The sequence below is a fragment of the Gossypium hirsutum genome, chromosome A08 (genome assembly GCF_007990345.1).
Source record: "Gossypium hirsutum isolate 1008001.06 chromosome A08, Gossypium_hirsutum_v2.1, whole genome shotgun sequence".
NCBI classification, from domain to species: domain Eukaryota; kingdom Viridiplantae; phylum Streptophyta; class Magnoliopsida; order Malvales; family Malvaceae; genus Gossypium; species Gossypium hirsutum.
The window spans coordinates 116,361,867-116,433,955 of record NC_053431.1 but is presented as its reverse complement, the minus strand read 5'-3'; the positions used below and the strand labels follow the sequence as shown (position 1 = coordinate 116,433,955).

The 72,089-nt window shown below is 33.6% G+C and overlaps 3 protein-coding genes across 6 annotated transcripts; 1 reads left to right on the top strand and 2 right to left on the bottom strand.

Moving 5' to 3' along the window:
- The first annotated feature begins 31,831 nt into the window (after positions 1–31,831).
- Positions 31,832–35,393, top strand: LOC107895122 (probable protein S-acyltransferase 14). Of its 4 annotated transcripts, none has more exons than XM_041074870.1 (7): positions 31,832–32,206; positions 32,610–32,856; positions 32,940–33,031; positions 34,193–34,316; positions 34,417–34,481; positions 34,565–34,636; positions 34,768–35,393. In XM_041074870.1, exons 1-7 carry the CDS (start codon positions 32,018–32,020, stop codon positions 34,783–34,785), a joined length of 807 nt encoding a protein of 268 aa, XP_040930804.1. In that variant the 5' UTR covers positions 31,832–32,017; the 3' UTR covers positions 34,786–35,393. The 4 variants fall into 4 exon arrangements, with proteins under 4 accessions (XP_040930804.1, XP_016675844.1, XP_016675843.1 ...); XM_016820355.2 differs by having other exon boundaries at positions 31,835–32,206; positions 34,396–34,481; positions 34,768–35,285; XM_016820354.2 differs by having other exon boundaries at positions 31,836–32,206; positions 34,755–35,282.
- A 205-nt stretch (positions 35,394–35,598) lies between these two features.
- On the bottom strand, positions 35,599–36,570 carry LOC107895124 (uncharacterized). Its single transcript, XM_041074871.1, has 2 exons — positions 36,390–36,570; positions 35,599–36,280 (listed from the first exon to the last, which is right to left on the bottom strand). Exons 1-2 carry the CDS (start codon positions 36,447–36,449, stop codon positions 35,696–35,698), a joined length of 645 nt encoding a protein of 214 aa, XP_040930805.1. The 5' UTR covers positions 36,450–36,570; the 3' UTR covers positions 35,599–35,695.
- A 15,490-nt stretch (positions 36,571–52,060) lies between these two features.
- Positions 52,061–55,051, bottom strand: LOC107895121 (LRR receptor-like serine/threonine-protein kinase RGI5). The gene is made up of 3 exons (XM_016820352.2): positions 54,026–55,051; positions 53,686–53,946; positions 52,061–53,592 (listed from the first exon to the last, which is right to left on the bottom strand). The coding sequence occupies exons 1-3, from the start codon at positions 54,453–54,455 to the stop codon at positions 52,241–52,243; spliced, it is 2,043 nt and encodes a 680-aa protein (XP_016675841.1). The 5' UTR covers positions 54,456–55,051; the 3' UTR covers positions 52,061–52,240.
- Positions 55,052–72,089: the final 17,038 nt, after the last annotated feature.

The window sequence follows — 72,089 nt, the reverse complement described above, 5'->3', positions numbered from 1 at the left end:
TTTTTCTTTCTCTCTATTTTGTCTTATGATATTCTATTTGTGCTTTAATTCAATCTTGAGATTATGTTAATTAGATTCATGAGTAACAAAAATCCATGGGAGAGTTAATAACTATTTAGTGTTTCTTATCAGATCAGTTGGTTCGGGTTGAGAGAAATTAAAACCTAGGCCTGAAAATCCTAAAAGTCAATTAGGTAGATGAGGTTGAGAGAATAACCTATCAAGTACCACTTAGCCTATCCCAGTCTGACCTATGAGATCGAGCGATAAGTATTTCTTGTTGATTAGTTAGGTTAGTTAGAGGCCAATAGGTAATAATTAGGTTAACTACTAGCTGATTGAATAGAACCCTAAGTTAGAGGTTAGCTATGAACACTGAACCTTCTTTGGGTATGATCCTCGAAATACTTTCGTGTTTTATTATAACTTCTATATTACAACTTGACTCGTATACTTGCGGACATCGCCTAAATTTAACATTTATGAGTTAGGTTAAAGAATCACCTGAAACTCACCTTTATTGTAGCTCGAAGTTCCAAATCTGATCATCCTTCCTGAACTAGTAGCAATAACTGCCTTAAAGAACATAGGATTACCATTAAAACCCTATTTATAGATAGTTTACCAATATATCAATTACATACAACCCCCTTGCAGGGCCTCCTATTCAGTCCCTATTGTATTTATGTCTTTTAACAGCCTTATTATTTGAAAATTATAACTTGTAGAGCTACTAGACTTACTAGGAGGTTGAAACATCCACCGATTACCTCAAAAATCTTATCTTCCAGTTTAACAAATAAGAAAATAATATTTAGGTTTAAGAAGAAGAACCAGAGTGTGGAACAGATGGAAGAAAAATAATCTGAATGTTTCCTTCTTATCATATATATACTCATTTCCTTTTAGTGGAACTTTACAAGTGTTGAATGTATACAAAAATTATCCCTTAAATGCCCTACAAGAACTGGGAGAAATATAAAAGAGAATCCAGTATAGATGTTGTTTGACCAGTCAATCCATTTAGTTGACTCTCAACCAATCACATTACAGAACCCAAATTGCACATCATTCAAGTAAACCAAGCGTACCACACCTTTGGTAGTAACTCTCATAAGGCGTGCTCTTAAAGACGATCTAATCTCCTAATTTTTCCTATATGCTTGATATACACATCATGCTTAGTAAAAATTTAAGGCATACTTTTCGATTGACGTACTCTTTCTTCAATTGTGAAACATCCTGAGGTGAAAACTGTTAGAAAAAATTCGATTTGAAAATGATTTTCTTACACAACAAAAACTTAAAAATTTGAAAACTGACCCGGTTTGTGATATTTATATCAATAAACTTAGAATGAAATCATACATGTGTTTTCGGATAAGAGGATCTTTAATATATTTTGACTTTCAAGCAAATAATCTTCTCCGCTATTCTCGTACCCTATACTACTTTGAGTGCAAGCTCGAATCAATTGAATCAAAACACAAAATTAGAAAAAGTTTTCCTTTTGGGGTGAAAATGAAAATTCTCTCTTCTTTAATAGAAACTTATTAAATTGTTATTCCAAAAAAATATATTTAAAAGTTGAGAATAAAGTCTCTCAATTTTTTGGCAGAACTCTCAAAAGTTGTGTTAATAGTTCTACTGGTGGCATCTATTTATAGGAAGAGAAGGTAGAATATTTCTAGAGTTGTAGAGGTTTATTTTAAATAAAAAAACATCCTACTTAGAGTAGGAGAAGGTTGAATGAACCACCCTTGTATTTCTATTAGGGTTGCCGCCCCCTTCATGTTATGTCAAGGGTTTTGGGCCTCCCTCAAATCGGGTCTAATTACAAGTACTTCCTGGGCCTTTTTGACCAATTACGCTGTAATATGATCCAACCGATTTATTTTTTCTATTTCCTAAAATAAACTTTAACATATACATATTAAATATTTTTCTCATCCCAATTTTACCTTCGTAAAATTTTGATGATTTCAGCCCCAGTAAAATTCTGATGATTTTACCCCGATAAAAGTTTGAGAAAATTCATTCAATATGTCACAACTCAACATGTTCACTATGACCGAATTGTTTATTTTCATTTTTGAGCTTCAAAACAGTCTAAAAACATAAACTCATTCTTTCATCATTTTTAAAGAAATCCTATATAGGATTGCCAATTTCCATTTCCATTTCCATTTTTTTTCCAAATGATTCCATTTCTCCATTTTGAAGAAAACCATAATTATTCCTAAATGTTTCCCATTTCTTTTTTCCTTTTCATTCCGTTCATTTCTATTCAAACACGTAATTCATTTTTGGTTTCAAAGAGCTAGTGTAGGGACCAGTTGGACATATGTAGTTGGGGCGCAAATGATTTATAATTAAGTTCTAACTTTTTGCCTATTAATTATAAACTCATTTAGTCACGAAGCCATTCCACTATAGTAACATGACTAAGCTTTCCCCAACGACATACCATTACAAAGCAACTATTTAGTACTCGTCCAATGACCTTGTGATAAGTGTGTTACCGTCATTGGATATCCTTGATCTCTTTGGGATGATACCCGTTCTCCCAATATGATCCTATTTATTCTCATGGTAACCATTAAATCTTCCTTCATGAAAATTCAATCACTATCAAATAGTGATCAAGTCATCCAACACAAAGACGGATGACCCGTGGCCACATTTACTTTTCATCAATCATGTAAGCTTTCGACTATGAATCCTATTGTTGTGAATGAAGCTACACTATAGAAGTCGTACACCCAACGCGCCAGCTTTTGGGTCTTTATCTATTTCAACTCAGAATTTTACTTACATACATCAAAGTGTACGAGTCACGCAAACATAGTCCACCATCCACTAAGGATTTAGATATGCCACACTATGAATGTCACAAGTGAAAAAAATATAAAAAAGGATTCAAGATCTATTCTACTTGGGTCCTATCCGATGTACTGTCAATCCAGTTATTCACATTTATGTCTCTATCTTCCAGGAGCCATCCACTTCAATGCCCAATGTAAGACATCTCCCTAATTGGACTGAATAGATGACATATTAGTCTTTCAATCGGTTTTCTAATTTCTGATTAGGCTAAAGACATGTTTAGGTTCATTTAATAATACAAGCTATGTTTTCATATTACGATCCAACCACGTAATACCACTTAGTATTAGTTAAACCTTAGACAACCAATGAGCAACATTTGCTTCTATTTTGCTTTACGTGAAAAAACCATGTGAGGAAAATTATTCAAAATATATTTATGTAATCAATGAATTTATTTTATTAACCAATCTGTACAAAAAAGTACAAGTGTATATTGATGAAAATACTACACTTAGGCACCAGATCCAACAAAAACCTTATATTCTACACGGGCATATACATATGCGCCTAAATTTAACTTGCCAAAATTCTGAAAAGTGGTGGACTATATTACAATAGTGCGCCAAAATAGGTAACTTCACATCTATTCACCTTATTTTCTCTGATCCGCCGATGTTGGGGTGTGACACTTTTGTTACTCACTCCTACATCCGTTCATTAATCTCCCTAAAGGATTTAGCTACTTTTCGATTTAAATTAATCATGCAAAAGACAAATTAAATGAAGACTAGAGAAGGATAAAAACCGATCCATTTGATAAATTGGATGTACTTGGATCTACTAAATCCTTTAACAGTTGTCGAGATATCATCGTTTGCAATAGAAACGTAAAAGAAAATTATAAAAATACTTAATAACAAAGACTTAGAATCAAATCAAATAACAAGAAATAAAATTGCTTTTAAAATAAAATAAAACTAAGTTAAAATCCTAAACTACTAAACTAAAACCGTAAAATGACTTGGCAAAATCTCCCTCTAGTTGAGCATAAGCCTCCTATTTATAGGCAAAGTTAGCAGGCCATTTTTGTGACAGCCCAAAGTTGACCCTAGTCGGGAAGTGGTTTCGGGACTGCTAAACCGAGTCATCGAAATGTTTGAATGTGATACTTATTGTCTAGAATATGTAATTATGAATGTGTGAAAATTTCAAGCTTCAATTTGGTTGATTTCATGTGAATTTAGTCAATAGGACTTATGTGAGAAAATTCTAAAATGTGATAGGTCAATGTGTGAGGACCTATTAGTGCATGTGGACAAAGGGGGGACTTGCATGCCAAATTCCCCCCTACTAGTAGTGGCCGGCCATGACAAGCATGGTAGACCAAGTTTGATGGCCAAGACATGTCATAGACATGTTTTGTTGGTGCATCATGGGTGGAAAAAAATAAAATAATAGGCATGGAAATTAAATAATGAAAAGGAGTATGATGAATACACAAAAAAAAAGTGTGTAGTTGATTCTTTTCCCCCCCATTGCCGTGAGCTAAAGAAAAGAGAGGAGAAGATCTTTGTTCATCCATTTCTCACCTTCATTTAGCCTAAATTAGAAAGAAAAACAAAGAAAAAAATTTCTCATCCTTTGGTTCATCCTTGGCCAAAAATTTTAAGGAGGAAAGAAGAAGAAAGGTGAAGAGATTCGGCCATGCATGTAGCTAGGCTAAGGTATGTTTGATGATGTTCCATGAGATGCATGCATGTTTTAGTTGTTAGCTTGAGTTCTACCTAGCCCATGGTCTAAATCTTGCTATGTGATGGAAATGGCACTTGACCATGGATGCATCATTCTTGGTTGGTGTTTGATGTTGTGGTGATGAGGCATGAGGATGAGTTAAGATTCGGCCTAGGTGGAGGTTGTGTTAATGCCATTGCATGCAAAATATGAAGCTTGTTAATGATGCATGTGATGATGGCTTGATGATTCTTGAACCTCCTTTTTAGCATTTTTGTGTGAGCACATATGTGCATTGGTTGCTAAATGGAGAAGAATCGGCTAGCAAGATGTGTGCTAAGGCCGAATGTAACTTTGCATGTTAATGAGCAATGCATGTGTTAAATTGATGAAAAGGGGGAGGATGCTTTACTAGTGTGTATATGTGTGTATTAAGTGTTGAAATCGACCCCAAAAATAGACATGCATATTCGGCCAAGGGGAAAGAAATTAGCTAATATGTTGTGTTGATGCATGATTTTTGCATGTATGAGACTTTAATGTCTAATGTATAAATATGGGCTAAGTGCCTTGTGTTCATCTTTTTGATGCCTAAATGATGAAATCAATTTATTTGTTTAATTAAGCTCAAGAGCAAAGGGGAAATAAATCCGATAAAGGGAAGGAAAAAGTGGTTGAATAGCTAGCGGAATCGTTCGACAACACCCGAGGTAAGTTCTTGAGTAAGAGAGCTTAAATTACGATGTGATTAAATCATGCTCTATGTGAGGCTATTGAGCCGAATGTGCAAGGACGATATGTGCCTTGTGTTTGAGTTTCGCAAATGAAAATGAAATATGAATGTGCCATGAATTATTGTTAGATGTGCATGATTAATTGAATGCTGTCCGGGCTAAGTCCCGAAGGCTTTGTGCTAAGTGAATATATCCGGACTAAGATCCGAAGGCATTTGTGCGAGATACAAATTCCGGGTTAAGCCCCGAAGGCCTTTGTGCGAGATACTAAATCCGGGTTAAGTCCCGAAGGCATTCGTGCGAGTTATTAAATCCGGGTTATGTCCCGAAGGCATTGTGTGAGTTACTAAAACCGGGCTATGTCCCGAAGGCATTTGAACGAGGAGCTATATCCGGTTAAATCCCGAAGGTACGTGATTTGGTAATGAATGAGCTTGCTGTAAAATTCCAGCGAATACTCGAAAAACATCCCAATATGGGGATATGTTACGTATGTGTTGAATTTAATCGAGCCCTTACAACTAAATGTTCGCTCAGTTGATAAACGAGCTACTGGCCTTCGGCTAAGTTAGTCTATTGTGTATGTACATAAGGGTTGTTAATGTTGTGAAGCAAGTTTGATATCGGTAAATTGCGTATTGTGAAATATTCCGTTTAGCTAATTGTGTGTTATTCTTTGTTTATGCTGGAATTCCTTGCTCAAAACTTACTAAGCATAAATTGCTTACTCGTTACACTACTCCTCTGTTTTATAGATTTTTGGTTCTCCAGCTATCGGACTCGGGATCTTGAAGTCGAAGTCGCCCACACTATCAAAGGCTCTTTTGGGTACTATTTTGGTTGAATTTTGATATGGCATGTATAGGACTACCCATTGTTGTTTTCGAGTACTTTATGAAATGTATAAGTGTACAACCATGCGAAAATGGCTTGTAGAAGTGGAGTATGGCATTAGACCATTCGTGTTTATGAATGTATAGATGGTTTCATGATGTAACTATAGTTGGAATGGAAGTGTTGAGCAAATGATCAGCCATTGGAATGGCTAAGTATGATCATATGTGGGCATATGTATGACAAGGCCCTAGTTGGTCCATGAAACCCCGAAAATAGGTAAGGTTTACTTTGAAAACAGAGGCTGACAGCAGCAGTGGTGTGGATTGGAAAAATCACAAGAATTCATAGGAGTGGAATTAAATAGTGAATAAATTATGTAATCGAACCTTGATGAATCTACTTTCATATGAAAGTAACGAAACAATCATATGAACAGTACAGTAAGAGATATTCAGGTTCTTGTGGAACAGGGCCAGAACAGTTTCTGGATTCCCTGTTCCGACTTGGAAATTACTATAAATTGACCAGAGATAATTAGGGGTCATACCATATATGTATGGATTCCTCTCTGAGTCTAGTTTCCATAGAAACAAACGGCATCAGTATTGAAGCTCTGTGCAGAGAGATATCCAAGTCGTAATGGGAAAAGGTCAGTATAGTCGACCCCTGTAACATGGGAGACTTTGACTAATAAACTGTACTAATTGGCCTGACCAAAAATTCTAGAAAAAAATAAATAGGTGGGGACATGAGTCTAGTTTCAGGGAAAAATCACAAAACTGATTTTCGAGTTGTGAAACTCAAGATATGATTTTTGAAGCGACTAGTACTCAGACTGGGCAGTGTCTGGAAAAATTTTTCAAAGTTTGTTAACATCTCGTGTCCGACTCCGGTGTCGGTCTCGGGTTCGGGGTGTTACAATAAATTGGTATCAGAGCTACGGTTTAGTCGATTCTAGGACTACCGTAATGTGTTGGGTCTAGCTATACATGCCATTTTATGTGATTACTTGATAGTGTGGTGATTTCTGACAATTGTAAATGTGTTTATAGTAATGGATCCCGATCGTGACCGAGAGGTAGCTGATGATCTTGAGAGTGTAGCGCCTGCTCCCGCACAAGGGACAGTGCCGGCAGACTCTCAACCTAATGCTAGTAATCCGAATGATGAAGCTAGACAAGCATTCTATAGCGTGATGAATGATTGGTTCAACCAATACATTCGAACTAATATGGCTGTTCCACAACCTCCATTCCCGACAAATACTACCCCCGCACCTACAATACCACCGGTAACGGACCAAATAAGGTCAAATAAGCCCCCAGTTGACAGAATCCGAAAACATGGGGCTACTGAATTTAAGGCTATGGATAGCGATGATGCCGAGCAAGCTGAATTTTGGCTGGACAACACTATCCGGGTACTCGATGAGCTATCTTGTACACCCGATGAATGCCTAAAGTGTGCTATCTCCTTGCTACGTGATTCTGCCTACTATTGGTGGAGTACTCTGACTTCTGTTGTGCCCCGAGAGCAAGTAACTTGGGAGTTTTTCCAAACTGAGTTTCGGAAAAAGTATATCATCAGAGATTTGTTGATCAAAAACGAAGGAATTTCTTGAGCTTAAGCAAGGCTCCATGTCGGTTACTGATTACGAGCGAAAATTTGTTAGACTTAGCAAATACGCTCGGGAATGTGTTTTGTCCGAAGCTATTATGTGTAAACGCTTCGAGGATGGGCTGAATGAAGATATAAAAATGTTCGTTGGCGTTCTTGAAATACGAGAGTTCGTGGTACTTGTTGAACGAGCTTGTAAAGCCGAAGAGCTTAGAAAAGAAAAGCAAAGAGTTGATGAGGGAACTGGAGAGTTTCGTAAAAGATCCTCGGGAAGGTCTCTTCAAAGACATCGAAGAGATTTGAGATGATGCGGGCCAGTTTAGAGGCACTTCGGGCCTTTTTAGACGAGATCGTGATCGACCCCCTGTGGGTACACGAGGCACTTCGGTCGCCAGTGTTGGGAATGAACGTCGAGATAGAACGAAATGTCGATATTGCGGTAAATGGCATTCGGGGAGTTGTAGATTCCCTGACCGCTCCTGTTACAAGTGCGGATCAGTTGACCACTTCATTAAAGATTGCCCGAGGTTGTTTGAACAGAATGAAAATCAGAGTGGGAAACGGGTGCTACCACTGCTCGAGGTAGACCATCTGGAAATACGGGCAATGCTAGTGGTGGTCAGAGAGGATCTAGAGATGATATAACTAGATCCGAAGCTCATGCGCCTGCTAGAGCTTATGCTATACGTGCCCGCGAGGATGCTTCTTCGCCTGATGTTATTACCGGTACATTCACTCTCTTTGATACTAATGTAATTGCTTTGATTGACCCCGGTTCTACTCATTCTTACATATGTGAAACCTTAGCATCCAGTAAGACTTTACCTATTGAGTCTACTGAGTTGTAATTCGGGAGTCAAATCCCTTGGGTCATTACGTGCTTGTCGACAAAGTGTGTGAGAAATGTCCCCTGAAATTCGAGGTTCCTGTTTTCGGCGGACTTGATGCTTTTGCCGTTTGATGAATTTGATGTTATCCTTGGTTTGGATTGGTTGACCGCGCATGATGCGATTGTGAATTGCAAGAGCAAGACTATTGATTTGAGGTGCGCAAATAACGAAGTAGTCCGAATTGAGTCTGCGGACTTGGAGGGGATGCCAGCTGTAATATCAGCAATGTTGGCACAGAAATATGTAAGAAAAGGGTGCGAAGCATACCTTGCGTATGTACTTGATGACAAAGAATTAGAAAAGAAACCCGAATCTGTGCTGGTGGTTTGTGAATACTCGGATGTTTTTCCGGAAGAATTACCGGGTTTACCACCTGTTCGGGAGGTAGAGTTTGGTATTGAGCTTGTACCTGGGACTACGCCGATTTCGATAGCTCCGTATCGTATGGCACCAACCGAGTTAAAGGAGTTGAAAGTTCAGTTGCAAGAACTGACGGATAGAGGTTTCGCTCGACCAAGTTTCTCACCTTGGGGTGCACCAGTATTGTTCGTGAAAAAGAAGGACGGAACCATGAGGTTGTGCATTGACTATCGTCAGCTGAATAAAGTGACGATAAAGAACAAATATCCGTTGCCGCGCATCGATGATTTGTTCGACCAACTGAAGGGAGCCTCAGTGTTCTCAAAAATAGATTTGAGATCGGGCTATTATCAGTTGCGAATTCGAGATTCAGATATTCCTAAAACTGCCTTCAGAACTAGATATGGTCACTACGAATTCTTAGTGATGCCGTTTGGGCTCACTAATGCCCCTGCAGTATTTATGGATTTGATGAATCGGATCTTCAGACCGTATTTGGATCGGTTCGTAGTTGTGTTCATTGATGACATTTTGGTCTATTCAAGAGATGAGACCGAACATGCTGAGCATCTGAGGCTAGTGCTGCAAATTTTGCGGATAAGCAGTTATATGCTAAGTTCAGTAAGTGTGAGTGCTGGTTAAGAGAGGTTAGCTTCTTGGGTCATGTGGTATCCGCGTCGGGTATTCGAGTTGACCCGAACAAAATTTCAGCCATACTTGACTGGAAACCTCCGAGAAATATTACTGAAGTTCGGAGCTTTTTGGGGCTCGCCGGTTATTACCGACGATTTGTGAAAGGTTTCTCGATGATAGCCACACCAATGACGAAGCTACTTCAAAAGGATGTTAAGTTCGAGTGGACGGAGAAATGTAGAAAAGTTTCGACCAACTGAAAACTCATTTGACTGAAGCTCCAATTTTGGTGCAACCCGAATCAGGTAAAGAGTTTGTCATTTATAGTGATGCATCCCTACTTGGGTTGGGTTGCGTATTGATGCAAGAAGGTCGAGTCGTGGCCTATGCGTCGAGACAATTGAAGCCACACGAGAGGAATTATCCGACCCATGATCTCGAACTAGCTGCCATCGTGTTTGCTTCAAAAATATGGCGACATTATCTGTTTGGTGAGAAGTGCCATGTATTTTCGGATCACAAAAGTCTCAAATATTTGATGACTCAACGAGACTTGAATCTGCGACAAAGACGTTGGCTTGAGTTGTTGAAAGATTACGAGCCTGTCATTGATTACCACCCGGGAAAGGCTAACGTGGTTGCGGACGCCTTAAGCCGGAAGTCATTGTTTGCTTTACGAGCGATGAACGTGCATTTGTCTGTTCTACCAGACAATGTGTTAGTAGCTGAATTAAAAGCTAAACCATTATTGACTCACCAAATTCGTGAAGCTCAGAAAGTCGATGATGAATTGGTTGCAAAACGGGCTAAGTGTTTTCCGAACGAGGAATCGGAGTTTCAAATTGATGATGATGATTGTTTGAGGTTCAGAAATCGTTTGTGTGTTCCAAGGAATTCGGAACTCATTTCGATGATTCTGAACGAAGCCCATTGTAGCCGAATGTCAATTCACCCGGGGAGTACGAAAATGTACAACGATTTGAAACGTCAATTTTGGTGGCATGGTATGAAACGGGACATCTCCGACTTTGTTTCGAGATGTTTAATATGTCAACAAGTGAAAGCGGAACATCAAGTGCCTTCGGGATTACTCCAGCCGATCATGATACCCGAGTGGAAATGGGATCGGGTCACAATGGACTTTGTGTCCGGACTGCCCTTGTCAGCAAGTAAGAAGGATGCGATATGGGTTGTTGTTGATAGACTGACTAAGTCGGCTCATTTCATCCCCGTACGTACGGATTTTTCATTGGATAAACTAGCTGAATTGTACGTTTATCAAATTGTGAGATTACACGGGGTACCTGTTTCTATCGTGTCGGATAGAGATCCGAGATTCACCTCACGATTTTGGAAGAAATTGCAAGAAGCTCTGGGTACCAAGCTGCATTTTAGCACTACTTTTCACCCCCAAACCGATGGTCAATCCGAGCGGATAATTCAGATACTTGAGGATATGTTGAGATGTTGCATCCTCGAGTTCAGTAGTTCATGGGAACGGTATTTACCTTTGATTGAATTCGCTTACAACAATAGTTTTCAATCAAGTATTAAGATGGCACCTTACGAGGCTTTGTACTGTCGTAAATGCCGTACACCATTGTTTTGGACCGAGCTCGGTGAAAGTAAAATTTTCGGAGTTGATTTGATTAAAGATGCTGAACAGAAAGTAAAGGTAATCCGTGAAAGTCTGAAGGTAGCCACGGATCGTCAGAAGTCGTACGCAGATTTGAAACGAAAAGACATCGAGTATCAGGTGGGAGACAAAGTGTTCCTTAAGGTTTCACCTTGGAAAAAGATACTCAGGTTCGGCCGTAAGGGCAAGTTGAGCCCAAGATTCATTGGGCCGTACCAAATCTCCGAACGAGTTGGTCCGGTTGCGTATAGATTGATTTTGCCCCCGGAGCTTGAAAAGATTCATGACGTCTTTCATGTTTCGATGCTTCGACGCTATCGATCTGATCCATCGCATATAATTAGCCCATCAGAGGTTGAAATTCAAGTCGACATGAGCTATGAAGAAGAACCGATGCGTATCCTAGCTCGTGAAGTGAAGGAGTTGCGAAACAAAAGAGTTCCGCTAGTAAAGGTGTTATGGCTCAAACACGGGATCGAGGAAGCTACTTGGGAGACCGAGAGCTCGATGAAAGAACGATACCCAACCTATTTACCGGTAAGATTTTCGGGGACGAAAATTTCTTAAGTGGGGGAGAGTTGTGACAGCCCAAAGTTGACCCTAGTCGGGAAGTGGTTTCGGGACCGCTAAACCGAGTCACCGAAATGTTTGAATGTGATACTTATTGTCTAGAATATGTAATTATGAATGTGTGAAAATTTCAAGCTTCAATTTGGTTGATTTCATGTGAATTTAGTCAATAGGACTTATGTGAGAAAATTTTAAAATGTGATAGGTCAATGTGTGAGGACCTATTAGTGCATGTGGACAAAGGGGGGACTTGCATGTCAAATTCCCCCTACTAGTAGTGGCCGGCCATGACAAGCATGGTAGACCAAGTTTGATGGCCAAGACATGTCATAGACATGTTTTGTTGGTGCATCATGGGTGGAAAAAAATAAAATAATAGGCATGGAAATTAAATAATGAAAAGGAGTATGATGAATACAAAAAAAAAGTGTGTAGTTGATTCTTTTCCCCCCCCATTGCCGTGAGCTAAAGAAAAGAGAGGAGAAGATCTTTGTTCATCCTTTTCTCACCTTCATTTAGCCTAAATTAGAAAGAAAAACAAAGAAAAAATTTTCTCATCCTTTGGTTCATCCTTGGCCAAAAATTTTAAGGAGGAAAGAAGAAGAAAGGTGAAGAGATTTGGCCATGCATGTAGCTAGGCTAAGGTATGTTTGATGATGTTCCATGAGATGCATGCATGTTTTAGTTGTTAGCTTGAGTTCTACCTAGCCCATGGTCTAAATCTTGCTATGTGATGGAATTGGCACTTGACCATGGATGCATCATTCTTGGTTGGTGTTTGATGTTGTGGTGATGAGGCATGAGGATGAGTTAAGATTCGGCCTAGGTGGAGGTTGTGTTAATGCCATTGCATGCAAAAAATGAAGCTTGTTAATGATGCATGTGATGATGGCTTGATGATTTTTGAACCTCCTTTTTAGCATTTTTGTGTGAGCACATATGTGCATTGGTTGCTAAATGGAGAAGAATCGGCTAGCAAGATGTGTGCTAAGGCCGAATGTAACTTTGCATGTTAATGAGCAATGCATGTGTTAAATTGATGAAAAGGGGGAGGATGCTTTACTAGTGTGTATATGTGTGTATTAAGTGTTGAAATCGACCCCAAAAATAGACATGCATATTCGGCCAAGGGGAAAGAAATTAGCTAATATGTTGTGTTGATGCATGATTTTTGCATGTATGAGACTTTAATGTCTAATGTATAAATATGGGCTAAGTGCCTTGTGTTCATCTTTTTGATGCCTAAATGATGAAATGAATTTATTTGTTTAATTAAGCTCAAGAGCAAAGGGGAAATAAATCCGATAAAGGGAAGGAAAAAGTGGTTGAATAGCTAGCGGAATCGTTCGACAACACCCGAGGTAAGTTCTTGAGTAAGAGAGCTTAAATTACGATGTGATTAAATCATGCTCTATGTGTGGCTATTGAGCCGAATGTGCAAGGACGATATGTGCCTTGTGTTTGAGTTTCGCAAATGAAAATGAAATATGAATGTGCCATGAATTATTGTTAGATGTGCATGATTAATTGAATGCTGTCCGGGCTAAGTCCCGAAGGCTTTGTGCTAAGTGAATATATCCGGACTAAGATCCGAAGGCATTTGTGCGAGATACAAATTCCGGGTTAAGCCCCGAAGGCCTTTGTGCGAGATACTAAATCCGGGTTAAGTCCCGAAGGCATTCGTGCGAGTTATTAAATCCGGGTTATGTCCCGAAGGCATTGTGTGAGTTACTAAAACCGGGCTATGTCCCGAAGGCATTTGAACGAGGAGCTATATCCGGTTAAATCCCGAAGGTATGTGATTTGGTAATGAATGAGCTTGCTGTAAAATTCCAGCGAATACTCGAAAAACATCCCAATATGGGGATATGTTACGTATGTGTTGAATTTAATCGAGCCCTTACAAATAAATGTTCGCTCAGTTGATAAACGAGCTACCGGCCTTCGGCTAAGTTAGTCTATTGTGTATGTACATAAGGGTTGTTAATGTTGTGAAGCAAGTTTGATATCGGTAAATTGCGTATTATGAAATATTCCGTTTAGCTAAATGTGTGTTATTCTTTTTTTATGCTGGAATTCCTTGCTCAAAACTTACTAAGCATAAATTGCTTACTCGTTACACTGCTCCTCTGTTTTATAGATTTTTGGTTCTCCAGCTATCGGACTCGGGATCTTGAAGTCGAAGTCGCCCACACTATCAAAGGCTCTTTTGGGTACTATTTTGGTTGAATTTTGATATGGCATGTATAGGACTACCCATTGTTGTTTTTCGAGTACTTTATGAAATGTATAAGTGTACAGCCATGCGAAAATGGCTTGTAGAAGTGGAGTATGGCATTAGACCATTCGTGTTTATGAATGTATAGATGGTTTCATGATGTAACTATAGTTGGAATGGAAGTGTTGAGCAAATGATCAGCCATTGGAATGGCTAAGTATGATCATATGTGGGCATATGTATGACAAGGCCCTAGTTGATCCATGAAACCCCGAAAATAGGTAAGGTTTACTTTGAAAACAGAGGCTGACAGCAGCAGTGGTGTGAATTGGAAAAATCACAAGAATTCGTAGGAGTGGAATTAAATAGTGAATAAATTATGCAATAGAACCTTGATGAATCTACTTTCATATGAAAGTAACGAAACAATCATATGAACAGTACAGTAAGAGATATTCGGGTTCTTGTGGAACAGGGCCAGAACAGTTTCTGGATTCCCTGTTCCGACTTTGGAAATTCACTATAAATTGACCAGAGATAATTAGGGGTCATACCATATATGTATGGATTCCTCTCTGAGTCTAGTTTCCATAGAAACAAACGGCATCAGTATTGAAGCTCTGTGCAGAGAGATATCCAAGTCGTAATGGGAAAAGGTCAGTGTAGTCGACCCCTGTAACATGGGAGACTTTGACTAATAAACTGTACTAATTGGCCCAACCAAAAATTCTAGAAAAAAATACATAGGTGGGGACATGAGTCTAGTTTCAGAGAAAAATCACAAAACTGATTTTAGAGTTGTGAAACTCAAGATATGATTTTTGAAGCGACTAGTACTCAGACTGGGCAGTGTCTGGAAAAATTTTTCAAAGTTTGTTAACATCTCGTGTCCGACTCCGGTGTCGGTCTCGGGTTCGGGGTGTTACATATTTACTAATTTGTTTCTAGAATTTTTGATTGGGCCAATTAGTACAGTTTATTAGTTAAAGTCTCCCCTGTTTCGGGGTTCGACTGCTCTGACATCTGTGTATTATGAATCAGATATCTCTCTATACAGAATTTCAATGACTACTAGGTTTATTTCTCTTAAAATTAGACTCAATAAGGAATATTTACATATAAATAATGACTTCTAATTATTTTTTTACAATTTATTATGAATTTTTAAAGTCAGAATAGAGGATCCAGAAATCACACTGGCCCTGTTTCACAAGGTTTCAAATATCTCATAAAGTATAATTTATATGCCTGTTTTTTTATCCATATGAAAATAGACTCATTAAGCTTCAATTTCATAACTTTCTCATCATTTAATTCCATTTATACTATTTTTAGTGATTTTTCAAATTCGTGTCATTGCTGCAGCAATATTCTGTTTTAAGGCAAATTTCATCTTTTCATGAGTTGTTATGTACTAGATAACCTATTAAACTTCCATGATATCAAACATGATCTAAATTTAACCATCACCATGACTTATCAATATCAAACATTTTCTCAACCAATCATGGCCATATCATAAAATTATTTACACAAAAAAGTATATTGCTATACATGCCATACTTAAGTTTTACAAGCCATTTACCTAGATGAAAGTCCTTTGGATAGTGTGATCGAACCTTCGACCCGTCCCGATTCCCGAGCTGGCTTGTTCAAAACTACAGTAAATAAAGAGGAGGGAGTAAGCATAAATGCTTAGTAAGTTCATATGTAAATAACAAGTAACGTAACAATACAATTATACCAAACAACTTTAGCATGGTATCACCAAAACATATATCACATTTCTATACATCATTCATCATCTTACCACCTTATCATTGTTGTATCTATTTTCACCCCGAGGGTTAAGAACATACCTGTCCAAAGTGTCCATTTCACAACACTTACCAAAATGTCGCTTGCATCTTAAGTGTTCTTCCATTTCACTAGAAATTTCACCCGTTGAACACATCGGAACACAACTCGGATACACGGATAATTTGCACATAAGTGCCTCATATGTAATCAAGAAATCATGTAACCTGCCCCTAGGTGAACTCGGACTCAACTCAACGAGCTCGGCTGTTCGCATCGATAAGTGAACTCGGACTCAACTCAACGAGTTCGGACATTCGCATCCATAAGTGAACTCGGACTCAACTCAACGAGTTCGGATGCTCAACCATCCTAGTGACATGTCACTTGTATCCTAATCTATTCCTAAGGTTCAAACGGGATTTTCCTCGAACACATATCCTTGCCATCTTCCGTAAAATACCAAAACCAATACTCGGTAGTACTTTATATTTAACAATTAATGCACATAATTTGCATTTTATTCGAAAATAACCACAAAGCATATATTTCATAATAAAAATCAGCATATCATATAATTAACATCAATAACTTAAAAATAACAATTATGCTACATTATTTACACATGAACTTACCTTGGTACCAAAATATAAAGATTTTGCAATTTAGTCCATAATCTTTTCTTTTCCTCGATCGCGACTTGAATCTCGTTTCTCTTGATCTATAATGCCAAATTAATCTTATTTAATACATACATTCATCAAAACAACATTTAATACGAACTTTGGAAAAATTATACTTTTTCCCCTAAACTTTTGCATAATTACACTTTTGCCCCTAGGCTCGGGAATTAAAATTTATTCCTTATTCTTATGTTTTATAACATGCTGATCATTTTTCCCTTCTATGGAAACATCAAATTCTTACTCTAACATATACTTGTGACTATTAGGTATTTTTGTCGATTAAGCCCTTTTACTCGTTTTCACTCAAAACCGAGTAGCACAAGTTGTCTAACATAATTTAAAACCCCATATTCTATCATAAAACATCAAAATACACAAATTTCACCTATGGGTATTTTTCCAAATATAAACCCTAGGTTGAATTATTGCTAACATAAACTTAATCGAGCTACCGGGATTCCAAAAAACGTAAAGAACATTAAAAACAGGGCTTGTAATCACTTACTATAGAGCTTGGAAGCTTGAAACAAACCCTAACTATGGAGAACCCTTGAAATTTCGGCCTAATGAAGAAGATGGACAAAAATTGGCTTTTAATTTTGTTTTTAATTCATTTTAATAACTAAATGACCAAAATGCCCTTACGACTAAACTTTCCAAAAATTCCATCCATGTCCAATTTTTGTCCATAGACTTAGAAATTGGTCAAATTGTTATTTAGGATCTCCTAATTAATATTTCAATGCAATTTCATACTAAAAACTTATAGAATGCAAATTTTGTAACTTATTCGATTTAGTCCCTACTTTCAATTTAAGCACTTTAGGCATAGAATTTCATCACGAAATTTTCATACAATCATGCAATCATATCATATTCATCAAAATAATTATAAAATAATTATTTCTATCTCGGATTTTTGGTCACGAAACCACTATTCCGATTAAGCCCTAATTCAGGATATTACAAAAGATACCATGACAACATGACGGGAAATGAATAAGACCATGGTTGAAAGATACCATGGCAACATGACAGAAAATGAGTAAGACCATAGTTGAAAGACACTATGGCATCATGTCGAAGATAAATAAGACTGTGGATGGGAGATGCTATGACATCAGTTGAACAATTGATATTCAGGTAATATGTATTTGATGATGAATGGTTATATGGAAATATATGTATAAAATAGTTGTATGAAATAATTAAGAAGATAGATAAATGAAATAAGTATAGGTACATGGAATTTAATTTATGTTAAGTTTAATATGAACTATTACCGAAATAAATATACATAAGATATAAGGAAATGATGGTGCATGAAATATTGATATAACGAAATGAATGATATATGTTTATGAAGAAACGGTAAGAGAATAATATGTTTTGTGACATGTACATATATGATTATTTTTGATATGTTGATACAAGGAAATTATGTAAGTTGAGACTATTATTAAACTCAAGTGTGATATGTCGAGAAAATAGATATATCAATGTTGAAATTATATGAAATATGTACAAGTATACTAACAATGTTGATGTTTGATACTTAGACAAGTGCCAAGCTATTGATTGAACGGTAATATGTTTATTTGTATGATGCATTGAATCGGTAAGTATTTAATTGAAATTTTTGTTAAATGTTATGTAAATCTTGTTAATGCCTCGAAACCCTGTTCGGCAATGAATACGGGTTAGGGGTGTTACATCTACAACATTTACAAGCTACTCTAGGTAAGTTCATATGGTTGAACTTTTATGATTATTTGTTAATTTAGGAATGATATAATAAATTATCTTATATGTTTGTTATTGAATTTTGATTATTGTAAAAATATGAAAGTTGGATCGAAAGTTCAAATTAAGTGAAATGCAGGATTGAGTACGATCATTCTGTGACAAAAGAAGAATTGATGGATAAGACAGTGGTTAGACCATGACAATGTTTAAATGTAAGACCATAGCTGGGCTATGACATTTTAGTGAAAAGACCACAATTGGGTTATGGCACAGTGAATATAAGACCATGGTTGGACCATGGCAGTAAATATACGTGTAAGTCCATAGTGGGGCTATGACATCCTAATGATAAGATCATAACTGGATTATGGCACTATGAGTGTCAAACCATGGCAGGACTATGGCAATATATGTGTAAGACCATAGTTGGACTACGGCATCAATAAAACAATATACTCAAATCCGTAAGACGTTCTCTAATTTGACAAAGATTGGTAAGTGTAATATGGTACTAATGTGATAGAATTTAAGTAGTTATTGATATTGAGCTCAATCAAGTGAATTCATCATTTGAAGTTGTGAATGGCAGGAATCGTTAATGAAATGCTTTTTTAATGATATATATGTTATAGTATGTTCGATAAGCTTTTTATTTTAAGCCTATGAACTTACTAAGCTTCATTAAGCTTACTTGTGTCATTGAATGCTCTTTGTAGATTTTCAACAAGTTCGGAGGATCAGATCAACACATTGGACTACACTATCCAGATTACTCTGATAGATTTTGTTAAATATCTTATGGTTTATATGACATGTATAGGGTTGGTTTAGAAAAGAGTTAAACTTATAACATGGTTGTGAATGATACATATGTATATGTTTGTATGCATGTATTTAGTAGTAGTTTTTAGTAAACAATGAATGGAGTTATTATGGTAAGTTTATGCAAATAAGTCTTGTGATTACATATTATGTTTAAAACTTGATTTTTGGCTTGTATTGGTTGCTTGATTGGGATATATTGGTGTATATCAATGTTATGTGCAAGTTGATATTAAAAAAAGTGAGAAAAGTGGCCTCAAAATGACCTATTTTTGTCTACACATGCGTGTATCTCAGTCGTATGTGGCACACGACCTGACACATGGGCATGAGGTCCGGCCGTGTGTCCCCTACACCTTGAAATTTCAAAACAGAATGCCCAGGTTTTTGTACACAGGCTAGTACATGGGCGTGTGACTTGGTTGTGTAACTCCTGCACTTTACACACAGCTTAGCACATGGGTGTGTGGTTGGTCGTGTGTCACAAGTCAGAGAGTTACGCGAGTAAGGACATGGGTTGAGACACGGCAGTGTGTTTCATTCGAATGCCTACACGGCCTAAGACACAGGCGTGTCTCCTAACCGTGTGAGCCATAAGGTCTGGCCACACGGGCATGTGTCCCTTACTCTTAAGAAAAAATTGAGATTTTGAAAAAATTTTCTTGAGTCTTCGGTTTAGTCCCGGTTCACTTCTAAAGTGTATATTGGGCCTCAATGACCCATCTAAGGGACAATATAAATATTTTATGATTGATTCTTGATATGAATAATAAATGTTGTGAAATATCTATAATTAATCAATAAAATTTGGTAATACTCCGTAGCCCTGTTCTGGCAACGGATAAGGGTTAAAGGTGTTACACAGGATCTCAATTTACACCTAACCTGTACACAGAAAACAAAATTGTACGTTGAGCAATAGAACTTAGTGGTACCTTATGATTCAAGTGATGATAATTTAATATAAAAGCATGACAATACGTATATGAACTCAATTTGTAATTTATATAAGTTTATATATAGAGAGAGGTAAGTATTTATATCCCATTAGGTAAGCCAATTTGTTTAACATTTCAATATTATCATTTCGCACCATATTTGTATACTTACACCTACCCAATTATATACCACATTTGTAAACATATACTTAATCGTATGCATAAACACTTATTTTTATCTTAACCCATTTCAATAATTTCTGAGGTTATTAGCTTTTAACTTAATAGGCCCTTAAGGCTCGTTTTCGGCTCATTTTGCATGATCTTTTATATGTTATCATATATCACATTTCATATGTGTGCAATTATGTCATATCAATTCACGTTTCATATCCAATCTACCTTATAACCAAATCACATTCATACGCTCCTATTAACCTAACTCAGATTTTCAAGACGGATACTCGGATAAATCAATCTACATCTCAAACTAGCACCGCAGTGTATCATCGGGTTTATGTGCATCATCAGATAAATCAAAGAATGTTTATTGCCATACATAGTGCATAACCAGGTATACTGAAGCAAATATACTAGCACGTAAGTGTATCATCGAATATACCGAAACAAATATACTAACATATAAGTGTATCATTGGATATACCAAAGTAGTTGTACTGGCACGTAAATGCATCATCGGATAAATCGAAGTATAGATATGTACAATTAATAGAATAGCCAATTTCCAATTTCATAATATAGTTCAATTCACATCTCATCATTCTCAATTCAATATCAATTCATCATTTCATCATATGACATAACATAATTCAACTCAATTTCATACAAATTTTCTATATTAGTTAAGTCATTAAACTTTGCATTCTATTCAATTTAGTCATTGTCTCGATATTTAATTTCAACCGTAACATTTCAACTCAATAACCATTAATAACTCATATCAATATAATATAATGCAAAATGTCACCAGTATGCAATAATTAGATCAGTCTCGGGTTATAGAGATACAAACCGAAAGCTCGTGTTACTCGTTGTCCACTCTCATCTTTCCTTTCCTTTTTGACGGTCCTGCCTCGTTTTTAACTACGAATAATAATTCAAAAATAATATAATATCAAATTTCATCAAAATCACATTCAATTATAAAAGTCATACATATTTTACAAGTTATTCAATTTAATTCTTAAACTCGAGACAAACATAATTTTTTATTTAGACCCTCGAATTAAGATTTGATTTCACAATTACTCATTAGGGACTTCATATTTCTTATTTCTATTGTTAATTGTACATTTTATTCAATTTGGTTCTTATGAATAAGACTAACAATTAAACTGTTAAATCTAGTTCTTTTTCACATCTAAACTTAAAATCTATCAATTTAACACCAATTTCTTCAAGAAATCAACAACTTTCAAAAACTTTAATATTTTTGTAAATTGGTATATAAGCTTGCTAAATCAAGTTCCTATAACCTTAAAAACATAAAATTAGAAGAAAAAAAATTAATTGCACTAACCAATTTATTGTTGAAACTTGAAACCCTTATGGCCGATTCTTGATTTCTTTGGCTATGGTGTTTTCAGTGGTTGGAAGAAGATAAGGATAAATTCTCTTTCTTTCCGCCTTTATATGTTTAGTTTATACATTATAAAATTTTAGTTATAAAATTTAATAATAATAAAACTTACACATTTCGCCATCGTGCACTATACATGGTTTATTTTCCATTTTAGACCTTAGGTTAATAATAATTTTAATGTAATATCCTGATTTTGGGCCTAGTCGAAATAGTGGTTTCATGACCACAAAATACGAGATAGAAATAATTATTTTATGATTATTTTTAGGTCTATGATATGATTGCATGATTGTGTGAAAATTTCGTGAAGAAATTTTATGCATAAGGTGCTTAAATTGAAATTAGGGACTAAATCGAATAATTTGCAAAACTTGCATTCTAGAAGTTTCTAATATGAAATTGTTTTGAAATATTAATTAGGAGGTCTTAAATAGAAATTTTACCAATTTCTAAGTCTTTGGACAAAAATTGGACATGGATGGAATTTTTGGAAAGTTTAGTAGTAAGGGCATTTTGGTCATTTAGGGGTAAAATGAATTAAAATACAAAATTAAAAGCCAATTTTGCTCATCTTCAACCCCATGGCTGAATATAGCAAGAAGAAACCATGGATAGGGTTTTTCAAGCTTCCAAGCTCGATTGTAAGTCCGTTCTAGCCTCGTTTTTAATGATTTTTTTACGTTTTTGGAGTCTTGGTAGCTCGATTAAGCTTATGCTAGCAATAATTCAACATAGGGTTCATATTTGGAAAAATACCCATAGGTGAAATTTGTGTATTTTTGTGTTTTATGATAGAATATAAGGTTTTAAATTATTTTAGACAACTTGTGATACTCGGTTTTAAGCGAAAACTAGCAAAAGGGCTTAATCGGTAAAAATACCTAATAGTCATAAGTACATGTTAGAGTGAGAATTTGATGTCTCCATAGAAGGGGAAAATGATCAGCATGTCATAAAACATAAGAAAATAGGCTGAATTTTAATTTACGAGCTTTGGGGCAAAAGTGTAAATATGCAAAAGTTTAGGGGCAAAATTGTAATTTTTCCAAAATATGATTTTGGGTCAATTTAAATAATGTGAGTCCTAATTAGACTATATTTTAAATGATAGAGCAAGGAAAACTGAAATTCGAGCTAAAATGGAAAAATACCAAGTTGTGGACGAAATGGTAAAAGTAGCCATTTTTGCATACGAGGTAAGTTCATGTGTAAATAATGTGGCATAATTGTTATTTTTAAGTTATTGATGGTAATTATATGATATGCTGATTTTTTTATCGTGAAATATTATGCTTTGTGGTTAATGTTGAGTAATATGCAAATTATGTTTACTACTTGATAAATATGAATTGCTACCGAGTATCGGTTTCGATATTCCACGGAAGACGGCAATGTGAGATCGAGAAAAAAAGCCCGTTTGAACCTTAGGAATAGATTAGGATACAAGTGACATGTCACTAGGATGGCTGAGCATCCGAACTCGTTGAGTTGAGTCCGAGTTCACTTATGGATGCGAATATCCGAACTCGTTGAGTTGAGTTCGAGTTCGTGAAATGTAACTAGGCATCCGAACTCGTTGAGTTGAGTCCTAGTTCACTTATGGATGCGAATGCCCAAGCTCGTTGAGTTGAGTCCGAGTTCACTTAGGGGCGGGTTACATGATTTCTTGATTACATATGAGGTACTTATGTGCAAATTATCCGTGTATACGAGTTATATTCCGATGTGTTCAACGGGTGAAATTTCTAGTGAAATGAAAGAACACTTAAGATGCAAGCGACATTTTGGTAAGTGTTGTGAAATGGACACTTTGGACAGGTATGTTCTTAACCCTCGGGTTGATAATAGATACAACAACGATAAGGTAGTAAGATGATGAATGATGTTTAGAAATATGATATATGTTTTGGTGATACCATGCTAAAGTTGTTTGGTATATTTGTATTGTTATGTTACTTGTTATTTACATATGAACTTACTAAGCATTTATGCTTACTCCCTCCTCTTTATTTACTGTAGTTTTGAACAAGCCAGCTCAGGAATCGGGACGGGTCGAAGGTTCGATCACACTATCCAAAGGACTTTCATCTGGGTAAATGGCTTGTAAAACTTAAGTATGGCATGTATAGCAATATATTTATTTTGTGCAAAGAATTTTATGATATAGCCATGATTGGTTGAGAAAATGTTTGATATTGATAAGTCATGGTGATGGTTAAATTTAGATCATGTTTGATATCATGGAAGTTTAATAGGTTATCTAGTTCATAACAACTCATGAAAAGATGAAATTTGCCTTAAAACAGAATATTGCTGCAACAATGACATGAATTTGAAAAATCAATAAAAATAGTATAAATGGAATTAAATGATGAAAAAGTTATGAAATTGAAGCTTAATGAGTCTATTTTTATATGGATAAAAAAAACAGGCATATAAATTATACTTTATGAGATATTTGAAACCTTGTGAAACAGGACCAGAGTGATTTCTAGATCCTCTATTCTGACTTTAAAAATTCATAATAAATTGTAAAAAAATAATTAGAAGTCATTCTTTATATTTACAGATTTCTTATTTAGTCTAGTTTTAATAGAAACAAACCTAATAGTCATTTAAATTCTGTATAGAGACATATCTGGTTAGTAATACACAGATGTCAGAGCAGTCGAACCCTGAAACAAGGGAGACTTTAACTAATAAACTATACTAATTGGCCCAACTAAAAATTCTAGAAAAAAATTATTAAATAGATATATGAGTCTAGATTTAGGGAAAATTTATGGATCTTGATTTTGAGTTTCGTAAATGGAGATATGATTTTTCTTGTAACTGTGACGCTAGTAGCTAGAAAGCTGTGAATGTAGAAACAAAAGATTTGAAGTTCTTAATTTGATAAATTATGTTCGGTAACTCCTCAACCTCGACTCCGGCGATGGTTTTGGGCGTGGGGGCGTTACATTTAGTGGTATCAGAGCAGGTTTAGTTAGTTCTCGGACTAACCTAGCATGTGTAAAAGTTTAGCTATACATGCCACTGATCTGTGATAGTGTGATGTCTTCCGACGCGTATGAGTACCGTCTTATTTAGACAGGGTACTCTCCAACCGAGCTGCGCGACCATGTTCAATGTTATGCGAAGGTATTTGAGTAAAGTTATGATTATGATAAGTCTTGGTTCAGAAAAGTATGAATAAAAGTTTATGATACATATGTGATACTATGTGAGATGAAAGTTCATGTTGTGATAAATATCCATATTTGCTTAATGCTCATATGATATAGTATATGTGGCTTACTTGATAAGATGAACGGAATAAATAGAAAGTAGTAGAGGTATGAATAAAGGTCATAATATCATGATACGAATGAAAATGTCCTTGTCTTGATTGGACGTTGAATGTTGATGAATGTTAATGATATATAATTTTTTATGAGATAAAGGATTATAATGAAATGAACTTATCTATGTTAAATTGTTAGACTGAATTATATGATTGTAATGATATGTACATGATGATGCACGAAATGAAAGTTGTGATTGTGATGCAAATATCTATGTTTGTTTGGCCTTATATGATGTCATGAGCATGAATTAATTTAATTAAATGAATGGATAAGTAAAGCTATCTAGAAAACATAGAATGTATGCATAAGTATATTGTCTAAATGGGACAATAGGAAAATTGGTGTAAGCCAACATGAATGAATGACATGATTTTGATGATGTTGCTATGATGATGGGAGTTGTGTCATATGTGTATGTATAAGAAATTCGAGTCAGAGGTCCTACAACCCCTCCCCCTTATCAAAGTGGTACTTATAATGGAATTTCATGAGATTTGTATTGAATAAGTTTCCGGTTGAGAACCCAAAGAGTTCAGTGATAGAATAATTATAAGTATGATCAGAGATTGAAAATGAGCTGATAAGTAAAGTCAGAGCCAGTAAAGTATCGGATTGATATAAAGATTATTGGAATTATGCACTGTCCCAGTTAGAAAAGGAATTCTCCTTGGTAAACCGAATTACTCAGGTGCAAGGTCGAGAAAAGTGTAAATCGAAATTTATTCAGAACTGGCCTTCTTTAGTGAATGGTTTAATATGAAATTTGTGACGGCAGAACTAGTTGGGGAAATGATAATTGAAATGTGAACTATCTGAGTGTGACAGTTATGACTGGACAGATTTAGCAGTCTCTTTTGAGATGTTCTATGTGTTTACCCGTTCTCAGAAATATTTCTATGGCTATTGATCTTCTGAAGAAATTCTTGTTATATGGGAATGTCTTTTAATCCTGGTGTTGGATGAAAGCATTGGTAATCTGACTGGTTTATAATTTATATTGCTCTATTTCATCGGGTATTCTATTTCATTTCGTCTGATAAGAATTGATGAGAGAATACATATGATATTATGATTCTGTTTCTTCTACTTGATGCTTCATCTGATATATATGTATGGGAAGATATATTGATCTTGTTATATTTGATTTCAGTGGGATTAAATGATGTTTTCTTTTGGACTTTCTTTCTTTGAAGAATTATCGGGGTATTCTGTATTTTCTCTATGAGTTTGGTTTTCGATTCTCTGGCATAGTATCGTATCTTGGGTTTCTTTATTCTGGATTTCTTTATTCTAGATTTCTCTATCTTAGATTTCTTTATTCGGTTTCCTTGTTATCTTTGTTCCGTAATTTGTCAATTATGACTCGTGTTCGAAGTGCGTTCTTCAGCTCGTGATAATCATGTCAAATATGACTATACTTCTAATTTGATCTTGGTAATGTGGTGATTTTAGTATTGGGATTTTTTCTAATTTCTGTGTAAGGATTTGACATCAGTAAAGGCATAGGTGATAAAAGCGCGAGTTTCAATCGGTATGGTGAATTATTTATTTGAAAGATTTCATGTGACAATTATGTCAGGATTATTTTTCTCAAGTCTGATAATAGAATTTCATTTTGTACAGATAAAAGAGTAAATAGTCTGAACGAGAAGTGTATATTTATTAGAAAGAGTTGGATATTAGTTAAAGTCACTACGAATGATAAGGTTTTCGTCTTGTGAAAGCTGAAAAGTTTATTACATGTTGACAGAGTTAGGATAGATGAGAATATTGGTAACCGAAGCGTCTGAACTAGACTAGTCTACATTGAGTAAAGACTTCCTGACTTTCAGTAATGTACCGTTGTATGAATTGTGATGTGTTTCAGGACAGTGAGGTAATGTGATAGTTTAGAGCATTCGATGTTACATAAAATCTGAGTTGTTAAAGAGGTTAAAGCCGAGCATTGGGATCTATCAAAATTATCCTTGCCAATGTTGATATTGGGATGAAAATGAGAAGGATTATTCTTGAGGCCATATCAGAATTATTTCCATGGTGGAAAGAGGAAAATGTGATGTATCCTATTGTTAAATGTTTGGCGAGATCTATAAATCATATCGATATTGAATGAATTCCTACTCATCAGATTCATGGAATTTCAGGTCTTTTTGATTGTTGAATTTCTTGGAATTCTAGTCTCCATTAACCAAATTGAGATCTGGTTTTATGTCAAGATGACAAGGGAAACGGAGAAGGGTTGAAAATTTAAGAACAATTAAGAGATGAGTTCGTAAACTTTCAGAATATATGAGAAATTAATGAGATATATTGGAGGCACCGCCTGAGTGAAAGTTCTTCAGAACCGAATATGAAATTGAGGAATCTAAGTGAAGACCACTTTTCTGGTAAGATTTTCGGGGACGAAAATCCCCAAAGGGGGGAGAGTTGTAATATCCTGATTTTGGGCCTAGTCAGAATAGTGGTTTCGTGACCACAAAATCTGAGATAGAAATAATTATTTTATGATTATTTTGAGGTCTATGATATGATTGCATGATTGTGTGAAAATTTCATGAAGAAATTTTATGCATAAAGTGCTTAAATTGAAATTAGGGACTAAATCGAATAATTTGCAAAACTTGCATTCTAGAAGTTTCTAGTATGAAATTGTTTTGAAATATTAATTAGGAGGTCTTAAATAGAAATTTTACCAATTTCTAAGTCTATGGACAAAAATTGGACATGGATGGAATTTTTGGAAAGTTTAATAGTAAGGGCATTTTGGTCATTTAGGGGTAAAATGAATTAAAATACAAAATTAAAAGCCAATTTTGCTCATCTTCAACCCCATGGCTGAATATAGCAAGGAGAAACCATGGCTAGGGTTTTTCAAGCTTCCAAGCTCGATTGTAAGTCCGTTCTAGCCTCGTTTTTAATGATTTTTTACATTTTTGGAGTCTTGGTAGCTCGATTAAGCTTATGCTAGCAATAATTCAACCTAGGGTTCATATTTGGAAAAATACCCATAGGTTAAATTTGTGTATGTTTGTGTTTTAAGATAGAATATGAGGTTTTAAATTATGTTAGACAACTTGTGCTACTCGGTTTTAAGCGAAAACTAGCAAAAGGGCTTAATCGGTAAAAATACCTAATAGTCATAAGTACATGTTAGAGTGAGAATTTGATGTTTCCATAGAAGGGAAAAATGATCAGAATGTCATAAAACATAAGAAAATAGGCTGAAGTTTAATTTACGAGCTTTGGGGAAAAAGTGTAAATATGCAAAAGTTTAGGGGCAAAACTTTAATTTTGCCAAAATATGATTTTGGGTCAATTTGAATAATGTGAATCATAATTAGACTATATTTTAAATGATAGAGTAAGGAAAACTAAAATTCGGGCTAAAATGGAAAAATACCAAGTTGTGGATGAAATGGTAAAAGTAGCCATTTTCGCATACGAGGTAAGTTCATGTGTAAATAATGTAGCATAATTGTTATTTTTAAGTTATTGATGGTAATTATATGATATGCTGATTTTTTTATCGTGAAATATTATGCTTTATGGTTAATGTTGAGTAATATGCAAATTATGTTTACTACTTGATAAATATGAATTGCTACCGAGTATCGGTTCCAATATTCCACGGAAGATGGCAATGTGAGATCGAGGAAAAAAGCCCGTTTGAACCTTAGGAATAGATTAGGATACAAGTGACATGTCACTAGGATGGTTGAGCATTCGAACTCGTTGAGTTGAGTCCGAGTTCACTTATGGATGCGAATGTCCGAACTCGTTGAGTTGAGTCCGAGTTCGTGAAATGTAACTAGGCATCTGAACTCGTTGAGTTGAGTCCGATTTCACTTATGAATGCGAACGCCCAAGCTCGTTGAGTTGAGCCCGAGTTCACTTAGGGGCGGGTTACATGATTTCTTGATTACATATGAGGCACTTATGTGCAAATTATCCGTGTATCCGAGTTGTATTCCGATGTGTTCAACGGGTGAAATTTCTAGTGAAATGAAAGAACACTTAAGATGCAAGCGACGTTTTGGTAAGTGTTGTGAAATGGACACTTTGGACAGGTATGTTCTTAACCCTCGGGTTGATAATAGATACAACAACGATAAGGTAGTAAGATGATGAATGATGTTTAGAAATATGATATATGTTTTGGCGATACCATGCTAAAGTTGTTTGGTATATTTGTATTGTTATGTTACTTGTTATTTACATATGAACTTACTAAGCATTTATGCTTACTCCCTCCTCTTTATTTACTGTAGGTTTGAACAAGCCAGCTCAGGAATCGGGACGGGTCGAAGGTTCGATCACACTATCCAAAGGACTTTCATCTGGGTAAATGGCTTGTAAAACTTAAGTATGACATGTATAGCAATATATTTATTTTGTGTAAATAATTTTATGATATGGCCATGATTGGTTGAGAAAATGTTTGATATTGATAAGTCATGGTGATGGTTAAATTTAGATCATGTTTGATATCATGGAAGTTTAATAGGTTATCTAGTTCATAACAACTCATGAAAAGATGAAATTTGCCTTAAAACAGAATATTGCTGCAGCAAGGACATGAATTTGAAAAATCAATAAAAATAGTATAAATGGAATTAAATGATGAGCGAGTTATGAAATTGAAGCTTAATGAGTCTATTTTCATATGGATAAAAAAAACAGGCATATAAATTATACTTTATGAGATATTTGAAACCTTGTGAAACAGGACCAGAGTGATTTCTGGATCCTCTATTCTGACTTTAAAAATTCATAATAAATTGTAAAAAAATAATTAGAAGTCATTCTTTATATTTACAGATTCCTTATTTAGTCTAGTTTTAATAGAAACAAACCTAATAGTCATTTAAATTCTGTATAGAGAGATATCTGGTTCGTAATACACAGATGTCAGAGCAGTCGAACCCTGAAACATGGGAGACTTTAACTAATAAACTGTACTAATTGGTCCAACCAAAAATTCTAGAAAAAAATTATTAAATAGATATATGAGTCTAGATTTAGGGAAAATTTACAGATCTTGATTTCGAGTTTCGTAACTCGAGATATGATTTTTCTTGTAACTGTGACGCTAGTAGCTAGAAAGCTGTGAATGTAGAAACAAAAGATTTGAAGTTCTTAATTTGATAAATTATGTTCGGTAACTCCTCAAGCTCGACTCCGGCAACGGTTTCGGGCGTGGGGGCATTACATTTAATCCCTAAACCTTTAACCAATTGAAAATCTATAGTGATAAACTTTTACAATTTAATCATTGTACCTTAATTAGCTATCAAATCGATAAAATTATTTGACGAAACTTTAATATGCTTTTGTACTTGTCTCTTACATATTAAATATTAATATTTACAAGCTCGGTTTATAAAAATGGAGTTCCAAAACTATTATTTTTGACACCACTGACTTTCGAGTCGCTACATATTGTTTGTGATTTTTGATAGAAAATTTCACTGAGGTCGTAACTTTCAATCAAGTTTTTTTTTCTTTTATGAGATTTTAGGGTTTTTTTCCAGCTATTAGGATTATAGAATGATTGGCAATTTGGTGGATTAACTTGCTCTTTATCATTCTCTCAGTAGTTGATTTAATTATTTGGCTAATAGATTCATATTGTATAACAGAGACATTATAGTAAAGTTTGATTTTAGTTAATTTTACATTCCGTCAATCAAATACATGAATCTTACATTAGAGCCAAATGAATCAAGGTAATCTCACATTCCACTTGAAATCTTACATTCTTATAATTTTATTAGGAATGTAATCTGAGATTCAACAAGCCAAACGTAGGGTGTATTTTGATAAGGGCTTTTTAGAAGAGATTTAATTTGTATCAAGGTTTCCAAAATTTTGAAAAATGAATTTCCTTGTTTGGATGAATATATTGGAGAATTTTAAATTTTGTGATTATTTTTTTTAAATTCCACCTAAATTGGTGGTTTTTCAATTTTTCTCATAATTTTTAAATTCCACTGTAATATAAAAAAAACTTAAAATTCAAAAAACTTTTTTATTTAATTCTAATATATATTTTAAACTTTATTTTGTTAAAACTATTTATAAATCTTTACAATATAATGATATCTATATTCAATATTTTTATATTATTCATTTTTGATATAACTATTATTTTTTAATTATTTTTAATTTATAAAATTTCGACAACCTAATTTTTCCTAGATCAATTATTTATCCAAACAAAGCAATTAGAAATGCCAATATTTTAGAATTCATCAATTCAAATTCCTAGTAATTATAATTGATTTGGATAATTTTTTTTTAAAAAAATTAGGTTATTGAAATTTTACAAATTAAAAATAATTATAAAAGAAGAATAGTTTTATTAAAAATGAATAATATAAAAATATTGAATATAGATATCATTATGTTGTAAAAAATTATAAATAGTTTTAATAAAATAAAGTTTAGAAATATAAATTAGAATTAAATAAAAATAATTTTTGAAGTTTAAGTTTTTTATCTTATAATAAGAACATGTGTATTAAATCAAATAAAAAATTTAAGAGATTTGAAAAATCACCTCTTTTAAGTGAAATTTGAAAAAGAAATTTGAGCTACTGAAAATTTCTTTTATTTTTATTTTTTGAAATTCTGTAATATAATTTTTAGAATATTGACAAACTTGATACAAATGAAATTTCTCACCCAAAGACACGAGATTCAAAAGGTGGAGGGCCAAATTTGAACAAATAAAAATAGAAGGACTATATCAGCAGAAATCTAAAAGTATAGGGATATCCACCCCGGATAATTCATATAGTTGTACACGTATTTTGATTTCGTTGCCGGGTAAAACTAAAGGGTAAATTTCTAAGTTTCCAAGACAAGTCGATCAGAAATAATACCAACTTCGTCGTATTTCAATTTTTATCCAAACTCAGGGAACGGAGTTCCTTTTGTCAACGGAATTCCGTATTTCCTCTTCGTATTTTATTTAAAATTTTACCTCAAATTTTCTTATTTGATTTTACAGTAAAAATCATTATGGCATGGAACGTGTTCAAATTCTGTACCGCGTTACGTGCCTTTGGTTCGATTATGATTGTTTTCTTTCTTGGGCTTGTTGGGGTCACTTATTACGCTGCGGTCGTTGCTTATTATGGTCCACATCTCTTTCGTGGAGGCTTTGATACGCTTATTGCTGTTGCATTTCTCTTCTTGTTTCATCTTCTGGTAAGAACCCTTTTTTCTGTTTTATGATTTGTTTGTTTAAGTGTTAGCTCTATGGGGAACAATGGTCATTTAATATAGGATATTTATGATAAAAGAGAGTGAATTTGAGTGATTTTAGGAGGTTCAATTAATTGATTTTGTCGTACGTGAAGGGGAAAGGATTTTAGTTTTCATTGGTGATCAAAATGCAGGTTATTTGTGATAACTAAGGTATGAGAAGTTAATTGTTTTGTCCCTTTTGTTTGCGATAAAGATGACAGATTGAATATTAGGGATTTTATGAGCTTCAGCTTAGTGGGGTTCTGCTGAGCTTGGACGGAAACAAAAGGATCAACTGCATCCATAATTGGTTTTATTAATTGGCAATTGCTGCATTTTTATTTAGTGTTCATGGTTTTTTCAGCTTGTAATGGTACTATGGACTTACGCTACTGTTGTTCTAACGGATCCTGGGGGTGTTCCACTAAATTGGAGGCCTCTTAGGGAGGAAGAGAAAGGTGATGCTGATCCTTTGGTAGGTTTAGGTTATGGAATTGCAAAAATTGGCACAAATCAGTCAGCTGTGCCTGGTGATTTCAAAAACCTAGACATAGGTTTCTGCTTGAAGTGCAACCGATTGAAACCACCTCGCGCCCATCATTGCTCTATTTGTGAGTAATCTAGATGTATTCTTTTGCTGGTACTTTGTTGATAAACAATAATGAAAGAACCTTGGTTTGTTACTTAATTGCAGGTAATAGATGTATATTAAAAATGGATCATCACTGTGGTTGGGTCGCTAACTGTGTCGGGGCGTTGAACTACAAGTCTTTCCTTCTTTTCTTGGTATGTTAACTTCAATGAATCTTCTGCAAGTCTTATAGCTGCATGATACCATTTGTTTGGCACTTAATTAGGCTGGTCATGGAAGTCAATCTATGTGGTTATTGTTAATTTCTAATGCCTAGAATTTCCTACGTTAGTATTATACACCGTAGTCTAGGAAAGTATGGTGGCAGTCAATATGCATTTTGATCAAGGCAGAACATAAGATAGAAGGGTTGAAAAGAGAGAATGAATGAAGTGGCTTTCAAACTGAATTTTTAAGATATGTTTTATAATTAAAAGTAAATAAAAATTTTATTTATTAATACTATGTTCTGTGCCAAGCTCTAAAACTCTTGACCAAGTCTTGGCACAACACGCCAATATCCCAGCTCATGATCAAGTCTACATTTGCCTAGACTTGGCAATTCATCTGTTCATGTTATGTTTGTTTTATTCTTTTAGTGTCATGTTATGTTTAAAGTGTTATATAAATATTGATACCTTAATAATTTATGTTATATAGATTTTGACACGCTAAAGGTTCATGTTATGTCCCAACGATTGAAGCTTTAAGCATTTTAAGCCCCTCTTTTGTTGCTCAAAAATTAATATTTTTGTTTTTAAAAGAAGATAATATTATTATATTAGGTTGTCAGTTTTACCATCCCAGAGTAGGAAATTTTCAACCAGAATGAATGTTCATTTCTCACTGTTGTGTGCTGGCAATGTCCATAGTTCATCAATTCACATGTTTCATTATGATGGTTGACCATTGAATATCATGTCATCCCTCTATTGTACCATGGTACAATGTGAGAGTTTAATGAGAAAGAGTGGCATATGTTAGTAATCTTTGTAAAATCCTAAAGATTCAGGGCTTTGTATATTTTTTCTGGGAAAATATGTGCACTTGAGCTTGTATTACAGAATTTACTTGACCATTCATCACAGATTCATAGTGATTGATACGGTCCCTTTCTAGCTTTTAGTATTTTATAGTTTCAGACACCACTTTTCCTGGTACAGCCCATTTTCTTTTGGCTTTGTTGTTGATTATCCTATTAAGTACATTCTTATGCCAAGTAGATACCGCTGTTATGCATTTGACTAACCGGCATCTACCAAAAGGGCAAAAAAGAAACATGACTTGTAATTTTGTTTTGCTTAAACTTGATGCAGTTTTACACATCTCTTGCGGCAATACTCGTCTGTTTAGCCTTATTGCGGGTGTTTATGGAAATTTTTAATGATGATGAGGTAGATTTAACACCAGGAAAACTTGCAGCTACTTTCATCGCATTTGGTAAGTTTCCAAGGGTTTGAAGTTTCTTCCATCTCATCGCTTGTCATTATTTTAGATAATTCTCACCCAAGTTTTTCAGTCTTAAATTTGGCATTTGCAGTAAGTGTGCTGGGCTTTCTGATTATGCACATAACATTGGTCGGAGCTAACCGGACCACTATTGAGGTAACCATCTTCGCATAATCATGTTTCCTCTTGTTGCCTACATAACTAGTTAAGGTCACAGTTTTTGGTTTGATCAATTTTAGTTTCAAGCAAAAGATAAGAAAACCGGTCTTACATGGCGCTATGACCTTGGTTGGAAGAAAAATTATGAACAGGTACCTCTTCTTTCTTTGTTCCCAAACTCCTCGCTTACGGCTTTGATACTTTTCCAGCGTGTACATGTTTCATCAATGTCTTTGTGTCATGTTCAGCTCATGCCTATTTTAAATTCAGGTGTTTGGTACAGAGAAGAAGCTGTGGTTAATTCCAGTGTATTCAAAGGACGATATAAGGAGGATGCCAGCCCTACAGGGTTTCGAATATCCAACAAGACCCAACTGGGATCCTCAGCATTAACTTAAAAGAGTTTTACAAAACAAGCTTTCAAGTATGCCGTAAATTATGTTCATCATTGAACCAAAATTGATTATTTGTCCTGAAGTTTTCATTTGTATTTTTTTATTTTTTATTTTACTGAATTTTGGTGGTAATATGAGTAAAGTTAACACCAAGAGGTATCGCATATGTATAAATTCATTTCATTGTATAAATGTAAATGTATAAAATCATAGAAAAACATTTTGATTATTTAATTTATTAGGCGTTAGATATCCCGAACTACTCTTTGTACTGCTTTTGTTATATGATTTATATGGTGTAAAATAGGCCTGTATAAAGAGTCAGATTGTATTTTACCCTTTTTATTTATAAAATGAGTAAACTGGTCTTCATACATTAGATGGAAAAGTAAATTGATCCTTTTTTGTTAAAAATTTCGTCCATTTCAACAGTTAAAAAATCGATATTTGTACATCAGTGTATACTTGAGGTATACATAGCATGTCATGTGGAATTGTCTAGTTAATTCGTCAATTACGCCAGTTTTTAACAATAGGAATGGATAAAGATTTTAATAGAAAATATCAATTTTTTCTTGGATATAATATATAAGGATTAACTTGTCATTTTTTGAGTAAATGAGGTAAAATGCAATTTGACTTCTTGTATAGAGATTCTCATAGTATTTTTACCCTCCTTGAAACATTTAGTAGTTGATTGAATTAGGTAAATGTAAATGTTGTTGTAAATAATTGAGGTTTAAAATTTATGTACAAGGTTGAAATGAGATTAACATAGAAATACATAATCTCCGTTTGTGGAGAAGAATCTTAATTCTACCTTCGTATGACATGTTCTTCCCCAGACTGTGGATCAACATGTTTGATCCATCGCCTTTCAGCTTCACCTGAATTCCCTCCACTGCTTGCCACATGCGCAATATCCAACCCTTTCCCTACCGGAAGGAACACACAACGAACTACCCTGTACGATCTCTCATCAACAACACTTTTCCATCTGAAAGTTGAAGCAGTTTTGGGATGAGCATTCTTGCATGCCAGAACAGCCCCTCTGTCACTCAGTTTTGCCAGCTTTAATATCTTTGAAAAGTCATTTCGTTGGCTATCCACCACCATGAAATCTATGCCATTTAGCCCTTTCATTACCTCTTCAGGTTCTCCAACAATGGCTTCTGCAGACATACCAACCTCTTCCAGGGCCTCAGCGTATTCTAATCTCGATCTTTCATCAGGGACTATACATATATGTCTTCCATTTGTATGACTGCTAGCAACTGCCAACCCGATGCTTGTTGCCATAGCCTCGCCTTTTGACCATGTTTCCACAATGAATCTGGCGTTCCAACCGGCAGCCATAGCTGAAACAAGCTCTGCTACACCAGATTCATTATAAAGTTCACACTGCAGTGCAAACAAAACAAGAAAAAAAAAACAGATCAAAAAACACCAAAAATGAAAACAATAAACCATGCAGCATAATTCATAAGGTTTGTTTCCCCTCTATGCTTACGAATTTAACGGTATCAATATAAGCCTTGGAGGCTGTCCCCGGAGACCAAACCTGCTTCATTTCTTCCTTCAATCACCCAATGCCAAATGACAAATCGAAACGAGCAGTTGTGTTTAATTTATATGCGAGACAAAGATATGGTGGAAAGTGGAAACTGATTTGTGTTGGACCGTTGACAATGTATCCACACCAATCCGACGTGTGTCGGATTAGGATTACCTTCAATTTGGTGGGTAATCTATAAAAATAGTCACTTTTGTTTGTCCCAGATTACATTTTAGTCACTTATGTTTGACATGTTACGTTTTAGTCACTTATGTTATTATTTTGTTACGAAGTGATCACTCTACCGTCAAGTTTCGTTTTCTCTCTAACGGTAATCCTACGTGGCAGTCCAACTAGATTTTAGGTGCCAACTTGGATTTCTAGATGAAAATAGATTTTTAATTAAAAATTTTAATTAATTAAAATTTTTAAACCTAAACCTTAACTAAAAAAGCTGTTCATCTCATCTTTTTTTATTTTTCTTTCGTCTCTTCTTTTTTCAATGATTTTTTTTATTTGACTGGAAAATTTATTATTAAGTTCAAAAAGTTAAAATCAAATTGACTACTTCATAAAAATGGATTCAACGGAAGGTTCAGGCATATCTTCTTTGCATTCCTCTATCTCTTTTATTCAATACTGAAAAACAAAAGAATAGATTTTTTATTGTTTAATAAAAATCCTAAATTAAAATTTTTGAAGGCATTCAAGTGGATTACCAAAAAATCTAAGAAACTATTTTTTAATTTCAAGAATTTTAATTTAGGGATTTCATTAAACAATAAAAAAATTAATCTTTTATTTTTCAGTATTGAATAAAAGAGATAGAGGAATGCAAAGAAGACATACCTGAAACCTCCATTGAATCTATTTTTATGAAGAGGTCAATTTAATTTCAACTATTTTGATCTTAATAATAGTTTTTCCAATCAAATAAAAAAAACTATTAAAAGAAAGAAGAGACGGAAGAAAAATAAAAAATAGGAGATAAACAGTTTTTTCAGTTAAGGTTTAGGTTTAAAAATTTTAATTAATTAATTTTTTTAATTAAAAATCTATTTTCATCCCATTTAGAAATCCAAGTTGGCACCTAAGATCTAGTTGGACTGCCACATAGGATTACCGTTAGAGAGATAACGGAACTTAATGGTAGAGTGATCACTTCGTAACAAAATAATAACATAAGTGACTAAAATGTAACATTTCAAACATAAGTGACTAAAATGTAATCTGGGGCAAACAAAAATGACTACTTTTGTAGATTACCTCAATTTGGTATTAAACTAGTAATCTGATATTTCCAGGACAAGTTGGGGCTGTTTCAGAAGGTTAAAATGTGCTTATAGTCCTTGTACTTCTTCAAAATTAAAATTTAATTTTTTTACTTTTGAGATTTCAAAATTTAGGTTTATCTGTTAATACTATATTCTTTTTAAAAATTTTGTTATTGTGATGTTTTGAAATTAAAAAAAGAAAAAAAGGCTACTCACTTAGTACTCATATAATTAACCTGAATTTAACAAAAAAATAACAAAATTAATAGTTAAACCTGAATTTTAAAATCTAAAAAATAGAGAGACTAAATTTTTAAAAATACAAGTATGAAGACTAAATTCCTAATTTTAAAAAATTACAGTTTCAGAATCATTAAAATGTCAGTTTAAATAGAAACTCTTTGCAAATTCCTAGGTGCTCCACCGTAATTTAGAATGGATAAGAGGGGTCAGAGTACACGATTTTTTTGCCATTTTGGTAACTTGATAATGGTTAAGAATTAAGATAATTACCAAATGAAATTAAAATTCCATAAACAAAATACCTTGCTTGTTTTAGAAGCAATATGAAGCAGAATATAGATGCGATGTATCTAACACAAAGTTTATAATTATAAATACGAGATATTTAAATATATTTATTATTTGGTACACATTGTTTTTGTGTGTGTTATTTATATTTATACAATTGGCATAGAAAAAAATGTGTATTATCAAAGCATGAGGCTGATTATTCACTTATTTTACATATAAATTAATACTGCAATTTATCTATGTTTAGTTATTGTTGAAAGTGAGAAGGATTGATGGGTAGAAATAAAATTATTAAAAGAACTTGAATAATAATGGTTCAATCGACTAACTTTTTACCTCATATAAACCAATAATATCATAATAGTAAAAGTGGAAATTTTGATTTAAAGAGTATATATAATCTTTATTGGGAGATAATAATGAAAAAGATAAAAACTTGTAGAAAAGTTTGGATAGTTCAATGATCATAGACTCTTTTATCAAAGGAAGATGAATATGGGTAGCCATTATATATGTATAGACTATTTTTATATTTACTTTTTACCTTTAATTGGTTGGGTGGCATGAAGTGGATGAGAGAGCTGCCATTTCAATGCCACTACCTTATTCATGTGATTAATATAGGGGTTTTGCTTTTATTCTCGGTCAACCCTACTGTTTAACCTTTTTTTCTCCTTTTTTTTTTAACAATTTTAGATTCAATGCATATTTGTATCACATATTTCTTCTCTTTATATAGAGTGAGAAAGGTGATTAAACTAGTTAAATATGTCGAAAAAATATTTTTAAAAATATATTGGTTTTTTTGAAAAATTAGGAAAACAAATTGATTTTAGAGAAAAAGTGTGAAAACGTGTCCAGTTGGACGTGTTTTCTGCACAATTGGTAAGAAAGTACGCCCAGTTGGACACGTTTTCCTCTTAGTTGGCAGGAAAACATATCCAGCTTCCTTTCTCTCTCTTTATTCGTTTTTTTCTTTAGGGTTTTTTTAAGTTTTGGGTTTTTAGGATTTTGTTAGTTTTAAGGTTTGGAGTTTAGGGATTTTTACAGGTTAGGATTTTTTTATTGTTTTTGGATTTGAGATAGACATTGTGAAATCTTAAAGGTAGATTTGAGTTGTCGAGGATGCAATAACGCTCGAAGACACACACATTTCATATGTCATGTCGAGATGAGACCATTACATTAGAAACTCATCCTATGGAAGTCAGGTTCCTGGGTGATAGTGCTTTATACGGTCACGAGTTGAAGTGTATGTAAAAGTCCCAGTCGGCGGCTGTTATGTGGTCACAGGTTGGATAAAACAATGACGAGGGGGTGTTTGCGACACTATCGGGATGCGATAACGTTCGGAGACACCCACATTTCATATGTCATGTCGAGATGAGTCCATTACCTTAGAAACTCATCCTATAGAAGTCAGGTTTCTGGGTGATGGTGCTTTATACAGTCACGAGTTGAAGTGTATGTAAAGGTCCCAGTCTGCGGCTGTTATGCGGTCACAAGTTGGATAAAGCAATGACGCGGGGGTGTTTGCGACACTATCGATAGATAAGTGTATGGTGTCGCATAAACTGATTGCGGATGATATCCCGAAATCATTGTTGTTAGTGGATACGTAGGCATTGGTGTCAGCATCGATGTTATCATCGAGGCGTAATATGCTGGGGACAGAGGTGCCGCAAAAAACACACCTAGAGAATGTGTAGATACAAGGTGGGGTGGTGCATAGTGTAGTGCTTGTGTAAAATACATGAGGTTAGTGAAAGAAATAGGAAAATATGGAGGAAACTAACCAGAATTATAACACCCCTTACCCGTACTCATTGCTGGAATAGGGTAAGAGGCATTACAGGAGTTTAACGAATTAATTTTTCCATTATTACGAGTTAAATGCTATTTGTTTACCGAAACATGTTATGACGTCCCTTAGATGGGCCTCCGAAGCCCAAAACATACATCGGGACCAAACCGGAATTAAATCGAAACTATAGGAAATTTTTCGCAAAACTGCAATTTTTTTATGAACTCAATATAACCCCTTTATAGATATCTAACCTTCCCTGCAATTTTAAACCGAGATCAATCCAAATTAACCAATCCAATTTAACATATTTTTAAGACAGATTCATACATATCCATAAGATAACCTCATCACATACATCATCTGATACATATTACCTGAATATCAATTGTTCAACCGATGTCATAGCATCTCCCATCCACGGTCTTATTTATCTTTGGCATGATGCCATAGTGTCTTTCAACTATGGTCTTACTCATTTTCTGTCAGGTTGCCATGGTATCTTTCAACCATGGTCTTGTTCATTTCACGTTACATTGCCATGGTATCTTTCAACCGTGGTCTTATTCATTCCCGTCATGTTGCCATGGTATCTTTCAACCATGGTCTTATTTTTTTCATGTCACGTTGCCATGGTATCTTTCAACCATGGTCTTACACATTTTATATCCTGTTGCCATGGCATCTTTCAACCATGGTCTTACACATTTCATATCATGTTGCCATGGTGTCTTTCAACCATTGTCTTACACATTTAATATCATGTTCCCATGGTATCTTTCAACCATGGTCTTGCACATTTCATTTCAGAAAGCACACTCCCGCGAGCCTCATCCTTACAGCGGGATTACCAGTCCAGGCTAAATCCCCTGTAATATAAACTCATAGAGTATTTTCGGGATTACCAGTCCAGGCTAAATCCCCTGCAACGACAATTACTCTAATGAGCTTGGATCTGAATTACTAGCCTAGGCTAAATTCAGACCCTAATTCGGATTACCCATCCGGGCTAAATCTATTTTCCACATATTCTTCGGGAGGGCTATATCAGAATAGGATCACCCGTCCGGGCTCGATCCTTTTTACCATCAATTCCTTTTCCAATGAGCTATCGAATTCCATTCCATTCAACCGGGATTTATTTTCAATTTATATCAAGTATTATCAATATTTCATCAATTATCATGAATTGAACATTCAAATCATATTTTCATCACATAACCACATATTTCAAGTATTTAAAATACAATTCAAGTTATACAAACTTACCTCATTGCTTGTTTATGTTTATAATTTCATTAATCTGATATATTTTCTTTTCTACGATCAAGTCTCTTATTTGAGTCGTCTGAATCTTTATAAATAAATTTGACCATCATTTTCATTCATTTCATATTCTAATGCATTTAATTAATGCTCTAGGCAAAATTACCATTTTGCCCCTAAACTTTTATTTAATGACAATTTCATCCTTAGGGTCAGGAAAATAAAATTCTTGCAATTTAATCCTTATTTCCAGCTATTATTCTCATACATATTGATAACAACCCATGAATTCTATAAAATATCAGAATTTTCCATAATTTCAACACTTTTCAATTTAATCTCTAAAACATGTTTTTCCCCGATCTTGAACTAAATTAATAATTTCATTCAAATTTTTAATTTAAATAATAAAATAATCCATTTCATGAAATTTGGTCATTTCTGAAATTTTTACAAAATTGCCCATAAAGTTTTACTTTTATTCAATTTAGTCCTTGAGCCTAAAACATGCAAATTAGCCATGCTAGATGAATATTCATACATATTCTCCTCGTCCTCCTCTCCATTCCACATCCTTAAATTTATATAATATGCTTATAAGTAACATTATCAATAATTTCACTATTTACTTATATGTATATTCAAAGCTGTCCATTTGAGTCATAGTCACTAAATTATTTATATCTTGAGCTACAGAACTCAAAGTTAAGATCCGTAAATTTTATCTAAAACTAGACTCACATATATTCTTACCATAAAATTTTCAAAATTTTTGGCAGTTTAATCATTAAAGTCACCCATGTTCTGCTGTCTGACAGTTCCGACCCTTCTTCACTAAAAATTAATTATCTCCTTATACAAAATTCAAATAATATTCCCGTTTATTTTTATTGAAAATAGACTCATTCAAAATTCTAAGCATATAAATTTAATTTCCTAATTATTTTCTCCAATTTTTGATGATTTTCCAAACTCAGAATAGGGGAACCGAATTCATTCTGACCTTGTCTCACAAAATTCATTATATCTCATGATTTACAAATTCATTGCTTACACTGTTTCTTCTATGAGAAACTAGACTCAATAAGCTTTAATTTCATTTTTTTTCATCTTCTAATTCAATTTCTAAAATTTATGGTGCTTTTTTAAATTTAGCCTACTGCTGCTGTCCAATATTGTTTTAGTGCAAGCTATTTATTACCATTTTTTCCCCTAAGCTTTTAATAAATAACAATTTCATCCCTACTCAATTAGCGTCTCAATTGAGCTGATTTTTCTCAATTAAAACTTTATTCTATCACTTTAGACTACTTTACAACTTTTGGAAATCATAATTTCAGCATTAGACTTTAATTCTAAAAATTTTCACAATTAGGTCCTAAAATCAATTTCCATCAATTTTACTTGATAAAGTTATCATATATCAAAATTAAAGCTTCAATTCTATGTTTATTCATCATATTCTTCCAGCACTCATCCATAATAACTTTAAAAATTAGCCATGAAATCAAAAACTAATGAAATAGTAAGTTGGACCCAATTGTAAAAGTCCAAAAACATAGAAATTTCAAGGAGAAAGCAAGAATTAAACTTACATGTAGCTAGAGAATGAAAACCAGCTTGAACCCTCTTCCATGGCTATTTTTCAGCTGATGAAAATAAAGAAAAATGAAGAGAATTCTAGATATTCCAATTTGGTCCCATTTTTATTTAGCTTATTTTGGAAATTTTCCAATGTTACCCTCATTTCACCCTTTTCCTGATTTTTCTCAGCTATTGCTGCCCAAAATATCTCCTTTGGGCTTATTTGCACTTTAGGTCCTTTCTCATTTGACAATTGAGCTATTTAATCCTTTTAGCATCTTTTACACTTTTTTCAATTTAGTCCTTTTTATTTAATTAACCACCCAAACGTTAAAATTTTCTGACGAAATTTTAATACTACCTTATTGATACTCCATAAATATTTATAAAAATATTTACGGCTTGATTTATAAAATTGAGATCTCGATAACTGTTTTCTTCAATTTCTTGACTTAATAAATCTTTATAAAACACAAATTATTAATTTAAAAATCTCTCAAAAATCACATTTGGCTCATAATTATTAAATAAATAAATTTACGAGCTTATTTTTTGAATTTAGTGGTCTCGAACCACTATTCCCGACATCATTAAAAGTTAGCTATTACATACCTAATATTTTCAATACAATACAATTAATATTCATACATCCACTTAATTTACCATTTACCTATCACACGCAAACTCAAACAAAACGTTAATTAAATAGCATCATATGAGTTCAATACAAAGATTAATGATTGATGAGCTCATCAATTCCATGTTTTCTATTACCCTTATTATTTCCCATATTTATCCCGTTGAATTTCTTAGACTTTCGATGGATTTTTAGAGTTACACTTTTAGTGTACAATTCCAGGTCCGTCAATTCATATTCATGTGCGCACATTTCCATTTCAAAGAGCACACTCCCGCGAACCTCATCCTTACAGCGGGATTACCAGTCCAGGCTAAATCCCCTGTAATATAAACTCATAGAGTATTGTCGGGATTATCAGTCCAGGCTAAATCCCCTGCAACGATAATTACTCTAATGAGCTTGGATCTGAATTACTAGTCCAGGCTAAATTCAGACCCTAATTCGAAATACCTGTCTAAGCTAAAACCATTTTACACATATTCTTCGAGAGGGCTATATCAGGATAGGATCATCTGTCCAGGCTAAATCCTTTTTACTGTCAATTCCTTTTCAGAGATCCATCGAATTTTCCTTTCATTAAACTGAGATTTCTTCCCCTTTTTTTAATCAAATATATCAATGTTTTATCAATTTTCATACAATGAACATTTAAATCATATTCACATCAATAACATGCATTTCAAGCATTTAAGAATATAATTCAAGTTACACGAACTTACCTCGATACTTGTTCGTATACAAAAAATCTACTAATCCCGAACTTTTTCCTTTTCTCGATCTAACTTCGTATTTGAATTTTCTGGATCTAAATAAATAAATTAATCATCAATTTAATACATTTCATGTTTATATGTAACATTCTCTACAATTCCACTATTATTTATAGTTCATTCAAAGCTGTCTACTTGAGTCGTAGTCACTAAATTATTTATACCTCAAGCTAAAGAATTTCAAATTAAAAACTGCTTGATGTTTCTGAAACTAGACTTAAATACCTTTCTACCGTAATATTTTCAGAATTTTTGGTTTAGCCAATAAGTAGAATAAAATCTTCGAACTTACCCTTGTTTTGTTGTCTGATAGCTTCGACCTTTCTTTTCAAAAAATTAATTATCTCTTAGTAAAAAATTTGGATGATGTTTTCGTTTGTTTCTATTGAAAATGGACTCATTAATAATTTAAACATGTAAATTTTAACCCATAATTATTTTTCTCCAATTTTTGATGATTTTCCAAATTCAAAACAGGGGAACCCGAATTCATTCTAACCTTGTCTCACAAAATTTAATATATCTCATGATTTACAATTCCATTTCTTACAATGTTTCTTCTATGAGAAACTAGACTCAATAAGATTTAATTCCATATTTTGTTCATACTCTAATTCGATTTCACAATTTATGGTGAGTTTTCAAAGTTAGCCTACTGTTACTGTCCAAAACTGTTTTAGTGCAAGATGTTTATTACCATTTTTACCCTAAGCTTTTAATAGATGATAATTTCATCCATGCTCAATTAACCTCTCAATTGAGCTGCTTTTTCTCAATTAACACTTTATTATATCACTTTAAACTACTTTATAACCTTTGGGAATCAGAATTTCAGCACTAGACTTTAATTCCAAACATTTTCACAATTAGGTCTTAAAAATCAATTCCTATTGAAATTACCTAATAAAATCATCTCATAAACAAATTAAATCTTCAATTTCATGCTATTTCATCATAAAATTACAACACTCAACCATAGCGACTTTCAATTTCATCTATGAAATCAAAAACTAATGAATTTAATAGTAGGACCTAGCTGTAAAAGTTTTAAAAACACAAAAATTACAAGAAAAAGGCAAGGATTAACTCACTTGGTGAAAAAATTATGAAATACCGGCTTAAGGAACCCCTCCTATGGCGTTTTGGCTGATGAGAATAAGAGAAATCACAAGAAATCTAGATATTTCCATATCATTCCTAATTTTATTTAGTTAATTATGCAATATTCCAATTTTGCACTTAAATCATCCATTTTTTTGCTGATTTCATGCCCTTGCCGTCCAGCCCAAATAAATTTTAGGTCTAATTTCCTTTTAAATCCTTTCTCATTAGACACTTAAACTATTTAATCTTCTCAGCCACTTTTACACATTTTCCAATTTAGCCCTTTTCATTTAATTGACTACCCAAATATTAAAATTTCCTAACGAAATTTTAATACCACATTACTAACATTTAATAAATATTTATAAAAATATTTTCTACTCGATTTTACGAGATCGAGGTCTCGATACCTTGTTTTTACCCAATTTCTTCAATAATTTCATTTTCTAACCAACCACTAAATCAGTAAAATTTTTCTATTGATATTTCATACGATTTTCCTATCATATCAATATTCATGCAAAAATATAAAAATAAATTTCTCTTTAAATCAAATTTGTGGTTACGAAACCACTGTTCTGATAACCTTGAATTTAGGCCATTACAAGGATGTGGTGTAGACATCGATGCCCCTTGTTGGGTTGAAGCTGATGACAAAACCATCGCGCAACGTGGTTCGAACCTAGGGTTTCGGGGTGGTCGTTGTGGCCTTTTTGGACGAATTTCCCTACTCCTCGCTTTTATTGAAAGTAGATATGGCTTCTCGTGGTGTCTAAATCATGGCATGTACTTCGTAGAGGTCGCCATTTCCGGTGCGAAAAAAGGTTTGCATATGAGTATGAAATCGTTCCTATGATCCAAAATGTCGAGATATTCCTTACAGAGTTCCTACTAATTTTCGTCGATTTTCTCCCATAAATCAAGCTTGTGCAGTGCTTCAGTGTCTTGCTGTGGCAACAGAATATTTTGCCTCCATCCGAACTACCACATCACTCAATTGAAATTGTGTATCTCCACCGTTGCGTAAACTACCAATGGTACCCTTACATCCCACATACTTCAATTGGCCAAATTTTCGGGTAAGATGCATTTTACGATTGTCGGATCGACATATGACATCCATTCAAATTGTAGTACACAGTTATATGTTTTGTAATCTACAAAATATTAATTCCAAATCATTACGTAATTATTATATGTTTAAAAATTCAATAACTAACCTCGACTTCCGAACATTGATCTAATAGCAGTCGGATATCTTCAAGTTGCTTCTGTAGTCCCACATAACTTAGCCTAAAGTTCCACCTACTCAAACAATATGTTAATTCAAACATATAAAAAATAAACAACATTTACTATGATAACTATATTATTATCAAATAAATTTTACCTTGTCAACAGTGTGAATGTATAAGGGGTATCGACTTAGGGACGTAAAAATGGTAGCTGCCACCACGCCCATGATTGTAGTAAAAACAAGCAACCACCAATTGACATCTTATCCATGTAACACCCCTAACCCGTATCTGTCGCCGAAACAGGGTTATAGAGCATTACTAGAATTAACAGCTCAATTACAGTTATTTCATGTCATTTACTATTCATTTTACAAAATTCATTCACATCCAATCATAATATCCCTCACATGGATCCTCGAGACCCTAAATACATATTAGAATTGAGTCGAAACTAAACCGGGATCACATAAATTTTTTCACGAAATTTCAAAATTTTTCTTAGGTGTAGGGGACACACACCCGTGTGACCAAGCTGTGTGGCTCACACGGCCAATGACACGCCCGTGTCCTAGGCCATGTGGGCATTCGATGTGAGGCACATGGCTGTGTTCCAGCCTGTGTCCTTACCCGTGTAACTCTCTGACTTGAGTCACACGGCCAGATACACGCCTATGTGCTAGGCCGTGTGGACAATTTAATTTTCACAAATTAGGTTCAGGATTCACACGGCCAAGACACACGCTCGTGTGCTAGGCCGTGTGTCATACATGGCTTAGACACACGCCTGTGTCTCTGCCTGTATGAACAATTCTGAGTATTCTGTTTCTAAATTTTAAAGATGTAGGGGACACACGGCTAAACCACACGCCTGTGTGGATGAAAATAAGCCATTTTCATGAAAACTTTTCTCAACCAAATTATCTTCAACCTACACCAATACATACATACATATACCAACCAATTCAAGACATTTAAACCAAGCCAATAATAACATTATATAAGATATATCATCACATGGATTCAAACTTACCTTTTGTAATACATATATGCTTTTCATAGTTCAATCAAATCATATCAAGCACACATATGTTAACCATGTTATAACATCATATATATAAATATTTTCACTAAACATACTATCATTAGCCATTCCAATGGCTAGATTACAAACAACCAATATATGCCTATATTGGCCTAGTTAGCCTATACATGCCATTATACCAAAATAAGTTTTCTATTTATACTAAAATGGGCTGAAGGATAGTGTGATGATGCTCCGACCGATTCCAACCTTTATGAGCTTCCGAGCACTATAAAACAAAGAAAAGAAAATCAAGTAAGCATTTCAAATGCTTAGTAAGTTCATATAACAGGAAATTAACTTACCAATCATATTCATTTAAAGTAAGCATACAAACATGCATCCAAAACTATGTGGCCAATTGCCTAAATACATGCTCACGCCAAAGAAGTTAGCCATGGAATGTTATATATTTATCAAGAAAACAAAGATGAGCTCATCATACATCCACTTCTAGGTATTTCAAGGATATTCAAGATATAATTCATTTAATTCTCATATTTTCTCATATTAAGAGTTTTGTCCGTTGAATCATTGAAATACCAATGGATATTCAGGTAGTACACACAAGATGTACTTATCATTGATCTGCTAATTCTTACACAAAGGGTACTCTTTAGAGTACATAATCGGGAAGTACAATCTCAAGCTTTGTAACGGAAAGCTCACATAGAGCCATTTCAGGAAGCTTATCTAGGCTATATAACGGGAAACTCATAAGAGTCATAATCGGGAAGTTCACAAAGAACCATATCGGGAAGCTCACAAAGAGCCTATCAGGAAGCTCACAAAGAGCCATGTAACTGGAAGCTCCGGATAGCCATATATTAGGAAGTTCAAGCAAGCACTATTGGGAAGCTCACAAAGAGCCAATTTAGCAGGAAGCTCATAAAGAGCCTATAATCAGGATGCTCATAAGAGCTAAGGTGTGTCTACAACACATGTAGGATTACAACTTATTGGGACGCTCCGAAGAGCTATAACGGGAAGCTTGCTGAACCATATAACAGGAAGCTCGAAAGGGTTAATAACAGGATGCTCTTTTGAGATGTGGTGTGTCCACAACATATGCAAGACCACACCCAATTCGGGAAAAAACTTGTATCTATCGAATTTCATCTATTCAAATGGGACTTAATTAATTCTTAAGCATGTCGGATATATAACCAATTTCATATACATAACAAATTCATAATTCACATATACAACATTCAATTTAAACATGAAAATATACATAATTTAGTTACACGAACTTGCCTCGATAAACGTTCGTATATAAGGATCTACTAATCTAATACTTTTTGTTTTCCTCGATCTAACTCAGTATTAGGTCTTTTTGGATCTATATAAATGATTTAACATCAATTTAATCCATTTCATACTCAATTTAATTCAATTCACATCCTAAGAAAAATTACCATTTTGCCCCTATAATTTTCATAAATGACAATTTCGTCCCTAGGCTCGAAAAATGAAATTCATGCAATTTACTCCTTATTCCAAGCCTAACCTATTTTTACATATAACATTTACAACAATATATTTAATAAAAATCAGAAAATTTTCATGAATTTTACATCTTTACAATTTAGTCCCTAAATCACAATTTCATAAAAATTCACTTTACAAAAGTTGTTTATCTATCAACAACCTTTTATTTTCTACCATACATTTCATATTTTTAGCATATTCATCCATGGAAAATTTTCAATACTTTAATATTTTTACAAATTGATCCCTAAAATAGCTAGATTGGGTTATTCAGATTTCAAAAATATAAAAATTACTAAAAACAAGACAAGATTACTTACCTAATTAAGCCAAGAAAGCTTGATTTCTCTTTTCTAGGGTTTCCATGTATTTGGGGATGAAGATGATATAAAATGATGATATTAAACCTTTATTTAATTTATCATCTTTTAATTTTTCTACTTTTCAATTTAGTCCTTTTCTTTTTCTAATTTTCCATGGATGATTCACCTAAAATATCTAATAAATTTTCTTTAATGGTCTAATTACCATATAAGGACCTCAAATTTTGAATTCTATAACTATTTGATACTTATAGCTACTAGAATTCAACTTTTGCATTTTATGCAATTTGGTCCTTTCCACAATTAAACATGTAATTGGTAAAATTTTCTTATCAAAACTTTTATACGTCTTTCCTATCATAATGTAGACCATGAAATATTATTAAAATAAATTTTCTTTCTGACTCGGATTTGTGGTCCCGAAAACATTATTCCGATTTCACTAAAAATGGGTTGTTATAATCCGGTTTAGTTGCCCAGCACAACTCTCGATACAACGTGGCCAACACGGTTGATCCCTAACTGAGTTGACCGCATTCTTTGAAGTCAACCAGATGTAATAGCCACCTTATGTGTACCAAATTTTGAGATTTATCGGGCATTAGAAGGTCCCTGATTAACCTCAAGATGAATGCTTGGGCATATTATTCATTTTTTAGGGTAGTCGCGTGCTCATCAAGTTCACCGAAATTATCTTCCAACCATTTTGTCTCCATCCAACCACTTTGAAACTTGTTCCGCACCTTCCCTAATAGTGCGTCGCAAAGGTCCTTCCTATCGGGAACGATCACTGGCCTTGTAACAACTCCCCCATCCACTAGTAAGACTAATTGTAAAGCCATGTCCTCCATTGTGATTGTATACTCACCGTATGGAAGATGGAATATATGTGTCTCGAGTCTCTATATTTCTACCAATGCGCTGATAAATGTGGAATACAATTTACAACCCCCGAGCATACGAGATGCATGTAAGAACCTCGCATTTTGCAAATGATGACGAATTGCATTAGGTGCACTCTTTGATCAATTGTGTATGAACCCTTCCAAAACCCGATCATCTGTCTATTTATATCAACAAAATAAATTATAAATTTAAAAAATTTAAAATTAAATTAATTAAGATTAATAAAAATATAAATTTTTCCTTACGATGGCCAATTACACGGCGCAAATGTGCTTGTCGTCAAAACGAATAAGAGAATTTGTCATTCGTGAAAAATTAATTAAAATGAATAATTTACGAAATAATAAAGTAAAACTAGAATGTTTTTATAGAAATTTATTGGAAAAATTAGAATTAATCTTGAGAGAATAGAGAGGACGGAGAGAATTGGATTTGAATGAAAAGAGTGGAGAACGGCCTGCGTTTATATAGAAAAGAAGTTACCATTGGTTTATTTATAATTTTACTGTTGGTCAGATTTGAAATTTGACCGTTGAAAATTTATTATTGGAGGAAAGGGCCCAACTTGACATACTTTCTTGCTAACTAAGAGGAAAACACTTTCAGCCAGGCGCACTTTCCTGCCAACTACGCAAAAAATAGGTCTAGCTAGACACATTTTCAGACACTCTCTCCAAAATTTATCTATTTCCTTAATTTTCTAAAAATTGACATTTTTTTAAAAAAAACCCTACATTTTTTACTAAATTAACCGAGAAAAGTCAAATACAAATTTTGTTTTTGGATAAATTATTATTTTTACTTCTACTTACGTGTCCATTTCTAATGTCATCACTTTTAAAATAATAGAAACATTATAACTGTTAGTTTTGTTTGAAGTTTTTAATGCCATACTAGTGTTAAGTTGTTGCTGTGTGTCTGGTTGGGTTTAATTTGGGTTTCGGATAAAATTTAAATCGAATTGTATTTTTCATTTTCTGATTTTTAAAATTGAATAGTAAAGTCCAAATATTTGAAATCAGTAATTATGGTTTGGTTTGATTTGAAGGAGTTTGAAAATTTTAAACTTTAATATTGTAATTTTTATTTTTTTTCATAATAATCATAATATGTGCTCTAAATTTATTTATACATTTATACATTTATAAAGTGAATTAAATAACTTTTAGTATGATGATATTTAGTTTTTTTTTAAATAACATAGTAACTGGATTACATAAATTAGTACATATAGATATCGAAAGGGTCCATCCATTATTTTATTAGGACTAATTCTTTAAATATTTTTTTTTTCATTCGGTCTGAGTTGGATAAAATGAATTACTTATGAAAAAACCAAACTTGAAATGAACTGTAAGGTTTGGATGATAACATTAACTTGAAACAAATAAGGTAGTAACAAATAAGGTACTCATTTTATCTCAATGCATTAGTTTGAATTGATTTTTTGAGTTTTTTTGGTTTCTTTGTTCAATCCTACTGTTTATGCAGGGATTTAACTTTTTTTTTGGAAATTTATTTGATTAAATAATAATTAATTTTTATTAATTTAAGTAATTATTTACTTAATCTTTTAAGTAAGTAATATATTAATATGCTAAAAAAAAGTAGTAACAAATTGATAATATATTATGATACCATTAAAAATCTTAATGATTTGCGTGGTTAACTGATAGTTCTAGTTTATGTCGAAATGATACCATAAACAACCAACCAAAAGCAGTAATAAACCTCTTTGATCCTATCATTTCATCGCTTTGTGGGTATAAAAAAAGAATGTACATCAAGAAATCATGAAATGTCATTTAGCTCTTTGATTATTGTCTCCATGCATGGTCTATCGTTAGGGTGTTGATTGGTGCAACGAAGTGCAATTTCCCCCAGCTTAGCAGCCATCGATTCCGAAAATTCTCCTTTTAGATTTGCGTCAACAAAATCTTCAAACCTGCTACATTCCGCTCCCAATCGCATTGAGCTTGTGAGTTGAAGTTTACCAGACAGGATTTGGAGAATAATCACTCCAAATGCAAATATGTCAGTCTTTTCTGTAAATCTGCCTGTGGTAACATATTCTGGTGCTAGATAACCCATGGCTGCACTTACTTTAAGAGCTGAGTACACAATGTCATCAGCAAGAATCTTATGGAGACCAGAGTCCGCGATCAATGGGCTAAATTGGTGGTCAATCAGTACTTTCTCTACAGATATGTTGCGGTGGACTATGGGTGGCTTGCTTGCTTCACTTTTATGCAAATATCCGATACCTGTTGCGATGCCATTGATGATGGAAATCCTTGTTGGCCAGTCAAGAACCGGTTCACCTCCATCTTCAACATCGAGATACTTAGACAGGTTTCCCTTAGAAGCAAAGTCATAAATGAGAAAACATTCGCTTCTGCCCTTTGAACAACAAAACCCTCGAAGCCTAACGAGGTTTTCATGTCTCATGGAGGTTAATAAGTACAAGCCTTTAACAAACTCTGCTTCTTCTGATTTGCAGCTGGTTACGTTTATGCTCCTAATGGCGACAACATAACCGTCTCTTAGTACTCCTTTGTAGACTGATGAGAAATTGGTCTTTCCTAGTAAGTTTAACTCGGAAAAGCACCGAGTTGCGGACTCGACTTCTTCTAGATTGAATCTGAACTTATCTAAATGTTCCTTGGAAAATCCAATGTTGTCCCATCCATCACCTAACGGATCCCATCCATATGAATATTCGAGTGTTACAAGCGGAGAAACACTTCCATTCCTTTGAAGTTCCTTTGCTTGGTGGTCAGTGCTAAGGCGCCCATCAGAAGATTCACATGTGTTTCCAATCTTTTGTTTCTTCCTACGGTAGTGGAAAATTGCAAGAAATACAGCAAACATAAAAACAAAACCGACTGTAATAACCCCTGTAATAATAGGTAATTTCGGGAATCTCAGCGGATTCGAGCAATGAGTGTGGTTGCAATGTCCTTGGTTATGTACTATATGCGAGTTAACCCCTGGAACCGTGTCATTCAGATCAGATCGGAAAGGTTCAAGCTGGTTAATGTTCATATTGTCAAAACGTGAACAGACTCTCAATGTTGGAAAGCCTGTTCCACATAGACCTCTATTGTTGTCACCAAGGAACCCTCCGTTTAACCTCTTAAGCCCTTGGTTTTCATTCATTACAGGTTACAAATCAGTATTAAGTTAACACAAAGAACGTGAATTATTATATATGAACAATATTTAATCAATTTTACCTGAAGGGACGTTTCCATATAGCGTATTGTTTCGAACATCTAGAGTTTCCAATTGTAGAATATTAGCTAATGTTGTAGGAATTTCACCAAAGAGACGATTGTAGCTCAAATCAAGTCTTCTTAACATTACCAAGTTCCCTAAGCTAGCTGGAATTTTACCATCTAGTCTATTTCGTTGCAAAGAAAGAACACTTAATCCCTTCAAATCCCCTATCTCTGTAGGTATATTCCCTGTCAACCGATTGCAACATAAATCCACAACTACAAGGCAAAAGATTTACTGTTACTACTTTGAAAACTAAGAATAAACGAAAATTCAGAAGCCAAATGATGAACTAACCTTGTAAAGCAGCCATGTTACCAATATGAGGAGGAATGGTGCCGGACAGATTATTATCATTAAGATAAAGATCAGTTAACTCTTGAAGATTGGAGAGTTCTTTAGGTATCTCCCCAGACAGAGAATTGTAATGCAAGTACAAACCAGAGAGACATTTGAGCCCCGCAATAGCAGGCGAGACTTGACCAGAAAGACCCTTTCCCTGTAACGAAATGTTATCCACCTTACGGTGCTCATTACAAGCCACACCGACAAAGGAACCACTGCAAGGGTCACCATCGCTTTTCCATGACTCGAGGATCTTGTTTGTTGGGTCTAAAGAAGCCTTCAGTTCCATTAAAGATCTAAGATCTGTGTTCGCATGAACCGACATTGGAGTGTAGAGTGTGAACAAAGGAAAGAAAAAGAACAGAAACTGACAGATACTCATCTTTTCCCTAGGCTGAAATCTTGCAGGGTTTCTTCGTTTAATAACAAAAGCAAGCTCAAAGACAACAATCCATTACAAATCAAGTCACTGTTAAGTGAAGAAGAAGAAGACAGTGAGAACAGAGAGGCAAGAAAGAGACAAAAGGGAAGAGAAGTGTAGAGCTTTAGTGTATGTCAAAGATGAAACAGATAAAGCACCATTAATAGTGATTTTTCTACATGGTTCCATTCAAAATTTAATACCCGGGTTGATAAAGAAATATGGGAGGTGTTATGATGAAGACAGCTAGCCATCTGTTTCGGTGTTATTAGGTTTGATTTTCAAGAAATGGGATGTAATGAAATTTCAACCATAGGAAGGATATTAAAAAATACATTATCATGCCATGCATATAACATTTCTAAATCAGTGATGAAACTATATTTCAAATTGTTTGACTTCAAAAAACGATTGAAAGGTCAAATTTTCTTTCAACCCTAGAAGAAATTATTAGTAAATTGCGGGGAATCCAATGCATATAAAGCTTATCTAATTGAGAACAATTCTGAATTTCCAAAGTTAGAGATCTCTTTATTGGACAAAATATTCATTTAGATTACCAAATTCTAATTGTTCCATACTTTATATTATTGTAATTTGCAGTTGCTAGCCATGAAATATAAACAAGTCCAGCTCTGGCCATCATGGTATATATAATATATTCCCCTTAAATTGAAAAAGTAATGTTAATGGAAGTCAATGGAAATCGGGTAAGGAAACCTAACCACATGGAGGTTTGGACAATATCCTCATGCCTTACGGTACAATTAAATGACAGTCCATTTAACAAGTAATTTGCAAAATAAAAACAGCAGTCTAGAAAGTGGATGGAGAACTGGAGATCACTACTACCTTATTTGTTTTTCGTGGTGGGCTATTCCTTTATGAGGGATTTGTTTTTCCTTTTCTCCGAGGAAAGAGTAGACAATGGTTGACCCAATAATATCTACATGTTTGGTGTCATAATGTTAGTTCCAATCTTGAAATAAGCCGAATGGTCCTTTAGCTTTGCTTCAAGGGACAAAAGCATTTTATTTAACCAAAATATACAACTATTCCTTGACCTTGCATCATGTCAATAGTTTTAAGACATGTTCCTCGCTTATTGCTACTGATGTTTGCTTCCGAAGAAGGAAAGGGAAAAGGGGTCCATTTCAAGGATTCTGAATCATCTCAATTATAACTTTGTTCTTATCTTGTGCTGCAATGCCGACACTGAGCTCACGGTTCAATAATATTGACTAAGTACTGAATATAACAAAAATTGTTTTTCCTTCATCAGATGCACATCATTGAGGATGCAATCCAACAATCTTTTTAAAAACAAGATTCGTGTTGTTTCTAAGTTAATGGTATCCTTTGTATTTTACTGCATTTATCATATTTATATATGTATAGGCAGTAAAAGTATAATGTAAGTGTATGTATTAAAAATTAAATTGTATTTTGTTTTTTAAATTTAAAAAATAGTAAATTAATCTTTGTACAGTCATTTCACTTGAAAATTTCATCTATTTGTACTTTTAAAAACCAGTATGGTTGACAAAATAATGAGATAGTGACACACAATGTGTCATGTATACCTAATACTAATGTATACATGGATCAATTTTTAACAACAATAATAAATAAAAATTTTAACAAAAATACCAGTTTACTCTTAGATATAATGGAAAAATTAATTTACTTATTTTTTAAATAAAAAAATAAAATGTAATTTGATTTCAAATATAATAATGTCTATGATAATTCAGTGTGTAAGTGGGGAAATATAAATAATTGGTAGGAAAAAGTGAAAGGAATAAAGGCGAAGGAGGCAAAAATTCCTTGCAATTTCAAAGACTAAAGTTAAAGTGATAAGGCGCTCTCAAATAAAAACAAAGTTGAAATGCAATTAAAGAAATGGAAATGGTTGGGATTAGATGATTTATGGTCCACAAGGAAGAAAAAGTAGTAGGCTGCCTACTTTACGGTAGGAACAAAGGAAGCCATCTTTTTCAATGTTCTAAAAAGATTGGATCAACCCTTTAATATCATATCTGACCTCATACTGTCTCACATGCTATAATTTAAACTAGAAAGTGAAAAATAACGGCATGCTGATGATGATAACTCGTAAATCGTTTTTGTCGTTTGTTGTTAGAATATTCAAATTTTAATTTTGAGTTCTTCATAAAGTTTTAACCCATTCTTCGTAAATTTAAATAAAAAATAAATTATTAAAATAATTATTTTACTTATTTCGAGTTATATTTTAGTCATTTATATTTGAAATATTATATTTTATTCACTTAAGTTATCGTTTTATTACGAAATGGTCTCTTAATGGTATAATGGCAATCTGATGTGGCCTATTATTTCATCATATCATATCATATTAAAATTTTTGGTCATATTACATAACTAATTCCTTAACTTTTATTTTTTTGAACAATTAAAATTTTCTTTTTATTTCTTTATTTTCCTTATCTTCTACTTCCCATTTATTTTTCTCTTTTCATATTCTTTACTGCAGAATATTGTGACTAAAGGTTAAAATTAAAATTTTAATCAAATGTCAATTCATCACTACATAATCACTTTTATTCAATCCAAAATAAGAAAATTTAATAAAACTCTTTGATTTTCTTTTTCTTTTTTCTACCTCTTCTTCTTCCTTCTTTGTTTCTTTATCCTTTTTCTTTTAATGTTTCAATTCATGTCTGTCTCATCTCATAATCCCTCATTTTTCCTTTCAATTTCCTAAAAATTTCTGTAGGGCTTTCCTTAGTTGGGCATGTAAGGATATTACTTACAAGTCTTTAACAAAGCATCATTTTATTTTTTGTTTGTAAATTTTCATTCTTTTTCTCGTTTGAATCTTGTGTTATTTCATCTTTATGCATCGAATTAAAATTTGGGTTTCTCATATTTTGTTATGTAATACCTTAATTTGATCTTCGCAAAGTTAGTGACTTTTTAGTTTGTTGCCTAGCTTTCCCAGTGAAGATTTTATGGTTCTTTTAGTCTTAGCATTCAATCTAGCTTCATGTTCTTACCTGCTTACTTATTTCTCTTCTTTCAACTTTCAATTTTTTATTACTATTCAATATTAAGTTTTGATTTCCCTTAAGAATTTCTATTGTGTGTAGTTATTAATTTCCCTCTAAATTTTCTTTAGCTACAAAACATGGGGATCTAATACGCCAATTGAATTTAAAAGATGTTAAATTTTAACATGATTTATTCAACTGCAGAAAAAAAGATGGGTATATATCTTAGCACCCGTAAAATTGAAAAATTCTCTAAAGATGGAGAGCATGATATGGTTAAAATTTTAACCTTTAGAGACAATATTATGTTTCTGCAGTAAAAAATATGAGAAGGGAAAAAAATAAAAGGAAGAAGAAGAGAAGGAAAATAAAAAAAAATTTTAAAAGTTACAGGGACTAGTTGTGTAATTTGATCTCAAATTTTAGTTTGATATGATGAAATAATGGGCCACCTTAGATTTCCATTACACCAGTAACAACCGTTAACAACTCAGTGGCCATTTCGTAACAAAATGATAACGTAAGTGATTAAAACGTAACATTTTAAACATAAGTGACTAAACTGTAATTTGAGGCAAACAAATGTGACTATTTTTGTAACACCTTTTGTAACACCCCTAGCCCGAATCCAACACCGGGATAGGGCTCGAGGCATTACCGGAGCTTTACACTTTCAGTATACTAACTTGGATCACAAAATTCATTTGAATTTAAAACCTTTTAATCATGAACATCTCGTCCCTTGTATAGGCCTTCGAGACCTATAACATATCGGAGAGCAATACGGGACAAATACGGGCACGTTCGATTAACCTTAGGCTACTCAAAAAATTTTCCTTAACATAAAGGGAAACACGCCCGTGTAGGTGGACCATAAAGGGAAACACGCCCGTGTAGGTGGACCATGTGGACTCACACGCCCGTGGGCTCATCCTGTGTCTAAAACTTGAGCATTCTGTTAAATTAACACGGCCAAGATACACGCCCGTGTGTCCTACCTGTGTGCTAATTTAGCTTAGGGTTTTAGGTGTAAGGGACACACGGTCATACCACACGCCCATAGGGATGGACCGTGTGTCTCACACGACCGAGACACACTCCCGTGTGTCTAACCATGTGGACCTTAATAAGCTATTTTCCAAGCCTTTAGTCACCCATTTCTACCTCTTATGCATAGAAATTTCCAAGTTTGAGAGAAAACACAATTTTACACTTGTAAATAATCTTAATAAAACTCATTGTATGGAAACCTCATATCATTGGTTTCATATATGATAGGCTATTTCCCATTTAGTGTTTATGGGTTCCCATGCTGCATTAATCCATCCGAAATTGGCTCGTTCAAGAGACTCATTGCCAATTGATAGCAACCCATCGGTTGTAAATAAAACCATGCATAAAAATCGTAGGTCATAGCCTACTTAAATTAAGCCAACTTTTATGGCTATATACAAAGAGATAAATATATTTCTACATGCCTTCATTTGGCAAATCAAATGACACATATAACAAAATACTCAAAAATCCTATAAATGCCATTAACAAAGTAGAAGCGTCCTTATACCAAAGCTTGGCTAGTTGATAGTGTGTTGGTTCTCCAACTGTCTTCCAATCCTTATAAGTCCTCGAGCTCTGTAAAGTAGGGAAAAAGAGAGGGGTAAACATTTACATGCTTAGTAAGCTCGAATAACCGGAAAGTAAACTTATCGAGTAATTAGCATACATCTAGGCTCAATTCATGAAATCATCCATTATGAAATGATTTCCTATCATATGCACTCAATCAATGAGTTAGTCACATTTTCATATATCATGTAATTTAACTAGATGAGCTCATCATTTAATATTTCATTCATATATATATCCAATGTTAATCTCGTTGAGTTTCTAGCAAATCTTGATGGAATACCCTTTATCCGTCAATTCATACGAATGATCATTCCATATATACACTCCCGCGAACCTCACATCTCATGGCAAGATTACCAGTCCAGGCTAAATCCCCCATATCATAAACTCATAAGGTGATGTCGGGATTACCAGTCCAGGCTAAATCCCTTATAGAGACAAACACCCTTAATAAGCTCGGATCTGAATTACCAGTCCAGGATAAATTCAGACCCTAATAGGATTACCCGTCCATGCTAAATCCTCAATGCACATATATTCTTCGGGAGACTTGATCATTCAAGGAACACCCATCTGGGCTAGATTCCTTTTCATACTTGAGATCAAGGATTACCCGTCCGGGCTAAATCCTTACTGCAACACATGTAAGATCTCATTCTACATGTAAAACATGGTTTATCCATCGAATTCCCTTTTTAACCTCAACCGAGACGGTTATCAACAATTCATTATCAAAGATGCATTTTATACATTTTCATGCCATCAATAATTGCAAATATCATGCATTCATAAATCATGCAATTATACATATTAGGTTTACTTTAAGTTATCTGAACTTACCTGGTATTCTTTTCGGGATTATGTTTCGGTTACTCCAAAACCTTGCGTTTACCTCGATCGACCTTTGAAATTTGTTCCTCGGGGTCTATAACAACAAAATTAACTCATTATACACTACATTATACATTTTGAATTTAATATCTACCCCCGATCCAAATGACCATTTTGCCCCTAACCTATCACATTTTTACGATTTAGTCCCTAGGCTCGAATAATGAAACACATACACTTTCTATCTTACCCAAGCCTAGCCAAACACTTTTCCTTCTTATGGTAGCCCACATTATCCATTAATTTCTCATTTCTACCACACATTTACATCTTTTGCAAAATGGTCCCTATAAGGGTTTCTTATGAAAATCAACTAGAAAAAGATGTTTAACACACATTACTCTTTCATATTCCTCCATAATCTATCAAAATACAAGCAAATCATGCATGGGTAAATTTTTAAACATGAACCCTAGCATAAAATTTGGGTAGAAACGGAGAGATCAAGCTACCGGGATTTCAAAAATACAAAGAAAGTTAAAAATGAGGCTTGGGGGCACTTACTATTAAGCTTGGAAATGTTGAAAACCCTAGCTATAGTGTCTCTTCAATTTTCGGCAGCCATGGAGAAGAAAATGGCTGATTTTGGCTTGATTTTTCCCATTTTAATTCTTTAAAATGACAAATAACCAAAATGCCCTTATACCATTTCTTTAAAATTTCATCCATGCAAGCCCATTTTTTTCCAAAAATTTAGAATTTGGAAAATTGCTCTCCAATACCTTTTAATTCATAATCTATAGCAATTTCATACGAATTGCTTCTAGAAACCAAGTTTTTCAATTTATTCAATTTAGTCCCTAATTTCCAATTAGACATCTTATGCTCAGAATTTCTTCATGAAACTTTAAAACATGCATATACTCATATTCTAGGCCTCATAATAATCATAAAATAAATATTTTGATGTCAGATTTCTGGTCCCGAAACCACTATTCCGACTAGGCCCTATTTCGGGATGTTACACCTTTAACCCATCTCTGTTGCCAAATTAGGGTTACTGAGCATTACTATTCAATTGGAAAACATTTAACAACATAACATTTAAATAAATTAATCATACTATAAACCATTCAATTATATGCATATTGTCCCTAAATCGAGCATTCGAGACTTAAAAATAGCTTAGAAGTGATTCGAGACTAATTTGAAATAAAATAGAAGTTTTAAGAAAAAGTTGAAAAAAATGGAAAAATAGGGGTCACACAGCCATGTGGCCAAGCCGTGTGACATAGCCTAGGTTGTGTAACATTCGAACAAAAGGACACACGGCCGTGTCCCAGTCCGTGCCCTCACCTGTGTAACTCATTGAGTTGCCACACGCACCCGTGTGCTAGGCTTTGTGCTAGGCCATGTAACTCCCTGAGTTACCACACAACCCCGTGTGCTAGGCCATGTGTTAGGCCATATAACTCACTGACTTGAAATACTAAGAAATTTCAAATGACACACGATTGTGTCGCCAAGCTGCGTGCGTCACATAGCCGTGTGACAGCTCGTGTCCCTGGACGTGTGAACCCAAAATATACCTAAAATCAAGCCATTTCAAAACCAATTCATACCTAACCATTCAAACCATTTGGGCATACATTCAAGGGATTCAAACATCATTCAAACACACATAAACATGCCATTTCAAACATCCTAAATCACTTAACCAATATGACATTCAAAGGCACCACAATTGTATCAAATATTATGAACCAAACTAAAGCAATTTGACCATATCTCAAATAGACAACCTAATTCACTTAACCATTACATTCTACCACAATAGACCATTTTCAAGCCACCAAAACATACCAAAAGACCTTATTTACAAACACTTAAAAGTGACCAAAATGACATAACTTGGTAAGGTATTAAAGTGAACCAAACCAACATAATCTCAAAAGCTTAAACATACCAAAACATACATTATAAAGATCCTATACATGCCATTATTAACCTTGGCCAAAATACACAAAATCTACTGAAATTATTACTGGATAGTGTGAGAGGTCTCAGACGAGCTTCCAATCGATCAAGCTTCCGATAATTTATAAAATAAAGGAAAGTAACTACATAAGTAACGAAGGCTTAGAAAGCTCGTTAAACTTAAACATAACTTACCATTTCATTAACACTTCATAGATTAAGCATAAACCATTACCAATGCCATAAGCTTAGTATAAACCTATTCAAGCACCATCAAGCTCACAAGTTAGTAGGTTCATCGACATCACATATAAGTTCATTTATATCATAAGTAGATTTCATAAGATACATTACATATTCATCAAACTTTTTAGAAAATCATGAACATTTCCATTAACCTACTTACCATTCCATTCCTTTTCTTACCCATTGAACCATCTAGAATTACATTAGATACTCAGGAATACTTACACATATAGTGTGCCTTTCCATATAACCGTAACATTTCTTTTACATCAATGCTCACACGAGATATGGAGAATCAGCAACAAATGCATGACCTCAACCATCGGTAGGACACTCAAGACCAGCACCCGAAACCTAAAATCCCTAATGACATGTCATTTGTATCCTAAGAATTCTTAAGGTTCAACCAGAACTCGTTATCCATCAATTCATCATAGCATGGATACATTTATATATAGTTTCAATTATATTAAAACAAAATAACAAATAATCAATTTAACTAACACTAAAACGATTATAGTTCATACAAACTTACCTCGATAACTATGGCGTGAAGGTAGAATCAAACACTAATCTAAAGCTTTAGTTTTTCCTCGATTTAAGCCCGATTGTGGTTTATCTTGATCTAGATAAATAATTTTATTCAATTAAGTACTTCTAGAATTCAATTTAATCCATAATTTACATTTATGTAAAATTACAAAATTACCCCTAATACATTGATTTTTCACAATTTAGCCTTTAAGCTCATAACTTAAAATCTAATCATTTTAACCTAAATCCAACTTAACCAAAGTTATAAGGGACCTTGAAAACACCCATTATTACCAACATTTCGCAACAAAACCTATGGATTTATACTTTTAACAATTTAATTCCTATTTCCAAAATTCAATAAAAATCACTTAACAAAATAAACATCAAAAACACATTCAAAAACATCCATGGAAAGTCCCTCAACCTCTAAAAATTTTGCAAATCAACCCCGGGCTAGCTAGATTCAGCTAAAATGAACTCAAAAATATAAAAATCATTAAAAACGAGACCGAAATCACTTACCATGCAAGTACTTATACTAGTCAAATCTTCAAACCCTAAAATGGCTATTCGTTTCTTCAATTTTCAGTGGTGAAGGAGATTAGAGAAGATGAAACCAATTTGTTTTATTTAGTTTAGGTTTAATTTATTCAATTAATATTTTAACATTTAAAAAAAATCAAAATTTCAATAAAACCTTGTCCATGCACATCCACTAACACTTTAAATGGTATATTTACCATTCAAGTCCTTTAGTTTAAGATTTCATAGCCATTGGACCCCTTTAACTAATAGAACTCAACTCGTACACTTTTTATGATTTAGTCATTTTTACCTAATTAACCATTTAAACATCAAAATTTCTTAACAAAAATTTAATACGACCTTAATATAATCCCATAGGCATTAAATAAACACTAAAATAATAACACACTTGTCAAAATTATGGTCTTGAAACCAGTATTTTTCTAATACGACCTTAATATAATCCCATAGGCATTAAATAAACACTAAAATAATAACACACTTGTCAAAATTATGGTCTTGAAACCAGTATTTTTCTAACACTATTGAAAACGGGCTATTACAATTTTGGTAATTTTCCCTTAAATAAATAAAATATTTTTACAAAAAATTAAAATCATGTCATTTCGTTGAAATATTTGGGTGTATGTTTTCAAATGCATTGATAAGCGCTAAAAATAACATGTTTTAGCCTTATACTTAATATGTTTTCAAATGCATTGATAAGTGCTAAAAGTAACATGTTTTAGTCTTATACTTAATGCATTTTTGGGAGATTATTTGATGCTAATGGTGAATTTTATGCTCCTATTCCTTTAAATTCATATTTTTTACTTAGGAGAGCATTTGGGAACAAAATGAGTGAAAAAGGAGCAAAAAAAGAAAAAAGAAAAGTAGAGCAAGTTACAGGATCCACACGGGCTGACCCCTTTCACGCGGCTTGGCCACATGACCATGTGAGCCATACGGGCTGCCACACGATCATGTGGCAGGCCTTATTGATTTTGCAATTTGCACTCTAAACCTGAGAAAAAAATACAATTTTTAGGTTTTTTGGGCATTCTGAGAACTAGATATGACAAAAATAAGAAGATCGGAGAAAAACATCATAGAATATTCAAAAAAACAACTCGAAAAATACCATTAAAGCCGATTCTAAAGAAGATTTCCATCAAGATTGAAGACTCCTAATTGATTTATTAGGAGATTATCATTAGTTTCTTTATTTCTTTTGGTTATGTTGTCTTTAGGATGTTTTTATTTGCAAGCATGAATTAATTTTCTAAATACCTAAGAAGATGAACTTTATGATGGATTCTGTCGTTTGATTTTTATTTTACACAATAAATAATTAGATCTTGTTCTCAATTATGTGTGTTTAATTCTTGGTTTGATATTTCTATATTATTGATCCATGTTTGATGAGCTTAAATCAGAAGAGGAATAGACCTTATTTAAGAGTAGATCCTGCGTAATTGAATGAAGTTGCATGCAATACTAGAAATAGGATGACATAAATCTACTGGATTAGAGTCAAATCTAATAGGGGAATCCATAAATCGAGTTACTACGATAATGGGGGTTTTAATTAGAAAGAAATTTCAGTTAATCAACCTATAGTAAGTTGCTCTTACTTTCAAAAGAGATATTAGCATAATTCAGGGATTTCTACGGATCAAGATACTAAATGAATAAATTGCGTAATTTAGATTGATAGTGGCAAATGAAGTCTAGGTGAATTCTTTCCTGGGCATTGTTTCGCTTCTTAGTTGTTAATAGTTTATTTTCCTGAATTTTTTTATCATATTCGTAATTAATTAATTTAGTTAATTTTAGTTTTAATCCACCACTCAATTTTATCGGTTAAATAATAAAAGACAATAATTACTTTTACTTTTAGTGTTCATTGGAACAATATCTTTGCTCACCGTAGCTATACTATTAATTGATAGGTGCACTTACCTTAGTCGGATTTTTAGTTGATTTTGTGGACATCATGCATCCAACTATTTCGATTTTGATCTCTTCTAAGTTTATTTTGGTAATATGAAAATTGTAAAGATAATGGATTGAAGGGAGAAAAAACTATTTTTCTTCTAATGCATGCCTAATTCTTATTGTCACACCCCAAAATTGGGTCTAGAAGTTTTGAGAGTAGTTTTAGAATTTTGGCTTAAAATTGAGTTTGGAAATTCGAAATGTGGTAACCTGAAAATATATTTTTTGGAAATTAAACCAAATTATGAAATAGTGTGAAAAAGACTTTCAATTTTTAAAAGAGGATTGTTTTGTAAAAGGGTTTATTTTAAGAGTAACTTTAAAGCAATTATACCAAGTTTTAAAAATTAGCTCATCTTTCCCCCTTTCATCTTAATATTGAAGTGAAAAAAAAGAAGAGTAGAAACATTCCCTTCCCCTTGTTGCCGTCAATTGAATCCCCAAAACCCAATTCACTAATTTTGATTCTCAAAACTCTAATCCTTTTGATTTTTACCATCTTCCAAACACCAAATCTTTTCTTAAGCCAAAGAGAAACATCAAGAACACTATTAAAGCCATTGTTATTCATATTGTTTTCTTCAATCGGAGTAAGGTTTTGTATTTTTAACAATTTCTGATGTAGTCTAGTAATTTAAATCAAGTTTTAATGAATTGAATCAAAGATATTCAAAGGTTTTGTGTAAATGACGAAATTTGGGGCGTTAATGGTAAAATTTGGGATTTTGAATGAAACCAATGTTTCAAAGTGTTTTTCAACTCATTTTTGATATGATTAGAAGGTTTTTAAACTCTCCTTAAAGTTTCGTTAAAGAATTCGAAGGTTTTGATGAGTTTTCGTTAAAAGGGGCATTGTATGTTGAATTTTTGAAACCATGAATTTGAGCAGTGTTGTGTGGTTTGAAGGCTGAGAATTATTCTTAGGTGGGTAATTAGATGATAGGAATTAATTTTAGGATATGAGAATGAGTAGAGAGTAAGATATTTAAGTTTTGACTATGCTAGTAAGAAAATTCAGTTCTAAGAGGAACTAGCCTTAGACCCGCATTTTTGTTTGTTTAAAGTGTGTTATGATTGCTAATTAATTGTTTTTACTGTGTGATTTACTTTGGTGAAGCTTTGAAATCATTAAGACTTTTTTCGAGTAAGGTAAAATGCAAGGAAAAGTTAGTTTAAGCTTTCGACAATTAGGCAAAAGCGTGAACGGTGAGTATTTTGGAATTGCTGCTTGTAGGCATGATTCATAGTGTTAATCGAGATCTTAGGAATAGCCTAAACCCCTATCTTAAGTTCTGAGTGTAAGCCTTTCTTATACTTTGTCTTGTTATGAAATATGCATAATGTATGTCAAATTGTGGAATGTGATGCTAATGTGACACGTAAAGTAAGTGATTATTGGTATGTGGTATTTGATAAAGTGATTTTTAATGCATTCGTATGTGAACGGATATGTGATGGCTCAATGAGCATATTTCTGGCACTTAAAGTGCAATTAAATGAATTTGATAAGTGTGTTTTGTGTACAAATTGTTATGTGAATTGATGTTTATGAATAGAGATTAAGTGCATGAGAACAGTAATTAAATATGCATATTTGGGGATACTTTAGCCTTGTGATCTTATGAAACTGTTGGATTTAGTTGGCATAGTGAGCTCTCACCCTTGTGCTTTGTGATTTCATATTGAGGCCCCGGGACAAGTTTGAGGGATAAGGGAATGTTGAGCCAAGCTCCATTCACAAGGATATGTTGGTATGTTGGAAAGTGTTTAGTTTCATGCTACAGTTATGGGATATGCTAGACTCTTTGAGTTATTGGTGTGATGGAGATCTGTGTATCCAATGTGTGGTGATAGAGTCCACTTTCATGTTTCATGTTTCCAAGTTTCCAAATTATCATAAAGTGATTAATATATGAAAATGTTGTGTGTAAATGCATGTGAATATATAAGCTAGACTTGTGAGTTATTAAAGCATGAATATGTTGTTTTATTTTGAGGAATTATCGTAAAATAATATATATATATGAGTTGAGTGTAATTGTATAAGACAGTATATGCTAATTTTATGAATTAATGAAATAGGAACATGTAATTTTAACTTGATTAAAATATGGTTGTGAATATGTTGTAGTATGCTCTTGCTTAACCTTTGATATTGTGCATGCTTTGAGGTTATTTCGACATTCACTGAGCTTGTTTAAACTCACACACTCCTCACTAAATCTTTGCAGATAAGTAGTGTTTTCGGTGTGAGCGGTGTAGCCAAGAAAGTGATCTTAAAAAGACAATAACTTTTTCAGTAGGTGGTTTAAAATTATTTTTGAACTCTTTGAGTAAAGACAATGTGGGTTTAGAAATTCGTTTGATTATTATTACTATTATCATTTGTTTATTATGATTTAGGACTTTGGACTTTTGGTATTGTTTGGAACTATATTTATGAATGTTTGATGATTGGTAATGTGTCAATGATGCATGTTGAAAGGAATATTTGTTGAGTATGAGTGTGTCATCTGTTTGTTGTGTTCTTGTTGATTTGTACAGAGGTTTCGATACTCGGTCTTAAATATTGATACCTCGATGTTAAAATGTATGAGCAAGAAAATAATAGCTTAATTTGGTATCAACACCTTTCACGAGTATCGATACTCAGGGTAAAAATACCAATTCATTTTTTTATGTATTGATAAAAAGTTTTTGGTTCGAAATTAAGTTGGAAAAACATAATGCTGAAATTGAAACGCCCTGACTTTTTGTATTTGTTTCTAGGAATATTTAACAACTGTTTATCTGCTTCAGAGGTTATGTATTCTGGGTGTGTGTGAGAGGTTCCAAGTTCAAGCCTTACCTTTAGTAATTTTTGTTATTTTTGGAATTAAGCCCTACCATTATTCAGTGGGCTTATATTAAATTATCTGTAATTCCATATCAGAATGAGCTTGCTGGTTGGAGTGGTAAAGAGATAATATATTGGAAGTCCTGTGTTAAAATCCCTGCGCGAGCATGGATGTTATATTTTTGCTTGGTTATGCGATAGAGTTTCGGTAGAGCCAAACTTCTAAAGTAGTTGTTTGTAGTGGGGTTAGTGGGAGAGATATGAGGGATTTGGGTTATCATATTTCATTTTTATTTGAGTTTTATTTCTTTTTTAATTTTCCCTCTCCTACCGAAATTCTGCTCATCTTTGACGTTTCTTCTCTAATTTTTCCCTTTTCTAAGTTTCCTTTGATTTTTGACCTTCTTTGATTCATGTTCACTTCTCCGTTTTTGCAAATTATCGCGTTTGGGTGCGGTAGGTAAGTCCTCTTGAAAGTTTGGAGTATTGGGAAGCAATTTCGGGTTTGGTAATGTGTTTATTTCATGTTTAGGTATTGCTCGATGGATTCAAAACGTGTTTTCTAGCGAGTAGGGTGTTTAGGCTTTCATATCCACTCTGGTAAGTGACTGAACCTTCGTTCGAAGTAGTTTCTCGAGTATGTCATTTGGGGGTTTTAGTGCTATGAACGTTTTGATGTTGACTTAGTGTTGTAATCGATTTTATTAGGTGCTAGTGGTTTCGGGATAGCAAGTGAAGCAAAATCGAAACAGGTGTGTACCCAAAACGCGAAAAACTAAGTTTCGGAAAAAGCTAAAAATAGCCACTGTCAACGCCACACGGGTGTGTGGTCACCCGTTTGGTAGGTCGTGTGTGAAAACACGGTCGTGTGATTGACAAAAGCATAGCCGTGCATAAGACACGGTCGTGTAGTGGCTCGAGTGTGGTCGTGTAGGCCACACGAGCTAGGCTAAGTTAGGTGTGTGGGCCGCACGGGTATTTCACACGAGCACGCGGACTATTGAGCCAGGCCGTGTGGACCACACTGGCAAGGCCAATCTGGGCGTGTGGGCTAGACGGGCAAGCCAAACAAGCATGTGAGCCTATTATACTAAAATTTTTCATAGGGTCGCACGAGTCATTCTAATCGACTGTGGACCTATCATAGGGACGATAAAGGCTTACTAAACCCTAAAACTATGTGTTCTGTTAGACTGAAGTATTGTTCTGAGCATGACTATACCATGTATATCTGCTATCTATTTATATAAGCATGTTAAGCATATTTTATCCATTAATTTTATATGTATGCTCTGTTTCTGTTTTGGGGTGGGACTTGTATATGAGTAGAAAGTATTCTGACCGGCGTTAAATGCTTATATTCTGGTAGTTTGACTACATACACTATTTGATATGTGTCCTAATGACACGACGTAGTGTGTAGGGATGGATGGGTGTTTTTAACCTCACATGGCGTGATGGGATAGTCGGAGACGATGTGTAGAGGATGGAGGTAGGATTTTGCATATCTGTATCTGTATCTGATTTTGTTACTGCATCTAAAAAGGACATTGTATCTATATCTGTTTCTAGTTATGTGTATGATGATTGTATGCTTGCATGCTTAATTCTGCTGGGTTACACACTGAGTTTACGTAAACTCACATCTGTTTGTCTGTTTCCATTTAGGTAATCCACAGATTTAGGCAGATCGGTGCAGAGGAGACTCAGAGGCGACCACTTTAATGTAAAACTGTTAAAACTTAGTTCATTTGGTTTATTCTAAATTTTAGACTGATCTAAGAGTTGTAATTTTTTGGAGACTCTCTAAACTTATTGGTTTTTAACTTGGATTTTGGATTTATTTGCTTTAAATGTGGCATGTTTGATAAAATGTTTTATGAGGCTAATGATTTTTACTTAATCAAAGTTTTTCCTAAAAATACAAATTCGATTTTAAAACAAAACGTTACGATTGTTAAACTTTCACTGTAAATAAGATTTTTGACAAATAAGCCAATTAAATAGTGTTTTCTAAAATGGAGATAGGGTATTTGAGTTAGGTAACCGAAATGATGCTACGAGACAACTTCGTTTTCAAACCCATTCTATGTGACATCACCAAATTCGACCATAGCGTCTGGGTCGGGTTTGAAGTATTACAGGAATAGTATCAATTTTCTTATTAGTATCGATACCTATTTTACTAAATATCGATACCCTCTGTTGTGTATCGATACCTACATTATTTTCTTTGGAAATTTGCTAAAGGATCTCTAAGCATGTTTTTATATTGTTTCTAATATCAATTAATGATTGTTAAGCCATGAACACCTCTGTAATTAATTAAGTTATTAAAAGTTGACCTTGTTTGAATGTTATGTGCGTATGTGTAAGTTGCAGTGTTTGATGTGGCATCTTGATACTCAAGTTCGGCGACTGGGCCGGGTATGGGGTGTTACAGTTACTTTTATAATTCTTTCCTCCTACCATTTGGGATGGTTTACTTTGACATTTTTTACTATCCCGATCTTAATATTTCAATTTTTGGAATAAATAACTAGGAAGTTTTTGTACTTAAAAGCAATTTAGTCCCTCAAAATAAGTTATTAATTTAATCTTCAAAATAAGCAAATAGAGATAATTGAAAATGATGTTAACTATTTTGGTTAATAAACTATAGAGTTAAAGATCAATTAATTCATTTCAAAATAAATAATAGTAATTTAATGGGTTAAATATAAAATTAGTACCCGAATTTGTCCACTTCTTCCATTTTGGTATTTATGGTTTTTTTTGTCACTGATTGGTACTCGAACTTTTTTTTGTCAACTATATTGGTACCTGAGCCTAATGTTATTATTTTTTTGTTGATGTGGTAGCGCTGACCACTCGTACGGTGCCACGTGTTTAAAGGAATAATTTTTAAAGGAAAATGAAAGGGAAAATAATTAAAGGGGGTCTAGTTTGCAGTCAAAGAGGATGACACGTGTTGACGCATGAATGGTCAATGTTACCATGTTAGCAAAAAAGTAACTACGTTAGGGTTGGGTGTTAATATAGTGGACAGAAAAAAAGTTTGAGTACCAATCTGGAACAAAAAAAAAACAGTAAGTACCAATCTAGAAATAATGAATAAATTTGAGTACCAATTTTATATTTAACACCAATTTAATCATTACACCATTCAAAAGTGAATAACTAAAGATAATTGAATACCATATTAACTATTTACATTCCTTAAGTCTAATATTTAAAATTTAAAATAATTTTTAATAATTAAATAAATATAAAAATAAATCCTTCCAAAATAATTATTTTTCAAACAATTTTTTTTTTAAAATTAGTCTGAAATAATTTTCAATTGATACTTGGTTTAAAATATTGTTTCTAAAATAACAGTTTTTGATGGTTAATTGAATTTATAAAAATTCAAATTTGATATGGGTTTTATTTAAAATATTTTTAAAAAATAATTTATTATAGAATATTTTGTAATTTTTTTCCAAAATTTTGGAAAAAATAAGTTTATAATTTTTTTTAGTATTTAATATTTATAGGATTCTTTGCATATTATGATTTTCTTTATTTTAGTGATTTTTTATTTTTAGAAATTTTATATTTTTTTCTATTTTTTAATGTCTTATACTTTTAATATTTTTTTCTATATTTTAATTTTTAAAATGTTTAAAATTCAACCAATTGTGAATTTGCTCATGTTGATGGTGTCATTAATTGTATTTCTTTTTACTATATATTCACATGTTGAGTAAGGATTAAATTATCTCATTTATTTTGAGAGTGATTAAATTACTTCACATCCTATAATTTATTAATATAAATATTTAAAATTCTTTATTTATTCACTCTTAAATAATATAATAATTAAATTATTTTATTTATTTTTTAAATAATTAGAATATTTCTAAACTTACCATACGAAGACCACGTAAATTTTTATTGATTTTTTTTTCCAACTCAATCAACAATATTCTTTGAGCAAAT

Coding starts and splice junctions, on each gene's coding strand:
- LOC107895122 (XM_016820353.2), top strand. CDS start 32,018: ATGGCATGGAACGTGTTCAAATTCTGTACCGCGTTACGTGCCTTTGGT. Junction 34,317..34,395: donor AGCTACTTTCATCGCATTTG/GTAAGTTTCCAA, acceptor CAAGTTTTTCAG/TCTTAAATTTGGCATTTGCA. Junction 34,637..34,754: donor GGAAGAAAAATTATGAACAG/GTACCTCTTCTT, acceptor TTTTAAATTCAG/GTGTTTGGTACAGAGAAGAA.
- LOC107895124 (XM_041074871.1), bottom strand. CDS start 36,449: ATGAAGCAGGTTTGGTCTCCGGGGACAGCCTCCAAGGCTTATATTGAT. Junction 36,281..36,389: donor ATATTGATACCGTTAAATTC/GTAAGCATAGAG, acceptor TTTGCACTGCAG/TGTGAACTTTATAATGAATC.
- LOC107895121 (XM_016820352.2), bottom strand. CDS start 54,455: ATGAGTATCTGTCAGTTTCTGTTCTTTTTCTTTCCTTTGTTCACACTC. Junction 53,947..54,025: donor TAACATGGCTGCTTTACAAG/GTTAGTTCATCA, acceptor TTTGCCTTGTAG/TTGTGGATTTATGTTGCAAT. Junction 53,593..53,685: donor ATATGGAAACGTCCCTTCAG/GTAAAATTGATT, acceptor ATGAAAACCAAG/GGCTTAAGAGGTTAAACGGA.